At 48.9% G+C, this 72,089-nt stretch overlaps 1 protein-coding gene across 1 annotated transcript; it reads left to right on the top strand.

The window, feature by feature from the left end:
• Positions 1-58,527: 58,527 nt before the first annotated feature.
• On the top strand, positions 58,528-71,298 carry LOC142295757 (uncharacterized). Its single transcript, XM_075338842.1, has 4 exons — positions 58,528-58,658; positions 61,974-62,210; positions 66,026-66,579; positions 70,388-71,298. The coding sequence occupies exons 1-4, from the start codon at positions 58,634-58,636 to the stop codon at positions 70,400-70,402; spliced, it is 831 nt and encodes a 276-aa protein (XP_075194957.1). The 5' UTR covers positions 58,528-58,633; the 3' UTR covers positions 70,403-71,298.
• The last annotated feature ends 791 nt before the right edge of the window (positions 71,299-72,089 follow it).

Here is a 72,089-nt window from a genome sequence, read left to right as displayed (position 1 = left end):
GAGCAAACATTTTTCACTACAGACCCCAATAATAACATTGTATATATACTACATACATCATAGTGACATCACTACTACACTAATTACATCAGAGGGTAACACAACTCAACATGCTACATCCTCCTCGTATATCCTAGTTATGTTTCTGCAAAATGTCATACATGTGAGTGATCACCAGTGTGAGCCGCTGAAATATCTAATCGGCTCTTTTCGCCGTCAAAACCCCGCCCACCCGCGGCTCAACTCCGCCCACTCAGCAATCTAAGTGGCTGTTTTGTAAGTGGGTGGGGCTTAATCGCGGGTGGGCGGGGCTTTAGCGGCGTTACTATAATCTTAAATATGTGTTCACCTGGGGTGAACACATTTAATAAGGAGCCGAGAACGAGCTGAAAGATCGGGCTCTTTTTGGTGAACGGAGCCATAAGAACCGGATCACCAAAAAGAGCCGAACTGCCCATCACTAGACTGTGTGACGCCCTGGACTAGCCAGGTAGTTACAGATAGACCCCCGCACTACACCCGTCCCCCAAAAAGGTGTCATCAGCCAACCATTAAAACCTAGTCACCTCCCTCAGTGCTAGAGGAACACACCAGGGGGCGGAGCCAGGTGGTTGGCCACGCCCACCAAGGAGTTCAGAGGGCCTGAGGCAGGAAACACAGACAGATCAGTTTTAGTGTTGAGCAGTGGAGGAGGTCAGGCCTGCGACAGTCTGACAGGTGTCGGGGTTGGAGCCCAGGCACCTTTGGCTAGGAGGCATACGGAAACCGGAGCACACATGGGGGTACTCAGACCCTGAAACGAGGTCCAGAATCCACTGGACTGAGTTAATTAACTGATTGCGGTCTGGACTATAGGTCCTTTCCCACCCAAGTCCCGACTGAAGACAACAGCCCACCAAGGGGGATAGAAAGCCACCGCACAGGCAGAGAGATCCCACGGGCCAGCGTCTGTGGGCAAAAGGGCTCTCCCGACATTCACAAAGCCGGGGAGCGGACTCCAGTCGCTGAAGCGCAGGCAGACCAAATACACCATGTGACGCCCTGGACTAGCCAGGTAGTCACAGATAGACCCCCGCACAACACCAGTCCCCCAATAAGGTAACATCAGCCAAACCATAAAACCTAGTCACCTCTCTCAGAGCTTGATGGACACACAAGGGGGCGGAGCCAGGCGGTTGGCCACACCAACCGAGGAGTTCAGAGGGCCTGAGGCAGGAAACAGTTCAGTTGAGTGGAGTGAGGAGTGAAGGAGTCTGACAGGTGCCGGGGTCGGAGCCCTGGTACCTTGCCTAGGAGGCAGACGGTGGCCTAGCCTGCAGGAGCCGGGAAGACGGCTCGGTGGAACCGTGGTGGACCAGGACAGGGCAGTAGCCCACCGGTACCGACCCGGGGAACTGACTCGGAAACCGGAGCACACAGGGGGGTACTCAGACCCTGAAACGAGGTCCAGAATCCACTGGACTGTGTTAAATAACTGATTGTGGTCTGGACTATAGGTCCTTTCCCACCCAAGTGCCAACTGAAGACAACAGCCCAACGAGGGGGATAGAAAGCCACCGCACAGGCAGAGAGATCCCAAGGGCCAGCGTCTGCGAGCAAAAGGGCTCTCCTGACATTCACAAAGCCGGGGAGCGGACTCCAGTCGCTGAAGCGCAGGCAGCCCAAATACACAACACGGTGCAGGAGAGAGGCCAAGACCATCGAACCGGGTGGAGGACCAGACGCAGCCGGTTGCGGGCTCCGACCATCATCAACTTAGTTTACCAGAGACTTGTGTGTCAATAACAGTGAGTACAACAGTGCCATCCGGCCGCGCACCGCCCTGCACCACCCAGCTATCCCCAACGGGTCCCGGGGCCATCATCCCTGCCCAAGGAGGGGTTAACATCTTGCTGCATAAACATCTCCCCCGGGTGCCCCGTAACTGCAGCGGTGATGTCTACCTTCATTACATCCCCTGGGTGGTGTCACGAACTCAAGCGCGGCTCCGGCCGTGCACCTACCTAACCCCCACCAAAAGCGCCAGCACCCCTTTCAGAGCGAAGTGACCCCAGGTTCGGAGGCGCTCGAGCCACCCACCAACGAGCCCGGATCCGAGCGGCTCGGCTGTAGCCGAGCGCGGGGTGGTACACATCGATTCTTCTGGCGTCACGAACAGGATATTTACCTATTCACTTACCTAGTGAAGTGCGCCTTGAAGTGAAGTCAGCAGTGATCTGTTGCGAAATTTTCAGAATCCGCCATCTTTTGGCGCGAAGATTCCCGCCAGAGTCTTCTTCCCCGTAGAAAGGGTGCGAAAAAACTGAAGCCCCGCCCCCTGGAAACGTGGCTGTGCAGCAAAGCGAGAGGTCGAAAAGCGAAACTGATCGGCCGAAGAAGGGAGTGCCGCAAAAAGACCAAGGGGGAGAAGTGAGAAGAGCTGATGTAACCGCGGCTGAAAAGTGCAGGGACGCCAGGACTCTGCAGAAACCGGTTCCTGGACACCAACGCGGCAAGATGTGTCGGAGTATCCAGGCCCAAGCCCACTTCATGTTGGCGAGGCGGGCGTCGGAGATGAAGGGCATGGCTGTAGCCGTCCGGACGCGCGAAGTGGAGATGATCTCGGAGGAGCGGGTAACCCCCGCCCCTATGTTCCCCAGGAACCGGCTGACCCGGCTGAGGGGCCCGGCCTGCTCCCGTCCGCCACGCCGTTTCCCTCGTTGACCGTGCACGCAGGCAACGCCCAACCGACCCGCTGCCCCAGTCCACGGCAGCAAAGCCCGTACCCTCAGGCCTTATCGTCACCATCGCTCCGGCACCGCTGACGACATCCTATCCGGCCCCGGCAGTCCGCTTGGCCGCAAAAGACATGACGTCGGCCCCCGCAGTCCACCCGGCCGCAACAGAGATGACGTCGGCCCTGGCAGTCCGCCCAGCCGCAACGGAGGCAGCACCCCGCTGCTCCCAGGTACCTCGTCCCAGCTGAAGACCACCGGCAAGGTGCTAGTGGAAAGGAGGTGCAGGCTGTTGAGCATGGGGTCCCACGGCAGTATGTGAGGCTGGTCGTAGCCGCCGCCGAGGGTTCCCCAGGAAGTCTGGCTCCTGAGCAGGAGGGTAAAGCGGATGTGCATGCCCGCATTAAAGAGTGTTAAAAGGTAGCGGTTCCCGGCTACCATACTGCCCGTCCCCGTTGGGAGTTTGTTGATCCCCGTTAAAGGGAACCTGTAAGCAGAAATTTCGCCCAAAACCTGAAAGATTCCCCCTCTGCAGCTCCTGGGCTGCATTCTAGAAAGGTCCCTGTTATTATTGTGCCCCCTTTCTGACCAAAATAAAGACTTTATACAGTGGTACCTTTTTGTATTCAGATTCTGTAAATGTGACACGGGGGCGGGCTGCCTGATGGCCGTTATTCTGCCTCTTGCCGCTTTAGGCCGTCCCCCATCGCTCATTTTCATAGCTGTGGACGCCGCCCAGTGCTCCACAGGTCCCCGCGCATGCCCAGTGCCTATCTCTCATGGATGAGCACTGTGCCCAGTGTCACCGCTGGTGACGTGCGCGCAGGCTTTAGATTATGGGCGGTACTGTGATGTTTAATACCAAGCAACCGCCCACAATCGCGGGACCGCGCTTTCCCCCTCGGCCTCCTACGTTCTGCGCAAGCACGGTGCTGCTGACCCCACATCACCTCCTTCCCATCTTGCCCTGAGGCAGGAAATAGATGGGAAGGAGGTGACGTGGGGTCAGCAGCACCGCGCTTGCGCAGAACAAAGGAGGCCGAGGGGGAAAGCGCGGTCCCGCGATTATGGGCGGTTGCTTGGTATTAAACATCACAGCACCGCCCATAATCTAAAGCCTGCGCGCACGTCACCAGCGGTGACACTGGGCACAGTGCTCATCCACGAGAGATAGGCACTGGGCATGCGCGGGGACCTGTGGAGCACTGGGCGGCGTCCACAGCAATGAAAATGAGCGATGGGGGACGGCCTAAAGCTGCAAGAGGCAGAATAACGGCCATCAGGCAGCCCGCCCCCGTGTCACATTTACAGAATCGGCATACAAAAAGGTACCACTTTATAAAGTCTTTATTTTGGTCAGAAAGGGGGCACAATAATAACAGGGACCTTTCTAGAATGCAGCCCAGGAGCTGCAGAGGGGGAATCTTTCAGGTTTTGAGCGAAATTTCTGCTGACAGGTTCCCTTTAAATACCCCACTTTACAAAAATGAACAGCTGAGTGGGTGGCTTTTTTTTTTTTGGGGTGGCTGAGAACTTGCAGGCCACCCAAAAACTTTTGGGCTTGTAAATAATCCCGGACCACCCTTTTAGGTCCTACAGTTCCCGGGGAGGCTTGTTGGAGGAAGGGCCTGCGGCAGAGGAGGCCGAGGTCCCGTCACCATGCAGACCGGTAACTATCCTCTGGGCAAGGGGTCCCCTGGACGTGGGGCCTCTGAGAGACTTCCGGGTAAGGAACTTATTACCCGGCCCGTGTGGGCAATATCCGGACCTGAACCCGTTTCCTGGACTGGGGAAAAGGGGTGCTGACCTGTTTTTAGAGGCAGCATCAAGGTTTAGGTTTGCTTGGGTGGGCACATGAAAGAACCCGGTCACGTCCCGTTCCTGTGAAATAAAAGCATTTTTATATGTTTGCAACGTTTAAGTAACCAGCATCCCGCAAGGGAAGAAACACAAATATGCTTGATTGTAAATACTCTTATTATAATTGTACCTATGGTCTCTTTTATCTTTTGCAGTTACAGCAAAAATAAACGGTGGTGGTCGGACAGCCCGTGGACGGTCTGTAGTTAACCAAGGGGGAGTGTGACGCCCTGGACTATCCAGGTAGTCACAGATAGACTCCCGCACTACATCCTTCCCCCAAAAAGGTGTCATCAGCCAACCATTAAAACCTAGTCACCTCCCTCAGTGCTTGAGGAACACACTAGGGGGCGGAGCCAGGCAGTTGGCCACGCCCACCGAGGAGTTCAGAGGGCCTGAGGCAGGAAACACAGACAGATCAGTTTGAGTGTTGAGCAGTGGAGGATGTCAGGCCTGTAGCACAGGCCTGTGACAGTCTGACAGGTGCCAGGGTTGGAGCCCGGGCACCTTTGGCTAGGAGGCAAACAGTGGCCTTAGCCTGCAGGAGCCAGGAAGACGGCTCGGTGGAACCGTGGTGGACCGGGACAGGGCAGTGGTCCGCCGGTACCGACCCAGGGAACCGACTTGGAAACCGGAGCACACAGGGGGGTACTCAGACCCTGAAGCTAGGTCCAGAATCCACTGGACTGAGTTAATTAACTGATTGCGGTCTGGACTATAGGTCCTTTCCGACCCAAGTCCCGACCGAAGACCACAGCCCAACGGGAGGGATAGATAGCCACCGCACAGGCAGAGAGATCCCACGGGCCAGCGTCTGAGGGCAAAAGGGCTCTCCCGACATTCACAAAGCCGGGGAGCGGACTCCCGTCGCTGAAGCGCAGGCAGCCCATATGCACAACACGGTGCAGGAGAAAGGCTAAGACCACCGGACCGGGTGGGGGACCTGACCGCAGCTGGCTGCGGGCACCGACCACCATCAACTTGGTTTACCAGAGACTTGTGTGTGTCAATAACAGTGAGTACAACAGTGCCATCCGGCCGCGCACCTCCCTGCACCAGCTATCCCCAATGGGTTCCGGCTCCACCATCCCTGCCCAAGGAGGGGTTAACATCTTGCTGCATAGACATCTCCCCCGGGTGCCCCGTAACTGCAGCGGTGGTGTCTACACCTTCACCACATCCCGTGGGTGGAGTCACGAACTCAAGCGCGGCTCCGGCCGTGCACCTACCTAACCCCCACCAAAAGCGCCAGCACCCCTTTCAGAGCGAAGTGACCCCGGGTCCGGAGGCGCTCGAGCCACCCACCAATGAGCCCGGATCCGAGTGGCTCGGCTGCAGCCGAGTGCGGGGCGGTACAACTGCACCAGCAGAATAGTGAGTGCAGCTCTGGAGTATAATACAGGAGGTAACTCAGGATCCGTAATGTATGTACACAGTGACTGCACCAGCAGAATAGTGAGTGCAGCTCTGGAGTACAATAAGATTCATTGCAGCTATGTTATTCTAGTCCTAGCTTACTAAATGCTGTGTGATCGGAGCTTTTAATCCCTAACAGTATCTATAAGCTTCATCTGGTAGTGGATGCTTTCAGTATTGCTTTGCTTTCTTCAATGTTCGTTGTGCTGCAGCAAATCTTTCTATATACAGTATGTAATCTCTATGAATCTGTAATAGAGCCCTTTAGAGACCGTACAGTGGTTGATTTGCGATATATCACAAAAATAAGTAGTCGCCTCTGTGACGACATGGACTCTCATGGGTTAACGTTTCTTAACATCCAGCCAGACAGCATGATAGATTGTCTATAGATGGGGGAGACGTCCCTCATTGTTTTTACAAGACTCTTGTTGACTCAATGTAATTGTGTTGGCCATTGAAAGCCAGAGGTATTGTTCTCCAGACATTTCCAGTAACCATTGTATTGTAGTTGTGTATTGATAATGTAATTACCTTAGTAGCCATTGTCTAGTCGGTGACTCCCAGTTTACATGTACACCCTCAGCCTTTCTAAGCACATCATTTAAATGAACATTGTCCATGCAGCTTGAAATTCCTCCAATGGGAGAAGCAATCTTGTCCAACCAATCAATGAGGACGCAGTGTATCCAAGTGGAAGGTTGTGGTTATAAAAAGGACTTCTTTAAGCCACCAGGGGTTGTTGATGGTTGATGGATTCAGTCTAAGCTCTTTGGAGCTGACTGGAGGATCAGGACATCTTATGGCTTCAATCTAGGGACTCCGGATCCGGTTGGAGACCATATCCACAGCCTAGGGATTTCGACTCCGGCTGCCAGGATTGTAACATCAAACCAGGACTACCTAAGGAGGACACGTAGGTTGGGACAGTTCAGTCACCTGTTACAGACTTTGTAGACCTCAGACAGCTTGGAACCTGTGAGGCATGGACATTCTAAATCCCTGGTGAGCCAGCGGAAGGGTGAGACTCTGTTGCCTGTTACATTTGTGTGTTTTGCTGGTTATGTGTTATGTGCCGGTAATTGTTTGGGGATCCAATAAAGTCTAATTATTGTGGTTCCCTCACCCTGTGTTGTCTGAGTAGTGTTACGCCCACGGTTAGGGAGGCCGGCGTTCAGTTGGGATGAGCCCTGAGCCACGCTGTCTTTCTAAAGGCGGCGGGTTTTAGTGGACGAGAGCGCCCACTGAGCCCCGTGTCTCCACAATTGGTGGCAGCGGTGGGATACTACTCAGCCTGGTTTACCCAGGGGATCTGCAGTGGACTGGTGTTTTCGGACACCGTCCAGGGCTCAACAACCAGGGAGGCACATAAGCATACCCAGCAGGCCATAGGGGAGGCATTCAGGTTTCGGACGCTGCCATGTCCAACCCTACCAGCTCAGCCATGGGACAAGGACAAGAGAGGAGTTACGATCGCTGCAGTAAATGGATGCTGCAGGATCTGTGCCGGAGGCGAGAGATTGTCTGCTGGAGCGCTGAGACTCGGTCAGCCTTGATCCAGAAATTAGTCCGTTGGGATGCCCAGAATGATGCAGAGGACGATGAGGATCCCGCCGATATTGACCCAGAGGATTTAGACTATGTGCCACATCATGGATCTAGTGACAATCGAGAATCAACTTTGTCCAAGATGGCCCAAGCCACAGCGTTGTTGGATGCATTGGGGCCTAGATCCTCAAGAGAAGAGAGGGCTTATGTTCTGGAATATGTTTATGGGATTCCAGCTGCAGTACTGCTAACACCAGTCGGTCGAGAAGGATGGTCCCGCTACCCAGCAGAAGCTGCGCCAAAACAAAGGACTACAGACAGGGCCTGTGACTCTCCCAATCTATGGCGCTGTTATGCATGTGGGCGCAATAGACATCTAGATAAAGATTGTCTCCAAAACCGAGGCCGCATGCTTGGAGCCCATCTGCCACTCCAACCAGTCAACATATGCCGAGATGAACCAACGAGACCTGAGGAATGCTACTCCCAAGAAACACCAATAGTTGAGGAAGTGGTTTATCCAGTCCACACCCTACGGCAGGCCGGACACCGTACACCAGCCAACCTCCATCCCCACATCCAGACGGTCAAGGTCGGTGATATACAGGCTCAGGGACTTCGAGACATTGGATCTTCCATCACTCTGGTAAGCCCAGTTGTTGTTTCTCCGGAAGACCCTTTACAGAATTCCCAATTGTCCGTCTCCCTGGCTGAGGGCCAGCGCTCAGACATCCCTCTGGCATGTGTGCAGGTGGACCTAAGGACCGACCAGGGAGAGGTCGAGGTGGAGATTGTGAACAGCCTCCCCATACCTGTCATTGTGGAGACTGACCAGAGCAAGGCTGATGTGGAGTTTATGGACACCGTCCCCACACCAGTTATTTCGGGAAAGGACCAGGGAGAGGTTGATGTGAGACTTGTGAACAACCTCCCCACACCTGTCATTGTGGAGACTAATCAGAGCAAGGCTGATGTGGAGCTTATGGACACCGTCCCCACACCAGTTACTTTGGGGTCTGACCAGGAAGAGGTCCGTATGGAGTTTATGGACAGCCTCCCAACACCTGTTATTTCGGGGTCTAGCCAGGAGGAAGTTGAAGTGGGGTTCATAGCCAAGCCTGTTGTTTTGGATACCACTCACAGGGGAGTGAAAGTGGGGCTTATGAATTACCTGCTCACACCAGTCATTTTGGAGAATGACCTAGGACAAGGACTATCCAGTCAGTTTGAAGCAGACATCACCCACCTCCAAGCCAAGGAGGACCCTGATGTGGATCTTTCTAACATCTTTTCCAGGGATGGTTTGCATTCCCGGTCTCCATCATCTACTTCTGAGCCAAGAACCGTGAGTAAGCCTAACCACACTGTGGCTATTGACTGGGGGAGGATTGATAGTGGGAGATTTGTGCAGGCTCAACTCATGGACCCCACCTTAGTGCTTGTCCGCAATATGGCTGCTCAACTTGGGGGAGGTAATCAGGGGGAGGTGTATAGATGCGAGCCTCTGTTGCTGACCTCACCATTAAAAAGGACAATGCCGTCAAGAGGAGAAGGATGATCGGAAGCCTATCATGTCTGGCTAATATTAAGAAGGGGGAGGAATGTGACGACATGGACTCTCATGGGTTAACGTTTCTTAACATCCAGCCAGACAGCATGATAGATTGTCTATAGATGGGGGAGACGTCCCTCATTGTTTTTACAAGACTCTTGTTGACTCAATGTAATTGTGTTGGCCATTGAAAGCCAGAGGTATTGTTCTCCAGACATTTCCAGTAACCATTGTATTGTAGTTGTGTATTGATAATGTAATTACCTTAGTAGCCATTGTCTAGTCGGTGACTCCCAGTTTACATGTACACCCTCAGCCTTTCTAAGCACATCATTTAAATGAACATTGTCCATGCAGCTTGAAATTCCTCCAATGGGAGAAGCAATCTTGTCCAACCAATCAATGAGGACGCAGTGTATCCAAGTGGAAGGTTGTGGTTATAAAAAGGACTTCTTTAAGCCACCAGGGGTTGTTTATGGTTGATGGATTCAGTCTAAGCTCTTTGGAGCTGACTGGGGGATCAGGACATCTTATGGCTTCAATCTAGGGACTCCGGATCCGGTTGGAGACCATATCCACAGCCTAGGGATTTCGACTCCGGCTGCCAGGATTGTAACATCAAACCAGGACTACCTAAGGAGGACACGTAGGTTGGGACAGTTCAGTCACCTGTTACAGACTTTGTAGACCTCATACAGCTTGGAACCTGTGAGGCATGGACATTCTAAATCCCTGGTGAGCCAGCGGAAGGGTGAGACTCTGTTGCCTGTTACATTTGTGTGTTTTGCTGGTTATGTGTTATGTGCCGGTAATTGTTTGGGGATCCAATAAAGTCTAATTATTGTGGTTCCCTCACCCTGTGTTGTCTGAGTAGTGTTACGCCCACGGTTAGGGAGGCCGGCGTTCAGTTGGGATGAGCCCTGAGCCACGCTGTCTTTCTAAAGGCGGCGGGTTTTAGTGGACGAGAGCGCCCACTGAGCCCCGTGTCTCCACAGCCTCTATCTCCCCTCTTGCTCTATCACTCTCCCTTGAAGTCGCTGGGTGCTATGACTTTCTATGTGGGCATTTTATTTGAGAAAGTAAATAATCTAAACAAGATAAACTGTAGAGTAAAATATGGAAGACAGACAAAGCATTGAAGCAAGAGTGAAATTAACGCTTATTGTGCAGACGTCGCGGCTTTTCCTTCATGTATGTTGCATCAGATCCTAATTTCAGCTTGTTTGTTTCCATGCTTTACACTGCAGCTCAACCTGTTCTAAATGCTGGTGGATCTTAAGACACTTGCTTATTCATAGAACCTAGTATAAGGGGTTGATGAGAGGGTGAAAGTGTACGATATAACACTTACTATTTTGTGTTTCGCAGATTTAAGACCAGAGAGGTGAATTTCATTAAGAGTCGAAAGGAAAGGCCACAATCCGAGCTGAAGAAAGTGGTAAGTCAGGAGCGCGGACAAGTGTCGGCCATTGTTACTTTCATCTGTCCTTAATAGCGTGGAATGTAGAATATCCACCTGCGAGATGAAAGGATACGGGGCAGCTGAAATATCAATCGTCCAAGGAAGCCGCTAAATGTTCAGTGTGTGAGGTTGGATTCTGCTTCTTGTAAGGGAATGATCACGGCTGTGTGATAAAATACAGAGGTCAATCACCTCGGGATAAACAAGCTTAAAGGGATCCCGCCACCATCACCCCCCCCTCTGTGGCTGTACAGTCCTCTCAGTAGTGGAGAAGTCCCCTCTGTGGTTGTACAGTCCTCTCAGGAGTGGAGCAGTCCCCTCTGTGGTTGTACAGTCCTCTCAGGAGTGGAGCAGTCCCCTCTGTGGCTGTACAGTCCTCTCAGTAGTGGAGCAGTCCCCTCTGAAGTTGTACAGTCCTCTCAGGAGTGGAGCAGTCCCCTCTGTGGTTGTGCAGTCCTCTCAGAAGTGGAGCAGTCCCCTCTGTGGTTGTACAGTCCTCTCAGTAGTGGAGAAGTCCCCTCTGTGGTTGTACAGTCCTCTCAGGAGTGGAGCAGTCCCCTCTGTGGTTGTACAGTCCTCTCAGGAGTGGAGCAGTCCCCTCTGTGGCTGTACAGTCCTCTCAGTAGTGGAGCAGTCCCCTCTGGGGTTGTACAGTCCTCTCAGGAGTGGAGCAGTCCCCTCTGTGGTTGTGCAGTCCTCTCAGAAGTGGAGCAGTCCCCTCTGTGGTTGTACAGTCCTCTCAGGAGTGGAGCAGTCCCCTCTGTGGTTGTACAGTCCTCTCAGTAGTGGAGCAGTCCCCTCTGTGGCTGTACAGTCCTCTCATGAGTGGAGCAGTCTCCTCTGTGGTTGTACAGTCCTCTCAGTAGTGGAGCAGTCCCCTCTGTGGCTGTACAGTCCTCTCAGAAGGGGAGCAGTACCCTCTGTGGCAGTATAGTCCTCTCAGTAGTGGAGCAGTCCTCTCTGTGGTTGTACAGTCCTCTTAGAAGTGGAGCAGTCCCCTCTGTGGTTGTACAGTCCTCTCAGGAATGGAGCAGTCCCCGCTGTGGCTGTACAGTCCTCTAAGGAGTAGAGCAGTCCCCTCTGTGGTTATGCAGTCCTCTCAGGAGTGGAGCAGTCCCCTCTGTGGTTGTACTGTCCTCTCAGTAGTGGAGCAAGCAGTCCCCTCTGTGGTTGTGCAGTCCTCTCAGTAGTGGAGCAGTCCCCTCTGTAGTTGTACAGTCCTCTCAGTAGTGGAGCAGTCCCCTCTGTGGTTATGCAGTCCTCTCAGGAGTGGAGCAGTCCCCTCTGTGGTTGTACACTCCTCTCAGTAGTGGAGCAGTCCCCTCTGTGGTTGTACACTCCTCTAAGTAGTGGAGCAGTCCCCTCTGTGGTTGTACAGTCCTCTCAGGAGTGGAGCAGTCCCCTCTGTGGCTGTACAGTCCTCTCAGTAGTGGAGCAGTCCCCTCTGTGGTTGTACAGTCCTCTCAGTAGTGGAGCAGTCTCCTCTGTGGTTGTGCAGTCCTCTCAGTAGTGGAGCAGTCTCCTCTGTGGTTGTACACTCCTCTCAGGAGTGGAGCAGTCCCCTCTGTGGTTGTACAGTCCTCTTAGGAGTGGAGCAGTCTCCTCTGTGACTGTACAGTCCTCTCAGTAGTGGAGCAGTCCCCTCTGTGGTTGTACACTCCTCTCAGTAGTGGAACAGTCCCCTCTGTGGCTGTACAGTCCTCTCAGGAGTGGAGCAGTCCCCTCTGTGGTTGTACAGTCCTCTCAGGAGTGGAGCAGTCCCCTCTGTGGCTGTACAGTCCTCTCAGGAGTGGAGCAGTCCCCTCTGTGGTTGTACAGTCTTCTCAGGAGTGGAGCAGTCCTCTCTGTGGTTGTACACTCCTTTCAGCAGTAGAGCAGTTCCCTCTGTGGCTGTACAGTCCTCTCAGGAGTGGAGCATTCCCCTCTGTGGCTGTGCAGTCCTCTCAGAAGGGGAGCAGTCTCCTCTGTGGCTGTACAGTCCTCTCAGTAGTGGAGCAGTCCCCTCTGTGGCTGCACAGTCCTCTCAGGAGTGGAGCAGTCCCCTCTGTGGCTGTCCAGTCCTCTCAGGAGTGGAGCAGTCCCCTCTGTGGCTGTACAGTCCTCTCAGGAGTGGAGCAGTCCCCTCTGTGGTTGTACAGTCCTCTCAGTAGTGGAGCAGTCCCCTCTGTGGTTGTACAGTCCTCTCAGGAGTGGAGCAGTCCCCTCTGTGGCTGTACAGTCCTCTCAGGAGTGGAGCAGTCCCCTCTGTGGTTGTACAGTCCTCTCAGGAGTGGAGCAGTCCTCTCTGTGGTTGTACACTCCTCTCAGCAGTAGAGCAGTTCCCTCTGTGGCTGTACAGTCCTCTCAGGAGTGGAGCAGTCCCCTCTGTGGCTGTACAGTCCTCTCAGAAGGGGAGCAGTCCCCTCTGTGGCTGTACAGTCCTCTCAGTAGTGGAGCAGTCCCCTCTGTGGCTGCACAGTCCTCTCAGGAGTGGAGCAGTCCCCTCTGTGGCTGTCCAGTCCTCTCAGGAGTGGAGCAGTCCCCTCTGTGGCTGTACAGTCCTCTCAGGAGTGGAACAGTCCCCTCTGTGGCTGTACAGTCCTCTCATGAGTGGAGCAGTCCCCTCTGTGGTTGTACAGTCCTCTCAGGAGTGGAGCAGTCCCCTCTGTGGTTGTACAGTCCTCTCAGGAGTGGAGCACTTCCCTCTGTGGCTGTACAGTCCTCTCAGGAGTGTTACAGTAACCTCAATTGCACAATCCCCTCAGTAGTTGTTCAGTCCCCTCCGTAGTTGTACACTCCTCTCAGTAATTGTACAATTGCCTCAGTAATTGTTTAGTCCCCTCAGTAGTTGTACAGTCCCCCCAGTAGTTGTACAGTCCCCTCAGTAGTTGTACAGTCCCCTCAGTAGTTGTTCACTCCTCTCAGTAGTTGCTCAGTCACCTCAGTAGTTGTTCAGTCCCCTCAGTAGTTGTTCAGTCCCCTCAGTAGTTGTACAGTCCCCTCAGTAGTTGTTCAATCCTCTCAGTAGTTGTACAGTCCCTTCAGTAGTTGTTCAGTCCCCTCAGTAGTTGTACAGTCCCCTCTGTAGTTGTACAGTCCCCTCAGTAGTTGTTCACTCCTCTCAGTAGTTGCTCAGTCCCCTCAGTAGTTGTTCAGTCCCCTCAGTAGTTGTACAGTCCCCTCAGTAGTTGTTCAATCCTCTCAGTAGTTGTACAGTCTCCTCAGTAGTTGTTCACTCCTCTCAGTAGTTGCTCAGTCCCCTCAGTAGTTGTTCAATCCTCTCAGTAGTTGTACAGTCCCTTCAGTAGTTGTACAGTCCCCTCAGTAGTTGTTCAGTCCCCTCAGTAGTTGTACAGTCCCCTCAGTAGTTGTACAGTCCCCTCAGTAGTTGCTCAGTCCCCTCAGTAGTTGTTCAATCCTCTCAGTAGTTGTACAGTCCCTTCAGTAGTTGTACAGTCCCCTCAGTAGTTGTTCAGTCCCCTCAGTAGTTGTACAGTCCCCTCAGTAGTTGTTCAATCCTCTCAGTAGTTGTACAGTCCCTTCAGTAGTTGTTCAGTCCACTCAGTAGTTGTACAGTCCCCTCTGTAGTTGTACAGTCCTCTCTGTAGTTGTACAGTCCCCTCAGTAGTTGTTCACTCCTCTCAGTAGTTGCTCAGTCCCCTCAGTAGTTGTTCAGTCCCCTCAGTAGTTGTACAGTCCCCTCAGTAGTTGTTCAATCCTCTCAGTAGTTGTACAGTCTCCTCAGTAGTTGTTCACTCCTCTCAGTAGTTGCTCAGTCCCCTCAGTAGTTGTTCAATCCTCTCAGTAGTTGTACAGTCCCTTCAGTAGTTGTACAGTCCCCTCAGTAGTTGTACAGTCCCCTCAGTAGTTGTTCACTCCTCTCAGTAGTTGCTCAGTCCCCTCAGTAGTTGTTCAATCCTCTCAGTAGTTGTACAGTCCCTTCAGTAGTTGTACAGTCCCCTCAGTAGTTGCTCAGTCCCCTCAGTAGTTGTTCACTCCTCTCAGTAGTTGCTCAGTCCCCTCAGTAGTTGTTCAGTTCCCTCAGTAGTTGTACAGTCCCCTCAGTAGTTGTACAGTCCCCTCAGTAGTTGTTCAATCCTCTCAGTAGTTGTACAGTCCCTTCAGTAGTTGTACAGTCCCTTCAGTAGTTGTTCAGTCCCCTCAGTAGTTGTACAGTCCCCTCAGTAGTTGTAAAGTCCCCTCAGTAGTTGTAAAGTCCCCTCAGTAGTTGGACAGTCCCCTCAGTAGTTGTACAGTTCCCTCAGTAGTTGTTCACTTTTCTCAGTAGTTGCTCAGTCCCCTCAGTAGTTGTAAAGTCCTCTCAGTAGTTGTAAAGTCCCCTCAGTAGTTGTTCAGTCCCTTCAGTAGTTGTACAGTCCCTTCAGTAGTTTTACAGTCCCCTCAGTAGTTGTACAGTCCCCTCAGTAGTTTTACAGTCCCCTCAGTAGTTTTACAGTCCCCTCAGTAGTTTTACAGTCCCCTCAGGAGTTTTACAGTCCCCTCAGTAGTTACAGTTTTCTCAAGGTCGATGGCTGTTTCTTTCTCAATAACTCCTCTTAGGGCCTAGCGATCCCAGGACAATTTTGCTCAGGCTTTGGTCTCTCCCTGCCTCTACCAGTATGTTCCTCGGTGACAATTTAGACAGAATGATTGTCATCCATGTTATTGCTCGGTTATTCTCCTCTTTTATTTGGGTCACATTATGATCCATAGTAAGAAAAGTCTCTCTTTATCCACTTGCCTGGTCTCTTTGATACATGTAAGGTAGTCCCCAGGCAGGTCGTTTTCACAAAAGTTTGAAGATGTTTATACGCAAGGAGAAACCTCACCCCTTAGATCCTAGTCTTGGCCTCTCACCTAGCCAAATCAGATCTCATACTTTGCACTAATGAGGAGCAATACCCTGAAACATCGTGTTTGCCAATTGAGATTCTGGTTTGGCTTTTATATTAAGTAGTGATGAGCGAAGCTGTGGATATTCGGGTTTGCTGAACCAGCACGGGAAAAATAAAATCAGGTTCCGCAAGCAAACTTGACCTTGAACTTGACCCCGAACAACGAACCCCATACAAGTCAATGGGGACGTGATGTTCGGGCCTGTAAAATGGCCGTAGTAAACACTAGGGGCTGCACATGGAACTTAAATGATAGTAAGAGTAGGATAGTTATACATACCATGTTTCCTGGAGGATCACGCTGCCGTCAGACTCTCTTCTGGTCCCGCTTATTAAGATTCATCAATATTCACTGCTTCTACCGCCCACCTTCAGTGCCAGTGTCTGTGATAGATTGCAGACTGCTATACATGCTCCCACTCTGTGTCCGTGTCTGTGATTGGTTGCAGTCAGTTTGCTGTATAGTAGTTTAAAAAGAAATAAATAATTTTAAAAAAATGACATAGCCTTCCGCCATATTATAATAGCCAGTGTCTGTAAAACAGCAGCTTCAGGATGCAGCCCCCACCAGTGAGCTTTAACGTGGCTGGATATCAAATTAGAGAGAGATAAAAAGACTTAGGGTCCCCCCCAGTTTTGATATCCAGACACGGTAAAACAGACAGTTGGGGGATGGTATTATCAGGATGGGAGGAGCCATGGCTATTGGTCTACCCCAGCCTAAAAATACCAGCCCGCAGCTGCCCAGAATTTTCGTATCCATTAGATGTAACAGTGCCGGCGCTTTACCCGGCTCATCCCTATAGCCCTGGTGCGTGGGCAATATAAGGGGTTAATGACAGCTGTGATTTGTCAGCTGCCATAAAATCCTAGATTTGTAATGGGAGGCGTATATGAGATCCTCCATTACTAATCCTGTACGTGAAAAGAAAAAAAACACAAACACTGAAAAAATCCTTTATTTGAAATGAAATACACATACCGTCTTTCACCCCTTTAATAACTCCAAAAACTGCATTACAGATCCGACGACGATCCCACGACGATCACGGCTCTGCTACATACTGATCTTGTAGTGTATTGGCACATTAGAAAACGTGACCACCCACTGTATCTTCTGGCAGACACTGACTGAGCCGCAGCTGTGAGCAGTGACATCCCTGAATTTACCTGCGGTCACAGCTACAGGTTTCCACTGTCCCCCACCTGTGACCACAGGAAATCTCACTTCAGGTGAAGTCATTGAATTCAGTGACCTAATATCACAGGGTATGATGAGGCAACTTGGAACAGGGGCACCTACACTGGCTCTAGAGCTAGGGTGGCCCTAGCTTTCCCTGTTCCCAAAGATACGTCTAATGGTGACGATGTTTGCGCCGCCTTCCTAACCCCAGTTCCCGAAAAGGCCTTGTCTATACCCCTTCTTCTCCAACTCTGGAGAGAGCCGGGACAGGAGTGGTTTATCCCACACAAATAGACAGACAGGGAAACTCCAAAACTCAAACTCACTGCACACACACACGTACAGACAATACGTGCACAGGAGGAAACACAAAGGAAACCATAGTGTGACATGTCAGGCTTTGCAGTGTGAACAGGGTCAGAAGTCGCCATGGCACTTGCTTGGTGATTTGAGAGCTGAACACCGAGTGACACCTTGTAATGGGATCAACAATTCAGACTGCATCATTAATGTAGAAATGGATTTGAATATTGCTTCAGCCCTTGCCCACAAGGGGGCAGTGTCAGACTGTGCAATCACAAACACAGAGATGGGAAATCCCCTCCAGCAGTTTGTGTGTTCTAACCAGAAAGAGAAAGTGCGGGAAAATCATTCAGCCCCGGAGCTTAGCCAGGAGAGAGCTGCGTGTGGTCTCTCTGAACACAGGGCTCTTTTGCCACCGGATTCTTGGAGGAATCACCCTGTGGAAGTGGTTCCTGCCATCCCCGGACTGCAGAGCATCGCGCCCGGAGTGCAAATCCAGGGGCTGTGACAACTTGACTGCAGAGCATCGCACCCTGAGTGCAAGTACAGGGGCCGTGACCTCCCTTTTTCTGTTCGGTGTGCCCCGGGACTAAAAGACTGACTAGAATCCGTTACCAGCAGGAGAAGATCAAAGGAAAAGACCGAGGAGCTGCATCCCTTCAGCGCTGCACCGGGACCCATCATCGTGAGACTCCAGGCCTGCGACGTGGGAGCGGCATCTTCTTCTGGGATAGACTGGTACGTGATTGTAGGGAAAGTTAGGGAAAGTTGCTGCCATTTCTTTGTTGTTTTCTTCCTTTCTTTTTGCTGCGTACCCAGAAAGAGTGTAGATCCGGGGACTCCACTATACTCATGTGCGCAGATAGTTCGGTTGATTGTATTATAAATATGTTTCCTAGTAAAGAAATGTTACTACCGGTAAAATCTGAGTATGGGGATTTTGTTGGAATAGAGCATACACACACACCTGCGGCCCTACCACCGGTCGCTTCATGTGGCGTAGTCGGCAGGATGTGTGACCAACAAAATCATCCCCCGGTAGTAACTTATAATCGGACAGCTCCCCCGCCGTCTATTGTCAATCAGGTGAGAAAGTTTGACGGACGGAACTATCCTGTAACTGAATGGACTGAACAGCTTAAGATAGTGGGGGAAATGTATAACACTGATCCTAAGACCTTAGCAGAAATGGCCATGCTAACATTAGAGGGGGAAGCGTGGACGACAGTCAGGCTGGAGACGGTTAGGGGCCAGCGTACGTTGGATGACTTGGTGCGGGTGCTGGAGAACACCTATGGGCCGACCACATATGCGGGAACATTGCGCTATATGTTCTTCCGGCGTACTCAGCTCGAGTCGGAGGACATTCCTCAATATGCCAATGCCCTTCAATTGCTACTAGAACAAGCCTGTAGAAACGAAGAACAGATAGCTAGTACGGGTGCCCGTGACCTGGTGTTGAGAGATCAGTTCGTGACCGGATTGAGAGACCCGTACCTTAACCGCTCGTTGCAAGATCTACTCCGGATAAATCCGGCCTTTACGTTCGCTGAGGTCAAACAAGAAGCTATAGAACGTTCAAGGGGACCTGTCGTGGAGACACAGACATATACCGCGGCTTGCAGGTCCATATCTGGTATCGGGACTCCGACCAGCAACACGGAAGAACTGAAGCAGATGGTGGCAGAGTTGCAGAAACAGGTGTTACAGCTCACCCTAGACCAACAGGCGGGCCGGCAAGCGAGACAACAACCCAGCCGGCCGATGGGAAGATGCTGGACATGCGGCGATCCCCGCCATAGGGCCAACCGTTGCCCCCAGAACTTTCAAGTTCATCAGCCATGTCCCACAACAGCGGCCGCCTTTAAACTAGACGCCCCTGCCAAAGAGGCTCACTCGGCAGGGGACACCAAAGAGAGGGGTGTAGGAAAACAGAGCCAGCCACGGAACAAACTTGCATCAAATAGCCCCACCCTGGAAGTATTACTGGAAGGGATCGCCGTACAAGGGTTAATGGATACTGGGTCTCAGGTATCTACCATCTCCGAGCAGTTCTACGAAGAGTGTCTAAAGCCGCAGGTTGCCTATGACCCTGATACCGCCATCAAGATCAAAGCAGCCAATAATCTACCCATTCCGGTGACGGGAGTTGCCTGGATTAACACCGAAATCTGTGGCCAAGATCTCGGGAAGAGAGGGATAATCGTGGTCGGGGAAGGCTTTGGATCAGAGACGCCCATGATTATTGGGATGAACATCTTGAAAGACCTGAATCTGGTGTTGTTTACCAAGAAGGGGCCCAAGTACTGGCAAGAAGTGACCGCACATAGGGCCACCCGCCGTGCCTTTCAGCAAGTGGTCCGGACCTGCAACCTCCAGCGAATGACAGAAGAACAACTGCCGCTGGCCATGATCACCGTACCCCGCCATACTAGGATCACCTTACCGGCTGGGAAAGAGACAGTTATCTCACTACCCCTTAGCACCACGAGACAGCTTGAAGGCGTGGAGGTGCTGATTGAGCCGCGCACCCCGAAGGAAGGGAAGCTGAATCCACTAGTCGCTCGAACTCTAGCAGTAGTGAGAAAGGGAAGAATTCCTGTCAGGCTGGGCAACACGGCTAACGTAAGCGTTGACCTAGAAGCCGGGACACAGCTTGCCCGAGTCTACGCTCTAACCGAAGAGGTGAACCCTATGAGCCCCCTCCAGTTTGTACCGTCTACAGAGGGAGATTGGACAGTGACGGTCTCTGCCATGGCCGCTGTCGCGGGTGACACCAACGCGGGGCGAGAACTACGAGAGAAGTGTCAGTTGGACGTATCTCAATACTCCAAACGGGAGGTGTCCCAGGTGGAAGAGCTACTTCAAGAGCATCAGGCGTCCTTTGCCCGGCATGACACCGACTTTGGGTGCACCACCAGTATCAAGCACGAAATCCCCACAGGTGACACTGCTCCTATCCGTGAAAGGTACCGCCAAATACCTCCCCAGCAATACCAAGAAGTGAAAAATCTCCTGAATTCCATGTTACACGCTGGAGTGGTACGAGAAAGCCAGAGCCCCTGGGCTGCACCGGTGGTGTTAGTCAAGAAGAAGGACGGGTCCCTGAGGTTCTGTGTGGACTACCGCCATTTGAATGCTTGCACCATCCGAGACTCATACCCTTTGCCAAGGATCGAAGAATCCCTGACAGCCCTGAAGAAAGCCAAATACTTCTCTTCATTGGATCTGGCCAGCGGATATTGGCAGGTACCTATGCACGAGAAAGATAGAGAGAAAACTGCTTTCATCCTACCCATGGGCCTGTACGAGTTCGACCGGATGCCCTTTGGTCTGAACAACGCGCCGGGGACTTTCCAGCGGCTGATGGAGCGCTGCTTGGGAGACTTCAACTTCGACTTCACCCTCGTCTACCTGGACGACATTGTAGTCTATTCGGCCACATTTGAAGAACACCTGCAGCAGCTGGGCCGTGTGTTCAGTAGGTTGAGAGAACATGGCCTGAAGTTGAAACCCAGCAAGTGCCGTCTTCTGCAGCCTGAGATCAATTACCTAGGCCACCGGATCTCAGCCGCAGGTGTCCAGCCATCTTCAGAGAAGATAGCCGCCGTACGGGATTGGCCGCAGCCCACGAACGTCAAAGAGGTCAGGGCTTTCCTGGGGTTGGCCGGCTACTACCGCCGGTTCGTCAAAAACTTCGCCCGGCTTGCTGCACCCTTGCATGACCTGCTTCGAGGGACCACCAACAGCCCCAGAGGACGACCCATCAGCTGGGGACCCAGCCAGGAACAGTCCTTCCAAGCCCTAAAGGGTGCCTTAACGTCTCCCCCCATCCTGGCATATGCGGACTACAACCTGCCCTTCCAACTACACACCGATGCCAGTCTACAGGGTCTAGGGGCAGTACTTTCACAGGTCCAAGAAGGCAAGGAATGGGTCATAGCCTATGCCAGTCGGTCCCTACATGAGGGCGAGAAGAACCCCACCAATTATAGCTCGTTCCGGCTGGAGCTGTTGGCCCTAACGTGGGCTATGGCGGAGAAATTTGCAGGATACCTCACGGGGGCTGAAGTACTAGTCCTGACCGATAACAACCCGTTGGCCCACTTAGAAAATGCAAAGCTCGGAGTCATGGAGCAGCGTTGGATGGCTCGGCTCTCCAAGTTCAATTACAAGATCAAATATAGGGCTGGAGCTGAGAATCAAAATGCGGACAGCCTGTCTAGAGTGTCATACCCCTTACTCAACCGAGACCGGGATGAAGAATTAGAAGGGGACGAGACGCCTGACTTTGCAAAGCTCGCCCAACAGATGATGGATTACCGCCAGTTCATTGTGGGCGAAGCTGGAACTCCAGTGGGGGTCGCCTTACCACCCCAGGAGTGGTGCAGACTCCAGGACCAGAACCCTGAATGGGCTCTACTCAAACAATGGGTGAAGCGGCAGCAGAAGCCTCCCGCCGATATACGGGCACGACTGTCTACCGGGACCTTGACCCTGCTTAGTCAATGGGACCGGCTGATTCTGAGAGAAGGAGTGCTATACCGGAAGGTTCTCCTGTCGCACATGCTGGAGGAATGCACACAAGTTGTGGTACCTGATCAATTGGCCCGTGAGATGGTGGCCCAAGCCCACAAAAGGAATGGACACTTCGGAATAGACAAGACCTTTCGGTGGATTCAACAGTCCATCTATTGTCCGGGGCTCCGCAAGCTGGTTGAAGACGTCTGCCAGACCTGTCGCACCTGTGAACTACACAAGTCCCCTGAGCAGCGTGCACCTATCCAGACAATTAAAACATCCAGGCCCCTTGAGCTGTTGATGGTGGACTATCTGCTAATTGGGACGGCGAGCAGTGGCTATCAGTACTGCCTAGTCATGGTGGATCACTTCACAAAATTCGCTGTCGCTGTTGCTACCAAAGACCAGACGGCTGAATCGGCTGCGCGGGCCATCTGTCGACAGTTCATCCACGTCTATGGGTGTCCGGAGAGGTTGCACTCCGACCAGGGGGCTTGTTTCGAAGGCCGAGTCATCGAAGAGCTGCATCGGATGTATGGGATCCAGAAGTCGAGGACCACTCCTTACCACCCACAAGGGAACGGTGCATGTGAACGCTTTAACCGGACTCTACTCCAGCTGATCCGCACCTTGGCCGATGATAAGAAAGACCAATGGCCCCAATTCCTTCCCGATCTAGTATGGGCCTACAACAACCAGGTCCACTCCGTGACTGGTTACACCCCACACACCCTTCTCTTTGGCCGCCCCGGAAAAGGGGTCCATGACCTGAACCTATTCCGCCCTGGAGAGGATGTCTGCCATAACTACCCCTCCTGGCTAAATGCTCACCGACAGAAGATGGAGACTGTACACCGGCTGGTGAGCCAACAAATCCGGGGTCAGATACATGCTGACCCACTCCCCGTGCAAGAGCAACCCTTGAAGTTGGGACAGCTAGTCCTGCTCCGTATCAAGAAGCCACAAGGGAAACTTCGAGCCAAGTGGGAGACTGAAGTCTACCGGGTAATCGAACGCCCCTACCACAACGGGCATGTATACCGAGTGCAGGGTGAAGACAGTCGCAACATTCGCACTGACCGCACCACTGCTGGGATCCCGCCCGGGCGGTCTTACAGGGACCAGTATGTATGGCCCACTTCTCAACCAACCCCTGTGACATCTGCAGTTATTGCTGCCTGGGAACCGACGGTAGTTGACAGGGACTGCCAACCTTTAAGTGGGGGGGTATGTAATGGGATCAACAATTCAGACTGCATCATTAATGTAGAAATGGATTTGAATATTGCTTCAGCCCTTGCCCACAAGGGGGCAGTGTCAGACTGTGCAATCACAAACACAGAGATGGGAAATCCCCTCCAGCAGTTTGTGTGTTCTAACCAGAAAGAGAAAGTGCGGGAAAATCATTCAGCCCCGGAGCTTAGCCAGGAGAGAGCTGCGTGTGGTCTCTCTGAACACAGGGCTCTTTTGCCACCGGATTCTTGGAGGAATCACCCTGTGGAAGTGGTTCCTGCCATCCCCGGACTGCAGAGCATCGCGCCCGGAGTGCAAATCCAGGGGCTGTGACAACTTGACTGCAGAGCATCGCACCCTGAGTGCAAGTACAGGGGCCGTGACCTCCCTTTTTCTGTTCGGTGTGCCCCGGGACTAAAAGACTGACTAGAATCCGTTACCAGCAGGAGAAGATCAAAGGAAAAGACCGAGGAGCTGCATCCCTTCAGCGCTGCACCGGGACCCATCATCGTGAGACTCCAGGCCTGCGACGTGGGAGCGGCATCTTCTTCTGGGATAGACTGGTACGTGATTGTAGGGAAAGTTAGGGAAAGTTGCTGCCATTTCTTTGTTGTTTTCTTCCTTTCTTTTTGCTGCGTACCCAGAAAGAGTGTAGATCCGGGGACTCCACTATACTCATGTGCGCAGATAGTTCGGTTGATTGTATTATAAATATGTTTCCTAGTAAAGAAATGTTACTACCGGTAAAATCTGAGTATGGGGATTTTGTTGGAATAGAGCATACACACACACCTGCGGCCCTACCACCGGTCGCTTCATGTGGCGTAGTCGGCAGGATGTGTGACCAACAAAATCATCCCCCGGTAGTAACTTATAATCGGACAGCTCCCCCGCCGTCTATTGTCAATCAGGTGAGAAAGTTTGACGGACGGAACTATCCTGTAACTGAATGGACTGAACAGCTTAAGATAGTGGGGGAAATGTATAACACTGATCCTAAGACCTTAGCAGAAATGGCCATGCTAACAGAGAAATGTTACTACCGGTAAAATCTGAGTATGGGGATTTTGTTGGAATAGAGCATACACACACACACCTGCGGCCCTACCACCGGTCGCTTCAACCTCACATCAGATGAACTCATTGAGTTCACTGAGACTTGCATCTCCTGGCAGAAAAGCACTTTCTTTTTGCAAAGAGATGCACATTTGGTGCTTGAATTTATACACCAAATTCCTGCACCAAATCTGCATCTACTGGCAAAAAGCATCTAAACATGATGTGATATTAATGCAATTTCTTTTTTCAGGAGATGCAATTTTGGTGCAAGAATTTGGTGTATAAATTTCAGCACCAAAACTGCATCTCCTGGCAGAAAATTGCACAAAAAACGCGATTTTGATGCTGTTTTGGTGCAGTTTTCCACCAGGAGATGCAGATTTAGTGCTGAAATGTCTGCCCCAGATTTCTGCACCAAATTTGCATCTGCTGGCAGAAAACCGCCCCAAAACAGCATCAAAATCGCGTTTTTTTGTGTAATATTCTGCCAGGAGATAAAGATTTGGTGCTGAAATTTACACACCAAATTCCTGTACCAAATCTGCATCTTCTGACAAAGTGCAGATTTGCTACAGTAATTTGGTGTATATAAATTCCAGCCCAAATCTGCATCTCTGTGCAAAAAAAAATGTATTTTTCTCCAGGAGATGCAGGTCTCATTGAACCCAATGAGTTCACCTGAGGTATGATATCTGAGTTCAGTGAGATTTTACCTGTGGTCACAAGTGGGTGAAGGGGAACCTCCAGCTGTGACAGCAGATAAACTCAGTGATGTCACTGCTAGTGATGAGCGAGCATGCTTGTCACTACTCGGTACTCGCACGATTATCACTGTACTCGGGCTGCTCGGCGGGGACCGAGTAATCTCGCGATACTCGTGCTGTAATCGTGGTCTTCATTTCTGCATGTTGGCGCTCTTTTGAGAGCCAGCCCTCATGCAGGGATTGGCTGGCAGACCACTGCAATGCCACAGCCCTGTTAGTTGTGGAATTGCAGTGATTGGCCTGCCTTCACAGCGTGACCGAGCCTTTATACCGGCGGGCGCGCTGTGCTCTGCTCACAGCCATCCAGACAGTGAGTGCAGGGAGAGTGTCGCTGATTCAGGGAAAGCTTTGCGGCCCTTTATAGTTAGTTCCGGAGCAGGGCTGCAAACAGTGTGACCAGAAGTCCTTCTCAGGACTATTCTAGTTGTATACAGGCAGGCAGGGTATAGCCAGGTCGGAGTACAGTAGCAGAGTCCTTCTCAGGACTATTGTTGCTGTATACAGGCAGGGTATAGCCAGGTCGGAATACAGGCTAGTGACCAGAAGAGTCCTTGTCAGGACTATTGTAGCAGTATACAGGCAGGCAGGCAGGCAGGCAGGGTATATAGCCATTCCTAGTGGTGACCGTATACCAGCCTTCATCATATCTGGGGCTGGTGTACACAGTGTAAAACAGTCCAGATAGTGTCAGACTTCTCAGTAATTGTCGCTCCTAAAAACCAGTTAGGTTCTTATTGCGTCCGTGCTTGCATTTAAAAACAGCACGTGTGTGGCAGTCGGTGGCAGGGGACAGGTGCGCGTTTTGCACAAACTATTATATAACGCACAAGTCTAGTGTATAATAATACACGTCAGTCAGCAGTGTCTGATAGTGTCAGACTTCTCAGTAATTGTCGCTCCTAAAAACCAGTTAGGTTCTTATTGCGTCCGTGGTTGCATTTAAAAACAGCACGTGTTTGGCAGTCGGTGGCAGCGTACAGGTGCGCGTTTTGCACAAACTATTATATAACGCACAAGTCTAGTGTATAATACACGTCAGTCAGCAGTGTCTGATAGTGTCAGACTTCTCAGTAATTGTCGCTCCTAAAAACCAGTTAGGTTCTTATTGCGTCCGTGCTTGCATTTAAAAACAGCATGTGTGTGGCAGTCGGTGGCAGCGTCAGGCTCCATATTGTCCCTGGATAGAGACGTGCATGATGGCCTGTAAACATGAAGTGCCCATTGTAAGGAAGTGGGTCTATTGTAGTATAGCCCTTAGGCAGGGCAGCCAAAAATTGGGAGGCTCCACGTTGTCCCTGGATAGAGACGTGCATGAGGGCCTGTAAACCTGAAGTGCCCATTGGAAGGAAGTGGGTCTATTGTAGTATAGCCCTTAGGCAGGGCAGCCAAAAATTGGGAGGCTCCACGTTGTCCCTGGGTAGAGACGTGCATGAGGGCCTGTAAACCTGAAGTGCCCATTGGAAGGAAGTGGGTCTATTGTAGTATAGCCCTTAGGCAGGGCAGCCAAAAATTGGGAGGCTCCACGTTGTCCCTGGGTAGAGACGTGCATGAGGGCCTCAAAACATTGTTCCCATTGCAAAGGAGCGGGTCTCCTGTCGTTGTAATGTCCATTCTGCAAAGAATGGGCGAAAAAATTTACCACTGGGGGTATACCTGAAACAAAGGCCTAAGTATTGCAATTTGTAACGGTCATCATCATGGTGGCGCCTGAGGAGAAGGAGGAGCAGTCCAGCGATTATCCAAAGTCCAGAAGTGTGTACCCATGGGTGAGTGGGGGTACATGGCAAACTTTAAATTCCGCTCTCATTTGCTGGTGGTGTGGTGAAGTCTGGCCCAATCCAACCCTTGTTCATCTTGATCAGAGTCAGCCTGTCAGCATTTTCAGTTGACAGGCGGGTGCGTTTATCTGTAATGATTCCACCTGCGGCACTAAAAACACGCTCTGACAAAACGCTAGCAGCAGGGCAGGCCAGGACTTCCAAGTCGTAGAGAGCCAATTCATGTCACGTGTCCAGCTTGGATACCCAATAATTGTAAGGCACAGAGGAATGTCGGAGTACAGTTGTTCGATCTGCAAGGTACTCCTTCAGCATCTGGGCAAACTTAGGATTTCTTGTGGCACTACCCCGCACCTCAGGGGCTGTGGTACGTGAGGGGCTGAGAAAACTGTCCCACATCTTAAAGACTGTTCCCCTACCTCTGGCGGATTGGACTTGTGCCTCTCTCGGCTGTACGCCTCGGTTGTCCACTGATTCATGACCTATGCCGCTAGCGTTTTGTGAGGGGAATGCTTTGCCTACTTCCGTGACTATGGCCTTCTGGAACTGCTGCATTTTGCCTGACCTCTCCGCCTCGGGAATAAGAGACATAAAGTTCTCCTTTTAGCGTGGGTCTAACAGTGTTACCAACCAGTAATGATTGTCGGCCAAGATGTTCTTAACGCGAGGGTCACGAGACAGGCAGCTTACCATAAAGTCAGCCATGTGTGCCAGAATCTTAACAGCCATCACTTCAGTATCCTGACCAACACGATGACTGAACATGCTGTCCTCCTCCTCCTCCTCCTCATCATCTACCCTGTCCTCTGGCCAGCCACGCTGAACCGAGGATATGACTGCATGTCATATCCTCAATTTGGCCAGAGAGTTGCTCCATGTCTTCATCCTCCTCCTCGTCATAGTCCTCCACTGCACGTTGTGATGAGACGAGGCTGGGCTGTGTGTTATCATCACCCACACCCACTACTGTTTCTTGCTCAAACTCATCGCGCTCCGCCTGCAATGCATCATGGTTGTTTTTTGAGCAGAGACCATTTTAGAAGGCAGAGAAGTGGTATGGTGACGCTAATAATGTCGTCATCGCCGCTCATCATCTTGGTGGAGTCCTCAAAGTTTTGGCGGATGGTGCATAGGTCGGACATCCATCTCCACTCCTCAGGTGTTATGTGTGGAGTTTGACCCATTTCCCGACGGCTTAGGTGATGCAGGTACTCAACAACTGCCCTCTTCTGCTCACATATCCTGACCAACTTGTGCAGAGTTGAATTCCAACGCGTGGGGACATCACACACCAGTCTGTGTGCCGGAAGATGCAAACGGCGTCTTAAGCCGGCAAGGCCGGCTGAAGCAGTAGGTGACTTTCGAAAATGTGCAGACAGGCGGCGAACTTTTACCAGCAGATCAGACAGCTCTGAGTATGACTTTAGAAACCGCTGAACCTCGAGGTTGAGCACATGGGCCACGCATGGAACATGTGTCAGCTGGCCTCGCCTCAAAGCCGCCACCAGGTTCCTGCCATTGTCACACACGACCTTTCCTGGCTTTAGGTTCAGAGTTGTGAGCCAGTGATCTGCCTGCTGTTTCAGAGCTGTCCACACCTCTTCTGCATTGTGGGGTTTGTCACCTATGCAGATTAGCTTCAGCACTGCCTGTTGCCGCTTCGCCGAGGCAGTGCTGCAGTGCTTCTGTGTCGCCCTGGACAAGCCAGGGGCCACAGAGCACAACACTTAAACACCCCACACTCCCTGCAGGCATATCATAGTCAAAACACAAAATCCTTGTTGCCTTCCCCAGGGGCTGTTGTCCACACCAGGGTGTGGAGCCAGGCGGTTGGTCTCCACACACCGAGGAGGAGGGAAAACACAGGCAGTGAGAGTTAAGCTAAGGAAGTGGAAGGAGGAAAGTAGTAGAGAGGAGAAAAGTGACAGCAAAGAGCCTGAAGTTGGTCCGGGTGTGTGGCCCGGACAGGACAGCAAGGTTGGCAGGATGTGGTGACCGTCTGCAGTGGAGGCCGATTGGAGTCTGCCGTAAGGACCGTGGACGGGTGGTGACCCGGCCGTACCGGACCGGTATACAAAGAGAAGCCAGCACCATTGGCAGAGGACTTTCGGATCCCGGCAAGGCTTGGTGTCGCCGTGAATTTGCCAAATCCGTTAGTGAAGGGAACCTCAGGGTTTCCAAACAGCCAAGTCCAGATAGAAGGCAACCGTACAACCGTGAAGGGGAGACACAGCCACCGCCAAGGGCAACCGTCTCCCAGGGCCAGCGCCTGTGGGCAAAAGGGGCTCCTCCGGCCCATATCCAGGTCGGGGAGCGGGTTACCGTTGGGAAACCATCACTACCAACACTTAACTTAGGTGCAGGGAGAGACAGTCATCACTAACCTGCAGGGAGGAACAACCGCAGCCGTCCGAGTGACCCGTCCATCCAGCCACTTGTTTAACCGTGAACTGTGTCATCATCATTGGGCTGAGTGAGTACCTCCGTGCCGTGCGGCACAGCGCTGCCCCTGCGACCCTGCACCTCATCAGGCCCCGCAACCCGCCTGTCATCCATGTCTACCCCATCACCAGGCCCCGGGACAACCAACCCCCCTACCCACGGAGGGGAGAAATAACAACAAAGCTGCTCCCTGTCACAGGCTCCTGGGATCCCCGTCCAGAGCAGCAGTGGTGTCCACACAATCACCACAACCGTGGGTGGCGTCACGGACAATATCCCCAAAACCCAAACCACCCCTTTTCACTCACGGGCGAGTAGCGCCGCTCGAGTCCCCGGGATCCGGCCATCGCTCGAGCCAACGAGCAGCAGCAGCCGTAGAGCAGCGTCAGCCGGACCCGAGCAGTGGGAGAGCGCACCGTCCCCTCCTCCGCCCGCGACACTTCCAGCTTGGGACTGGTGTGGAGGGTAAAGTGGATCAGGATGCGCAGGAGGAGGAGGAGGCTGAGGAGCATGACATTCCGGAGCTGTAGAGTGTGTGTGAAACCCTGACTGAGGTAGGGCCTGCAAAACTTGGTGTGTGAAGGACGTGTTCCGTCCCTCGCTCAGACTGGGTCCCAGCTTGCACAATATTAACCCAGTGTGACGTCAACGAGATGTAGCGGCCTTGCCCACATGCACTTGTCCACGTGTCTGTGGTTAGGTGGACTTTGGCTGAAACAGCGTTGTTCAGGGCACGTGTGATGTTTTGTGACACGTGGTTATGCAATGCGGGGACGGCACACCGGGAGAAATAGTGGTGGCTGTGGACCGAGTAACGTGGGACAGCTGCCACCATCAGGTCGCGGAATGCTTCTGTCTCAACCAGCCTAAAAGGCAACATTTCCAGCGCAAGCAGTCGCGAAATGTTAGCATTTAGAACTGTGGCATGTGGGGTGTTGGCAGTGTATTTGCGCCTGCGTTCAAAGGTTTGCTGAATGGATAACTGAACGTTGCGCTGGGACAAGGACGTGCTTGATGATGGTGTTCTTTCTGCGTAGGCAACTGCAGGTGCAGGAGTGGAGGAGGCTTGTTCGCAGGCAGCATGGACAGGGGATTGGCTCGCATGCACAACCAGCGAAGACGTAGCAGTGACATCAGCAAGCACTGCTCCTCGACTCTGTTGTACTTCCCACAAAGTCGGGTGCTTGGCTGACATGTGCCTGATCATGCTGGTGGTGGTCAGGCTGCTAGTTTTGGTACCCCTGCTGATGCTGGCATGGCAGGTGTTGCAAATGGCCTTTTTAGAATCATCTGGAGCCAACTTAAAAAACTGCCAGTGTCAGAGTTCCGGGTTTTCCAGTTTTCTTTTGAAAGAGCTTGCCCTTTGTTAACATGGAGTTTTCTGTTCTGTTGCCCTACTTCCTGTCCATCTGTTTAAAAGCCGCCCCTAAAGCTTAGTCCAGTGCCTGAGTATACTGCTTCCTGTGTGCTCCTGCCCTGCTGCTTTTGGTTCCTGATTGTTATTCGGATCCTCTTGGAAAACAACCGACACCGACTCTGGACTTCATCTGGTATCATCTAGCTGTGCCCGGACTCCGTTTGCCGTCTTTGGTCGGCACTTCTGCCCGGTTCCTTCCGTTTAATACCACTCTGGACTCACATCATGTACGGACATTTTTGGACTTACCTATTGCCCTTTTGTGTCCCGGCTGCTGCGCATTTAGGGCTTCTGGGGTGATTGCCAGACAGTCCCTGTATAGGGGTTCGCTCTTGGTGGTCTCCCTGGGGGAGTCCGGTGCGCGGTCTCGGGAATTCCCTTTCGCTCCGTCCCTGGAAGGTATTTCCTGTATTTATGTTCTACTGTGTTTTTGTTCCGTTTATGTACATATTTGCTGGTTGCATATTATAAACGTCTTGCACCAAGAACTCGTCTCTGGTTGTCATTGCCCTAACGCAATCGAAATCCTCAATACATACAATAGTATTACAGCCAGACTCGGGAAGACCTAACATTTGTACAGGCACCTTGTGTCGTGTTGTTCCGGGGAACAGTTGCCTGACGTCTGCCTGGGGCCACCACTCTGCTTCTTACTGCCTGTTGTGATGCTACGCCTCCCTCCCCCTGTGCACTGCTGTCCTCGCTCTGCATATCCTCCTGCCAGGTTGGGTCATTTACTGGATCATCCACCACGTCGTCTTCCTCTTCCGCACCCTGCTCCTCCTCCTGACTTCCTGACAATTGTGTCTCATCATCGTCCACCCCTTGTTGAGACACGTTGCCAACTTCGTGAGAACGTGGCTGCTCAAATATTTGGGCATCTGTACATACAATCTCGTCATGGCCCACTTCAACAGGAGCTGGCGAGAGGCCAGAATTTGTGAATGGAAACGTGAACGAACAGCTCTTCCGAGTGTCCAAGTGTGGGATCAGTAATGTCCGTGGACGTGTACTCGGCCTGGTGGTAGGAAGGAGGATCAGGTTCTGAAATGTGCGGTGCAGTATCACGGCTACTGACACTTGACCGTGTGGAAGACAGAGTGTTTGTGGTGGTGCCAATCTGACTGGAAGCATTATCCGCTATCCAACTAACAACCTGTTGACACTGGTCTTGGTTCAAGAGCGGTGTACTGCTGCGGTCCCCAAGAATTTGGGACAGGACGTGCGAGCGACTAGATGTGGCCCTTTGTTGTGGCGAAATTAGAGCTTGCACACAACCTCGGTCTCTGCCTGCACCACCATCACGTCCACTTCCTTGTTCGTTGACAACGCCCTTGCGCATTTTGCAATGCTGTGCTGATGTGTATTCACTAGACTTGTGCGTTATATCCAAGTTTTTGCAAAACTCACACAAATGCAGCGGAAAGCTGCCACCAACAGGCACACACGTGCGGTTTTTAAATGCAAGCACGGAGGCACTAAGAACCTAACAGGTCTCTATCCAGGGACAACGTGGAGCCTCCCAATTTTTGGCTGCCCTGCCTAAGGGCTATACTACAATAGACCCACTTCCTTACAATGGGCACTTCAGGTTTACAGGCCATCATGCACGTCTCTATCCAGGGACAATGTGGAGCCTCCCAATTTTTGGCTGCCCTGCCTAAGGGCTATACTATAATACACCCACTTCCTTACAATGGGCACTTCAGGTTTACAGGCCATCATGCACGTCTCTATCCAGGGACAACGTGGAGCCTCCCAATTTTTGGCTGCCCTGCCTAAGGGTTATACTATAATACACCCACTTCCTTACAATGGGCACTTCAGGTTTACAGGCCCTCATGCACGTCTCTATCCAGGGACAACGTGGAGCCTCCCAATTTTTGGCTGCCCTGCCTAAGGGCTATACTATAATACACCCACTTCCTTACAATGGGCACTTCAGGTTTACAGGCCCTCATGCACGTCTCTATCCAGGGACAACGTGGAGCCTCCCAATTTTTGGCTGCCCTGCCTAAGGGCTATACTACAATAGACCCACTTCCTTACAATGGGCACTTCAGGTTTACAGGCCATCATGCACGTCTCTATCCAGGGACAATGTGGAGCCTCCCAATTTTTGGCTGCCCTGCCTAAGGGCTATACTATAATACACCCACTTCCTTACAATGGGCACTTCAGGTTTACAGGCCATCATGCACGTCTCTATCCAGGGACAACGTGGAGCCTCCCAATTTTTGGCTGCCCTGCCTAAGGGCTATACTATAATACACCCACTTCCTTACAATGGGCACTTCAGGTTTACAGGCCCTCATGCACGTCTCTATCCAGGGACAACGTGGAGCCTCCCAATTTTTGGCTGCCCTGCCTAAGGGCTATACTATAATACACCCACTTCCTTACAATGGGCACTTCAGGTTTACAGGCCATCATGCACGTCTCTATCCAGGGACAACGTGGAGCCTCCCAATTTTTGGCTGCCCTGCCTAAGGGCTATACTACAATAGACCCACTTCCTTACAATGGGCACTTCAGGTTTACAGGCCATCATGCACGTCTCTATCCAGGGACAACGTGGAGCCTAACAATTTTTGGCTGCCCTGCCTAAGGGCTATACTATAATACACCCACTTCCTTACAATGGGCACTTCAGGTTTACAGGCCCTCATGCACGTCTCTATCCAGGGACAATGTGGAGCCTCCCAATTTTTGGCTGCCCTGGCAAAGGGCTATACTGAAATAGACCCACTTCCTTACAATGGGCACTTCAGGTTTACAGGCCATCATGCACGTCTCTATCCAGGGACAATGTGGAGCCTCCCAATTTTTGGCTGCCCTGGCAAAGGGCTATACTGAAATAGACCCACTTCCTTACAATGGGCACTTCAGGTTTACAGGCCCTCATGCACGTCTCTATCCAGGGACAATGTGGAGCCTCCCAATTTTTGGCTGCCCTGGCAAAGGGCTATACTGAAATAGACCCACTTCCTTACAATGGGCACTTCAGGTTTACAGGCCCTCATGCACGTCTGTATGCAGGGGCATTGGTGAACCTCACAATTTTGGACTGCCCTGGCAAAGGAAAATACTACAAAGACTCACTTCCTCAAAATGGGCACATTAGACTCAAGAGGCCTTCATGTACGTCTCTTCTCAGGGACATCGGAGTGCCACACAATGTTTTCACGTAAAATCTTTCATGTATTAATCTCAAAAAGTAACATACACCAGCTCTATCTCACTATTGGGTATGTGCCCTTAACATTTCCGCCATGAAAAATCATTTTGGGGTCATTTTGGAAGGTTTTCTGGTGAGTCCGTAAAAATGGCGTAAAACGCGGACAAAATTGTTCACAGCTGTGACTTTTCAGTGATAAATGCTTCAAGGGGTCTTCCCCATGCTGTTGCCATGTCATTTGAGCACTCTTCTGAGACTTTTGTGCCATTTTTAGGGTTTCTCCATGCTGCCGGGGGGTCATTTCACAAAAATACTCGGGTCTCCCATAGGATAACATTGGGCTCGTTGCTCGGCCCGAGTACACGAGTATCTTGGGAGGCTCGGCCCGAGCTTCGAGCACCCGAGCTTTTTAGTACTCGCTCATCACTAGTCACTGCTCATGTACCGCACCACGGCCTCGGCTGCGGCCGCCAAGCCGCTCGGATCCATGCTCGTGTGCTGCGGGCGGTGGCTCGAACCTCTCACGGACCCGGGGGTCACGTCACTCTGAAAGGGGGTCAGTGGCGGTGCACGCAGGGGTTTGGTGGAATAGGTAAAGTTCGTGATGCCACCCACGGGTTGTGGTGATTGTATGGTGAACACCACCGCTGCCGTTGACTAGGCCTCCCAGGGACGGTGTTATGCAGCTCGGCGTTAACTCCTCCGTGGGCAGGGGCGATGGTCCCGGGGGCCCGTGGGAAGGTTGCTGAGGCGAGGGAGCGTGGGCGTACTGGACGCAGGTGCGGTGCAGTGCGGGGCGCGGCCCGAAGGCGCTGGTGTACTCACTCTGACACAAAATTACTGGAGTCTCTGGTAAACCAAACGGCAGAATGGACGGGGCCCACAGCCGGCTGCGGTGTGCTCCCTGGACAGGTTGGTGATGGCTGTCGGTTCCCTGCACCTGTGTTATGTAGATGTTGACTCCTGTGCCTGGACACTGGTAGCCCGCTCCCCGGCGTGTAAGTATCGTAGGAGGCCGTTTGCCCGCAGACGCTGGCCCTTTGGATGTCTTGCCTGTGGCGGTGGCACTTATCCTGGATGGTTGGGCTGTTGCCGTCAATCGGGACTTGGGTGGGAATGAACCCCTGAGGTCCAGACCGCAATCAGTGAATTTGACTATCAGGGCGGCTTCTAGCCTAGTCGGGGTCTGAGTACCCTGCCTGGTGCTTGGCTCCCAATCGGCTCCCCGGTTCGGTACCGGCGGGCCACCGCCTGACCCCGGTCCTACCGACCGTGCTGCCAACTCCTGCAGACGGCCGCCACCGTCTGCCGACCTTGCTGGAGGTGCCTGAGCTCCGACCCAGACACCTAGCAGTTCCACTGGCGGGCCTGGTCTCAGGTCCGCCTGTGCGTGACTTTCCTCCTCTCCTTCCACTCTCCTGAACTGAACTTCACTGAACTGACGTGTTTTCCCGCCTCCAGGCCTGTGAACTCCTCGGTTGGCGGGGCCAACCGCCTGGCTCCGCCCCACCTGGTGTGGACATCAGACCCTGGAGGGTGGCAACAAGGGTTTTTGTGTGACTGATGTCACCTGTCCGGGAAAGGGGTGTGTGTGGTGTTGTGTCTGTGACCCCCTGGCTAGTCCAGGGCGTCACACTCACAGCTGTGGCTCAGTCAATTTCTGCCTGAAGCCGCAAAGGGCAGTCACAGTTTATAATGTGCAAGTGTGGCGCCCTGGCAAAACTAGGGTGTCACAGAGGTCTGCATCCATGTTTTTGGTGCAGATCATCATCTCACTCTCCCTTGGGGAGTTTCCCACACACAGAAACACACCATCCAATCAGGTCCCACTCACCCCCTCCCCAGGAAAAGGGAGAGGCGGGAGAAGCTTAGAAAGAGCAGAGCAGAGTTTAGTTTTAAGTCAGTCTGCAGGAGGAGAGAAATCTGGACGCAGCTCCAGTGGGGAGCTAGGAGAGTGGCAGTAAGGGCCTGAGGAATAGGCCAGCCACTTGTGGGCCCCGAACTGGACTGGGAGAGGGTAGTGGCCCCCCCCCCGGTGCCAGCTGTCGGGACCCTGTCCGGACCTGTGCATGGAGCAGACACAGACCGCAGGCAGGAGAACAACACCTGAATTACACGCACGGGTGTGGGACCCGTCCTCACAGCAGCCGTGGGCACCAGTTACCAGCAACTTGGTTTACAAAAGACTGAGTATTTCTTCCATCTGTGTTCCTGACCCTCCACATCAATCCAGCTTCATCCAGCACCATGATAACCGAACTGTGAGTGTACTATTCCCTGCAATCCCTGCCACCACCACAACTCCCAATTGGGCCCCGGGACTACACCTCCCCTACCCGTGGAGGGGATTCCACCTTGCTGCCCCACACCACCAGTCCCGGACCCCAGAGGCAGCGGCGGTGCCACCATCTCATCACCGCAACCCACGGGTGGCGTCACGGACAATTTCCCCTACTTAATCCAGAAAACCAAAAAGAAGAAGAAAAAACTCCTAAAAAGTATATTTTAATTCTAATTACTCATTAAAATCCGTCAGTATAAAAACAATGCTTATACATGTTCATTAAAGTCAAATGGTACATTTAAAGTGGGTGAAGAAGGGGTGATAGATCCGATTGGTGAGGACAGTGCTGCTTGCTTACTATTCTCAAGATAGGGGCAACTATAATTGCTGCATTTCATACTCCAATAGTTTTTTAAACCGGAGATTGGGGGTGAGATATCTATCCCTCCCTTTCACCTACCTACCAGCGGAGGTGCACCATAAGTTATTGGGTACCCCCCGCTCCACGTCGTCTATCCCTAATATCTCCCTGCAGCTCGTCAGTTGCAACCGGGAGACCCACCACCAAAAGATTAATAGTTTGTGCAAATAGTTACAGATAATAATTCAGGCGTATATAAGTATGTTACAGCCCCTCATAGATATTATTTAAATCTCAGATCAAAGAGAAAAATATTTATATACATATATCTGGATGTAAAAAACTCCCAGCAGGGAAACTTATCTGCTGAGGTCATCCAGCAAAAACATCCCGTAATCCCGACGCGTTTCCCCCCTATTTTTTCTTTAGGGGTTCATCAGGGGAATAAATGATCCGAGGATTATTTCTTATATCTTTTGAATGCAGGAAAAAATTAGTATGAAATCAGTAACCCATAATAGGGTCAACCATCCCAGATGCGGCAGATGGCTAAATTCAAGGTTCCGTAGGTTACAGGATACCAGCTGTCATGTAATGCATACTAATTTTTTCCTGCATTCAAAAGATATAAGAAATAATCCTCGGATCATTTATTCCCCTGATGAACCCCTAAAGAAAAAATAGGGGGGAAACGCGTCGGGATTACGGGATGTTTTTGCTGGATGACCTCAGGAGATAAGTTTCCCTGCTGGGAGTTTTTTACATCCAGATATATGTATATAAATATTTTTCTCTTTGATCTGAGATTTAAATAATATCTATGAGGGGCTGTAACATACTTATATACGCCTGAATTATTATCTGTAACTATTTGCACAAACTATTAATCTTTTGGTGGTGGGTCTCCCGGTTGCAACTGACGAGCTGCAGGGAGATATTAGGGATAGACGACGTGGAGCGGGGGGTACCCAATAACTTATGGTGCACCTCCGCTGGTAGGTAGGTGAAAGGGAGGGATAGATATCTCACCCCCAATCTCCGGTTTAAAAAACTATTGGAGTATGAAATGCAGCAATTATAGTTGCCCCTATCTTGAGAATAGTAAGCAAGCAGCACTGTCCTCACCAATCGGATCTATCACCCCTTCTTCACCCACTTTAAATGTACCATTTGACTTTAATGAACATGTATAAGCATTGTTTTTATACTGACGGATTTTAATGAGTAATTAGAATTAAAATATACTTTTTAGGAGTTTTTTCTTCTTCTTTTTGGTTTTCTGCATATCTAACTCCTACTATATACTAGTTTTGGTTATAAAACCCCTACTTAATCCCCCTTTTATTGTGGAGCCTGGGATCACAGACCGGGTCCCGCCACCGTACACCTACAAAAGTGACCCCTTGGCCCGGATCTGAGTACCCCATATCCCTGGGCGACACACCAGCACGCTGCGACTTTAGTATGTAGCAGAGCTGAGATCGTCATGGGTCGTCATATGGATCTGTAAGAGTGTTTTGGGGCTTAAAAAAGGGGTAAAAGAGGCTGTATGTATTTTATTTCAAATAAAGGGATTTTTGGGGTGTTTGTGTTTTATTTCTTTTCACTTCCAGGATTAGTAGTGGGGAATCCCATTACTTATCTAGGTCTTAATGGCAGCTGACAAATCACAGTTGTCCTTAAACCTTTGTATTACCCCAAATGCCACCACACCAGGGCAATCGGGATGAGCCAGGTAAAACGCCGGAACTGTCAAATCTAATGGATGCAAAAATTCTGAGCAGCTACGGGCTGGTATTTTCAGGCTTGGGGGGGGGGGGCAATATTCATGGCTCTTCCCATCCTGAAAATACCATCCCCCACATATCTGCTTTACCGTGTCTAGATAGCAAAACTTGGAGGGACCCAAGTCTTTTTTTCTCCCTCTGATTTGATATCCAGCTACGTTAAAGCTCACTGGTGGGGGCTGTAGCCTGCAGCTGCTGTTTTACCGGCGCTGGCTATTAAAATATGGCGGGATGAGCCTGGAAAAGCACCGGCATTGTCACATCTAATGGATGCGACAACTCTGGGCATCTGCAGGCTGCTATTTTTAGGCTGGGGATGGATGAATAACCATGGGCCTCCCCAGGATGAGAATACCAGCCCCCAGCTGTTGACTTTATCTTGTCTGGGTGTAAAAACTGGGAGGGGACCCTACACCATTTTTTAAAAACATGTGTATTTACATAATGTTAAAAAGCTACACGTGGTTAATCTTAATTTGATACAGAGCCATGATATTGCGCACAGCTGGGGGCTGCAGCCTGTAGCCATATGCTTTATCTGCACTGGATATCTATATACGCCATTCTTTTTATTTATTTATTTTTACACTTTACTCGGGCAGACAGACAGCTTCTATGAAGGCAACCAATCAGAGATGCTGGCATGCCGGCAGTCTGACTGCAGCCAATCACAAACACTGTCACAGACGATGGGTGGGGAAAGCAGTGAATATGTATGAGATGTAATGAGCGGACCCGGAAGCAATGTTTCAGCCGCGCTGCTGAGACTGGTAAGTATGTCCTGTTTTAACCATTTTGCTACCTTTTTTCAACAGTGATTTCCCTGGCCAATCACAGCCATGCCAATAATAGCCATGGATTCAATGGCTCCGGAAGTGCCCACAACCTAAAAGCTTGCTGATTGGCTGCTCTGCAACCTTTCAACAAGTTTTATTCAGGTGACAAATCCAACAAGAACCGGATGTACAGTCAAAAGTCCGTGTTTGGTACGGACCCCAAACTTTACAATTCAGGTTCGCTCATCCCTAAGCCTTATGACAAGGCTCATTAAAGGGTCGATATTGACTTTTAGGACTGCTACTACCAATAGGTGGCACTACAGTTCAAGTCCTCTTCCTCTCTGATGAAACAATTTGCATACACTATAAGGGAATGTATGTGCTGCACGTATGGGGCAATAAAAATGTTTTTTCATAAAAGTGGATGGTCCTAGTGAGATTTTTGAAAAATTAATGACTCTCTGTGACGGTTGTCTCCCTGTTTTTGGAGACTAGTGACAGCTTTAGGACTGGAGCCTCTCATCTCCATCTGTGACTCTACATTTAAAAGCTGTTTGGTTTCTTTTGGTGCTGAAACAGCTAATGTCAGTTTTGCTGCTAGCAGCTTTTTAGTAGCACAGGTCAGCCATGCGCCTTTGTGTTTAAGTAGATAGGTTTCCCAGCAATCTTTGCTGATTATACAAATCCATTTCTATTCTGGCTGCCTTGATGGAAGGATATGTGAAGGAGTGCTCCACAAGCCGGACTTTATCCTTTTGTTGCTGTCTCCCCTGTTTGTCTCACATTTTCTTGTGTCATCTTAGTGCAGCGGTGAAGTTAGCGTCTCCCACCTGCCAGCACACTAGCCAGGGCAACTACAGGGTTTTTTCAGGGTCTCAGTTTCCTGCTCAGCGACAGTTGAGGAGACTGTATAGGGCCTGGCTAGGAGAGTAAGAACGGCTGCAGGTGAGCATAGGAGGTCTCCCATCTCCCTCTCTCACTAGAGCTAGGGTCCACCGTTGTTATTATTTTCCCCCTTGTCGTATTGTTTTGTTGTATTTTTGTTGTGCGTCAGACACCTGCTGGTCCGAACATGCATGCCACGTCTAAAACCATAAGACTATCTTCTTTGTGACACATGGGAGACATGGAAAGTAATCAGTTTCAGGTGTGGACAGTGGCATAGTAGGATTGGGAATAAACAGGAGCAAATTCCCTAAGTGGTCTATCTAAATGAGCTCAACATTCTGTCACACTTTCCTGTCCTGATGATCAGTTGATCCAGTTGGCGTCTGGCACAGGGAGCGCATGGTCAACCAGATGACTAAGCTTTCAGTATAATTACATTTTGTCATCTTGGTTGCTGCCTATGCAGAGCATTGCAGCCGATGGAAAAAAAAAACAACCCAAAACCTCATCTGCTGGGCTGTGATCAGGTGCAAATTCCGTCAGTTCAACATGGCATGCCCTACTGCACAGTGATCGTGCCCCGATCAGACACCTCCCGGCTCCTCGCTTCCATGTAGTTTGGCAGGAACCTTCCTGTCTAGGAAATTACAAACCACTGAAATGTTCCCTGGAATTGACGGGTCTTCAGAAGACGAGAACAAGCTCCTGCGGGATGGGTTTCCCGAAAATCAATTTAAGAGCAGCGATTTATCATGTTGGATTTATATAAGTTAATGCACATGTACTCCGTGAAAACAATGGAAGGGACGGATACATTATGGCCTTTGGCTACTGCACATTAATCTAATATTGGCTCGTTCTGTTCACTTGGTAGGAATTTATGTTGCGGACTGAAATTAACCCTTCATGCCCAGCACAGCTCAATGCCATCTGCTTTACAATAATACACAAAACTCTGCCCTAAAAACTGCCAATTCCCAGAAAAAAAAAGACATATAAAGGGTTATCTGCCAAAGACCATCACTCGGGGGGCGTTGTCCTGCTGGAAATGTCACAGAGGCTTTTAGTTTGAATAGTTTTTTTTCACAGAGAGGTACATCACGCTTGTCAGTTACTGGCTACTTCAATGGCAAACCTGCTTAAAGGGGTTGTCCACTACTTTTTCATTGATGGCCTATCCTTAGGGTAGGTTATTAATGTCTGATCGGCCCGGGTCCGACACCTTGCACTCCCGCCGATCAGTTGTTCTCAATCCCAGTAGCAGCAGACATCCGGAAACACTCAGTTCTGGAGCTTCTCCGTCTTCTGATAGCAGCCGCGGCCGGGTACGGCACATCCGCTTCCCATTCTAATCAATAGGATGCAGAAGTGCAGTACCCTACAGAGAAGGACAAAAGACTCACAACTCCCCACCAAATGCAGGACAATGAATTCTACTGCAGGCTTGATTACATTGGAGTGCATGGAGGTGTACTAGGATGATACACTGGTACAACCCCTTCCCCCTTCAAATTGTGTAACTCAAACTGACGATCAAGCAATCTCTAATAAAACACAACAATTAGATTGATGTAACCAGTGTTCTGTGCTGGCAAAAGTTCAATAGTCTTTAGTTTTTGGCCAGCTCCTGACATTTACACATCGGATGAAACGTGCCCCTGAGGAGAAGATCAGTTTTATAGTTATTTTTAGTTGCGCCCTAATGCCCAGAGGATTATTCACACCTCAAACTCCACTTGGACCCAAGGGTGGCTGAAAACTACAGTGACACTATTTATAAAGGAGGTTTCAACCTTTCACAATTGGCCCTATCTACATGTTGTAGGTACCATTACTATATGATAATTCCTGTTGTGTTTGAGTGTCCTGGCAAATTTTAGACCACTATGTTTGCTCCTGACAAGCCACAGCTATATACATACAGATGTATTCACACCAAAGAGTGGTGTTTAACCAATGCAAAGTCAAAGTTCTTCAGTAGGGTTACTGGATCTATGAGAAGGCCATGTTAGCTTCTGGAATCAACTGTGGGGCCAACTGCACTCTAATCGCTCACAGGAGAAGGCTTAGTTCAGACTTTATGGGGACCTGTAGACTTGTTCCAGTTCTCTCCTTGCTTTGGGCTTTGACCAAGTCTTAGGGCCACCAGACCTCGGTACTATCCTGACTACGAAAAGGGCAACTATAATGAGTCGGTTACCGTACTCTGTGATTGACTCCTTTGGACAATAGTCTCTCAAAATCTATGACTATTTCCTTCTCGAGTAATTCCTCTTAGTGGCTCTCAATCCCAGGACAATGCTCCTCAGGCCTTGGTCACTCCCTGCCTCTATCAGCACGTTCCTCCATAATTATCTAGGCCTAATAATTGTCATCCATATTATTACGTGGTTCTCTTCTTCTTCTACTTGGATCACATTATAATCCATAATAAGAAATGTTTATCTTAGATGATCTTAGGTTTATCGGGGATGATTTAGGAAAGCCTGCACTCGCAGGAGGTTGCACCCGATGGCCCTTGAGGTCCCTTCCAACTCTACCATTCTATGATTCTATGATTCTATCTTGACCCACTTGCTTAGTTTATTTTCTACATGTAATGTTTTTCCCAGACCAATTGTTTTCACCAAAATTTGAATGTTGGGGGTGACAGGGGCAATTGCCCCAGGCACTACAATCTAAAGGGGCACACATTTTTCCAATATTCCCTGCCACACGGTCTAATGATCCAGGACTCAACTGCACTGAGCTACAACTTCTTGAAGCAGCATGCGAGCACAGTGAGTGAGTGTCCAGTCAGATTGTCATGATCCAGGACCGGTATTCCCCACTCTAGAGTTTCCCAGACCCGTCTCAGGGTTTAGCTCTCATCAACCTTGTTTTGGTTTCAGGAGACACTATATCTGGTCTCTGAACCTGCATTCTAGTGCTGGTTATAGTTTTGCTCTGCAGCTTGTGACTGGCTCTGGTCAGATTTCCTGTTTGATCTGACTCCTTGTTACCGTGCCCTGTCCTGTACATTCCCCGTTGGTCTGTCTGTCCCAGTCCCTGACTTCCCACTCCTGTCATCATCCTCTTCCCTTGTTTGTGTCTCCTCAACCTCCGGTCTTGTCTTCTGTTCCCTGTGCCCTTTGTGTGCCCCTCTGCATACCTGATCTCCCGGCATCCAACCTCGGTTCTGTTTTCTGACCTGATCTTGATCCTCCCTCTGCACTGACTTGAGTTCCCGACTAGACCCTGACTGCTTGACTACTCTATTGCCCTCTAGTGGTTCGCCTGTGAACTACCTGCTGAAGTTACTCTGCTGTACTTCAGTCTCCCTTCTGTTACAGTGTTACTTTGACTCTCCTTCTCTACACTGCTGCCACCTAGTGGGAAATACACTGTACTGTTCTCACCAGCCCTTTGTACAGCGTGACAAAGATGTTATCTTTGCTGCTGCCTATGCAGAGTGTAGTAGCTAATGACAAACTCTTCTCAACTGATGAGCTCTGTATAGGCAGCAGCAGTATCAAATCCAGTGCACTGCACTGCACTGTGCTGTCCTACATCTTTCAACCTCTATTCCCACCAGTAATTTTGTGAAAACAGTAAAAAGAAACTGTCCCAAGCTTTAATATTATAAAAAATGTTATGTCTTGCTTACTTTTTCTAACCCTCGGTCTAGTTTAGGATTAGATTTAGAGACTAAAATTCTGATACTGTAATAAAGTAGTACAAATTAAAAAAATAAATAAAAAAAATAAATATATATATATATATATATATATATATATATATATATATATATATAGTACTGTGCAAAAGTTTTAGGTATGTAAACAATATTTCAAAGTATGAATTATTTCAAATATGGAAGCAGTAATAATTTATTAAGAAAATGCAAAGTGAGTCAACAAAAGAGAAACGTAAATCCCAACAGTATTTGGTGACTGCCCTTTACCTTCATCAATTCTTCTAGGTGTCTGGCACAAAGTCAGGGATTTTGGAGAGTTATGATCAGGTGAATGAGTAACCAATTATACCAAGTAGGTGATAATGATCATTTTCATATGTAGGTTGAAATACAGTCATTAACTGAAACAAAAACAGTTGTGTAGGAGGCTTATAACTGGTAGAGGAAAAGCCAAACTGTTATAAAGGTGAGGTTGTGGAAGACAGTTTTATATCTTACACCATGGCTATACTAAACACAGAAACAAGAGTCAAGGTAGTTATGCTGCATCACCAAGGTGTCTCCCATGCAAAGATTTCAAAGCAGACTGGGGTGTCAAGATGTGATGTTCAAGCTCTTATAAAAAAGAAAAACACTGAGTAATGGGCCACGTTGAGTAGGGTAGATGCAGGTTTCTGCCTAGGAAAGTTAGCGCTGCAGATGAAGGACACATAATGTTCCTGCCTTTTGATATTGACAGATGTCCAGCAGTGCCATCAGCCCAGAACTGGCAGCAATGATGGGGACAGCTACACTATCTACAGTCAGGAGAAATCTGTTCAGAAGTGGTCTTCATGCAAAAATTACAGCCAAAAACCAAAGCTTTGTACATTGAAACAAGGGCAATTGACTCACCTATGCACAAATACAAAATGTCAGCAGGATCCCTGGACTGAGGAGTCACTATTGTAAATATTTGGCTTTAGTTTGTTCCCCGGAGGCCGGGTCTCAATAATTAGGGTCTGCAGGAGCAGTGACGCATGATGGACGGTCCCAACAGTTTGTGGCTGTATTTTATCTAATGAGTTTGGATTTTGATCAGGATTAATGGTGTCCTTGTAGAGTGGCGCGGTGGGTAGTCATGGGCAAGGAATTTACTCCAGATGACCCAGCATGCTACATGAAAGCCGTGGTCCTGGCTGGGTGTGTGGACTTGTGTAGTGTAGGCCGTATCTCTTAGCAGACCGCAAGTTGCCGTTGCCTTCGGCAGGCCAGGACCGAATAATGGTTCAGACTGAAACGGAGACCACCAGTTTATTTTTGACAACAGTTATTTGGTCGATAGCATCTACAGTTCCTCAGTTAGAACTTCCCACATGAGATAGCGGGCACACAACTTTAACACAGTTCCAGTTCTACAGCTTATATTCAGACACAGTTTTAGTCCCCACTTCATTGTTCCCATAATTTCTGGTCCTGTTAGTCCCAGGACAACCCAGCTCAGTCCGTGAAAGTCACTATCCCGTATTCACAGCTCCACGTCCGTTCACGTTGTAAAGGAGTGGATACAGGGGGTCAGGTCACTAAGTCAGGAATGCAGCCTCATGGTCCTAGACACTTGCATGTGAAGGTCTCTTCTTGTTGTAGGAGATGGGGGTAGGTGATTTGAAATATTGTTAGTGACGATTTTTCGCTCACAGACGCTTGAGGGGACTCTGCTCGGGAAAGCCGACTTATATCATGAACCAGTTTCTCCGATCTGTTACCTCCTAGGCAAGGGGCCTTGTCATTATCGTCCCATCCTCTGGCTTTGGGCCACCTTGCTGGATGATCAATCTTTAGGTCGATGGTATCTCTTGATCTATGTCACAATCATCACTCTCGGATCACGCTATCTCACTCTGGTCTCCACTTTCCAGTTGCCACAAGTCACCCACTACATGCAGCCTTGATGGCCTTGTAAGGAGTTTGACCTATGGTTGTGTTTCCCTCCTGAAGATGCTGTGTAATGTAATGCATGATAGAGATAAGTGTTAGTAATATAAGATATTATACATGAGATATAGTGTGTAAAATGTAGCAGTGTTTATAATGTAATATGAAATGTTCCAGTATATTGTAATGTATACCAGTGATATGTAGGATGTGATAATACAGAGCATTATAATGTGTTTGTGTGTGTGTGTGTGTGTGTGTGTGTGTGTGTATAGAAATGTAGGTAAAAGGTCAAGTCTGCCCAGCAACAGGCTGTAGGGGCAGACAGAGTTAATTTTGGGATCAGCCCATAGGGGAAGGGTTAGCATGCAGGAAAAGAAACAGGATTCCTTCTAGTATGTCAGACAGGGATTAGTTTGCAGCTGTAGCAGACGTGATTCTGAGATCAGCAAGGCCGCATGACGTGGGTGTCCCTACAGCTAAAGGAGACAGGTGCTAGGAATAGCATAAAAAAGGAGGTGAAAGGTACATGAAGTATCCAATGTAGTTGGTTCAGCGTGGTAACCAGGAGAACTAGCAATTGGGGTAGTCGGTTCCTCATACAGGACGCTCAGCATCGGGACCCCAAACAGTCTACGATACGACTACAGAAGGTGAAGGGCCTGGTCACACAGTACGTGAGATGAAATGGGAACCCTGGGCGGAAAAGCATCAGTAGCGTGAGGCTAGGGTTTGACCATAGTGGCAACCTATATTCGTGGTAAGGAGAACTGGACGAGGAGTCACAGAAAGGGATGGAATGACTCTCACGGATGGTACTGTGAGGTTGCGTTGGGTGGTGATGAAACAGCCAGGACTAATGAGGACAGGAACGACTAGGTTGGAGGGAGTTGGAGCGAGTGTTGGTGGAAATGCTTTGTATTGAGCAAGAAACGTCCTAAAAGATGTGTGCCCGCTATTCCCTGTGTACTGTGTTTGTCAAGTTACAGTTAAGTAAAAGACTGTGTTTTAAGATGTGGTGGTCTCCTTCTGTGCTTAAATTAACATCTGGTCTGGGCCAGCCAAAACCATTGGCAACGTGTGACCTTCCCTCACAACACAAGTTCACCCGCCCAGCCAGTATCACCCCTGGTGGTATGGCGGGGCATGAGAGAACATCTATGACTACTGCCACGCTACAACCTCTGAGACTCTACGTCCATACTAGTCACGAGCGGGGCTCTATCTGAAGTTCTAGAAGGAACCGTCACTTACCCTGGAAACTAACTCCTCCCAAAGTGGGCTAGTCCTAATACTTAACTAGTTCTGACCCTGTAGTCTGTTGCTGGGCAAAACTCTCATACAGACATCCTACATATAACACGGCTATACCTTACATTATACCTACAAAATGGTATAGATTACACATGCAAACATTACTATACATCATACATTATGTATATCACAACACATCACATTATACATTATGTACAAATACGGATGACACAATTTACATCACAATACGATATGATTCAATAGGTGTCTTCAGGAAGGAATGTGACTGCCAGTCCACCTCCTTACATCCTCAATGCTGAGAAATACAAACAGATACTTACCCATCATGTGATACCATCAGGAGGACTTTGATTGGCTCCAAATTTATTCTTCAGCTGAACAACAACCCCAAACATCCAGCCAATGTCTTTAAGAACGAGCAGTCCTGGAGGTGATGATCTGGCCCCACAGAGCCCTGATCTCACATCATCCCATCTGTCTGGGATAAAGGCTCCAAACAAGCCTCATACACAGAAGATCGGGGGTCAGGTCTCCAAGATGTTTGGAATAACCTCCTGCCGAAATCCTCCCTAAACTGTGTACAAGTGACGAGTGTCACAAGAAGGTTCTTAGAAACATCAATGACTGTCTGGATCTGTTCAAACTACAGATTCTTACACTCCGCCTGATAACTTCTCTGATATTGTTGATCAGCAGAGGCAGATTCAGGTGTTGACTAACAGATTGGTAATTGCTGGTCAGCTTGTTAGTCTCCTTTGATCACATGTTTTGTTGGAGCCAATCAAATATCCCTCTTCCTATATACAAGGGGCTGCTGATACATCTTTGGCTTTGTGATCTTTTTTTAGTTTCTATGGTAACGAATGTTACATCACATGAAAGCCTTATGTGTCTAATATATGTTTTCAAAATGTATGTTTGTTGCTTATGGCAACAGTGTTCTACGCATGCGGGAAAACAAAATGGTAGAGTCTAATGCGATATTCACAACAATTGAGAGCAGAGGAGGGATAAAATTCTTGTTTCTGCAAGGAAAGTCCGTGAAGGATATTGATGGTGATATGTCGCAGACATTGGGGGATCAATGCCCTTCATATTCCACAGATAAGAACTGTTTTGTCAAATGTAAATCGGGCCACTTCATCACCAATGATGAGGAATGTCCTGGACGACCGAGAGTGGTTGTTGTTCCGGAGATCGTCGATGCTGTGCACAACCTTATACTGGAGAATCCACGAATTTCAGCTAAAGCAATAGTAGACATCATGAGGATTTCCCGTGAACGTGTTTGTGTCATTATCCATGAACATTTGGACATGAGGAATGATCTGCAAAGTGGGTCCCCAAATGTCTGACAACAGATCAGAGAAGCAGAGAGTGAAAACTTCCCGGTCCATTTGTCAGCGTTTCCGGACTGATAAGAACTTCCTGGAGCAACTGGTCACTATGGATGAGACCTGGATTTATTTGTATGACCCTGAAAACAAGGAGCAGTCAAAAGAGTGGAGGCATAGTGGTTCTCCTCATCCAAAGAAGTTCACGGTGCAAAAATCAGCCACTAAGGGGATGGCATCTATGTTCTGGGATAAAGAGGGCGTGCTGCTAGTGGACTACCTTCAAAAGGGTTCCACCATCAATGCAAGGTATTACATTGAACTTTTGGACCAATTGAATGCAGCTGTGAAGGCCAAAAGGTGTGGCAAGACAACGCCTCCGCTCACACTGCACAAGCGACCACAGCAAAACTGGCAGAGCTGGGCTTCCAGCTGGTGACCACCCACCTTATTCACAAGATCTACCTCCCTCCGACCATCATCTGTTTCCAAACCTGAAGAAACACCTAAAGGGCACTAAATTTCACACCATTTCTAATGCCATGGCTGCTACGGATGCCTGGTTTGAGGCACAACCGAAATCCTTCTTTTTGCTAGGCTTACAGAACTTGGAATTCCCATGTAAGAAATGTGTTGTCATCAGTGGAGAGTATGTGGAATAACTGTAAAGATCCATCATCCTATCTCGTTTCTTTCTGGGTAAAGCCAAAGACTTATCAGCAGCAGCTCCTCGTATGCTGGCTAGATCCTTCCTTCTGTGCCAGATATAGTTTATCTTGAAGGTGTTGTGATCCAGAATAACTGTTAAATGTTAAATTGGGTAAAATAGGGAAACATTTGAAATGTTTCTGTCATACGGAGAAAAGTGTCGACTGTCATGGCAGCATCGAGATCTATTCAGACTACAGATTCTGATACCCTGCCAATAACTTCTCTGGTCTCTGTGATCAGCGCAGGCTGATTCAGGCATTGAACAACAGATTGGTAATTTATAGGCAGGCTACCAAGGGTTCATCTCCGCTAGTCTGCTTGTTAGTCTCCTATGAACACATGTTGTGGGGGAGCCAATCACATCTGCTGTCCTCCTGTATTTGCTGGCTAGATCCTTTCACCTATGCCAGCTATAGTTTATCTTAGCTGGTCTGGTGAGATGTTGTGATCTAGACTATCTGGTGATTGTTGTACTTGTTGCTGTGTGCAGTTGTGGAGTTAACCCTTGTTGTCTTTTTGTTGCTACCTTCCTGGTCTTTCTTTTCTCCTGAGTCTCTTATTTGTTTGTTTCTGTGAGTTTGCCGTGCGTCAGAGTTTTGGTTATCCCTTGTCTGTCTTTATCTGTGTTTCCATCCTACTCCTGTCCCTTGCTTCCTTGGTGAGAGAGGGGAATCAGATTCATTCTGGTCAGAAGCATAGACGGCATGAGACTCGGGCATCTCCACCATTTGGAGTAACCCTGAGGTTAGAGATAGCCTAGGGACCTCTAGCATGGGGTTCTGCATAGGAATTCCTGTCAAGAAGAAGTGATGGAGGCAAGGGGTGGTCACCAAATACTGATGTTTCTGCAGAAAAGGGTCCTCTAGAAGGATGGTCTTCTCAAAGAAGAGACAAATGACCAAGGATAAAAGATAAAGTAGGTTACCTCATAGAAAGATGCTCTAGAGGTCAGGGCTGATTTGAAGGTGATGGTTTATGCTTCTTTCTGTGACCGGTGACATCTGACCGTATGTTCTTCTTTCCTCCAGACGGTGCACAAGGACAATGGGACGCAAGAACCTAATGGGGTTAGGAATGGCGTCATCACTACAGGTGGGTATCTGTCCCAGCAGAGGTCAATCATTATCAATAGTACAATGTGGACAGGAGGAAGGTGAAATGTCATCATGGATGCTACGCCGTATAGCAGTTAGGGTGTGGGAAGGACATCCTGAGACCCCCAAAGACATCATGACAGCTTGTCCCTCCCCTATCAGTACCAATTTGCAATTTGGAGCAATAAAGGTGCATTATCTGTAATGGGGATGGGAGAACACACCACTTCAGGCAACACCTCTCCCTGACTGTAGGGGGAGCAAGACCATTGACCCGGATCACATTAGTGCCTAAAACCTATATTATAATAGCATTGTCCTATATTGCAATTTCTTTAGGCATAGAGGATGTACTGCACGACTCATCTATATACTGCAGGAATGTATATTATTGCCTCTATAGAAGCCGTATTAATATGTATGCTATTTGTGCCCCCTAGTGGACGCTGCAGGTAATAAGATTGTAAAAATTATGCCGTTCCTAATTAAAAAGTGGCAATATGCCCGAATTGTCTGTGGAGCATGAGGAGGCACTGTTCTTGTATAGTGATGGGCAGACCTGGACTGTAAAAGTCCGGGTCTGTGCGGTGTCAACCATACCGAGTGCCAAGCCCGGAATTCTCAGGGAATTCCGGGTGTTAATCTGGAACCGGCACTCAGGTAACAGAAAAAAATAAAGGAAAAATAAAGAAAAAAAAAAAATAAAGCAAGCGGGCTATACTTATCGAGGCTCCGGTGCGGCTGTAACTGCTTCCTGGCTGCTCATTCCCTTCCCGGGCCCCTCATTACCTTCATTGCATATGCACTGTTTTCCCCGCCCAGCGGCACCTGTGATTGGTTGCAGTCAGACACACCCCCACACTGCGTGACATCGTATCTGACACTTCCAATCAGGGGGGCTGTCTCCGCATTTATCGTACAGTAAAGATAAATAAATAATAAAATTGGCTTAGGGTCCCCCAAATTATGATACCCAGTACAGATAAAGCATACGGCTACAGGCTGCAGCCCCCAGTCGTGCGCTTATCTTGGCTGCGTATCAAAATAAGAGGACCCACATGTGGATTTTTAATTTTACAATAAATAATTTTGAAAACGGCATGCAGTCCATCCCCCCCAATTTCGATACCTAGCTATGATCAAGCCAAACAGCTGGGGAGATCCATGGTTATTGGGTCCCCCCAGTCTAAAAATTGCAGCCTGCAGCTACCCAGAATTGTCGCATACATTAGATGCAACAGACCCAGCACTTTATCCAGCTCTTCCCGATTGCCCTGGTGTGGTGGCAATTGGGGTAATAAGGGGTCACAGCTCACAGGTGCCTCTAAGCTAAAGATTAGTTATGGGAGGCGTCTATGAGACCCCCATCACTAATCTGTAAGTGAAAAGAAATAAACATACACACACAAAAAATCCTTTATTTAAAATAAAATACAAAATGACACCCTCTTTCACCCCTTTTTTTTAACCACCAAAACACCCCTGTGGGTCCGACGTAATCCACCTGAGGTCCCACTACGATTCCAGCTCTGCTACAACTGAAAAATTAAGAAATAGCGTTTGGCACACCATTCTAAGTCAGAACTGGGTGCAAAAACCTAAAAAAAAAATCACTGTATGGAGATAAGGTTTCCACACCAGTGACTATGTAAGGGGAATACATGTAAAGCAGAGACTGCTGTGTGAATACTGGCCTGAAAAATACAATAGCTATATGTGAAAATGAAAAAATGACAATGGAATCTGCATTACTGCCATGAACATATGAATAAAGAGAAATTTAGCTACTGAATTGATCAATGCAACAGAGCCCCAACACCTCGTCACTGTAGTCTCTACATTGGGGTCCCTAGCTTGTGTGTGTCCTCTCATGCAGTTAAAAAACTTACCGTGTATGGGAAGCTGAGACCCAGGCTATATATGTATAATGTGGACTGGCAATAGGTGTGGGTGGGGTGGGTTTACAAACGAAAGACTACAAACAAATTAAGTTTCGTTTGTGAACCCGACCCCATCCATACTTATTGCCGGTCCACACTATACATAAATAGCCTGGGTCTCAGCTTCCCATACACGGTAAGTTTTTTAACTGCATGAGAGGACACACACAAGCTAGGGACCCCAAAGTAAGAGAATACCGTGACGAGGTTTTGGGGCTCTGTTGCATTGATCAATTCAGTAGCTAAATTTCTCTTTATTCATATGTTCATGGCAGTAATGCAGATTCCATTGTCATATTTTCATTCTCACATATAACTATTGTATTTTTTAGGCCAGCATTCACACAGCAGTTTCTGCTTTACATGTATTCCCGTTACATAGTCACGGGTTTGCATACCTTCTCTCTATATACTACTACAACTGATGTCAGAGCACGCCATCATGAAACATGACCGCCAGCTGTGGACTTCAGGCATAGACTGAGCCACGTGATCAGCATTGACATCATTCGGGTTAGTTGTGGCTACAGCTGGAGGTTCCCACGGCCCTCCATCTGTGGCCACAGCTAACATGACCTTAGGTGATGTCAGTAAAGTCAGTGACCTCACCTCAGGTGGGGGTCACTGATTTTAATGAAGTATCCTAAGGTCAAGTTAACTGCAGTCACAGGGGGAGGGCTGTGGAAACCTTCAGCTGTGGCTGCAACTAATCTGAATGACATTAACGCTGATCGATCGGCTCAGTCTGTGTCTGAAGTCCACAGCAGGCGGTCATGTTCCATGATCGCGTGCTCTGACTTCAGATGTATCAGACCTGAAATCTTCGTGGGACCTCGTGTGGATTACGTTAGCCCTGCAGGGATGTTTTGTGGGGTTAATAAAGTGATAAAAATGGGTGCATTTTTGTCTTTTACTTTATGATTTTTCGTTGTATGTGTTTATATAGTTTCACTGACAGATTAGTGACGGGGGATCTCAATAGACACCTTCCATTATTAATCTAGGGCTTAGTGGCAGCTGTGAGCTGTGATTAACCCCTAATTACCCCAATTCCTATTTCACCAGGACAATAGGAAAGAGCCGGGTAAAGCGCTGGGATTGTCGCATCTACTGAATGCGACAATTCTGGGTGGCTGTAGGCTGCTATTTTTAGGCTGGGGGTTTCCTCAGACTGAAAATACCAGTACTCAGCTGTTGGGCTTCATCATGGCTGGGGATCAAAATTAGGGGGTGGACGCAACTTTTTAATTATTGTTACGAATCGGCGCCGCAAGCAGCCTGCTGCAGTTCCAGTTGCGCTCAGGCACCGGCTGCTATTTTTGGCCGTGCCTCGGGTCATCCAGCTGGCTGCTTCCTCCTCCACGTGGAGATGCGGATAGTGCGCATGTGTGCGCCGATTTAACCCAGCCACAGCCTAAGGGGTACTTTGCACACTACGACATCGCAAGCCGATGCTGCGATGCCGAGCGCGATAGTCCCCGCCCCCGTCGCAGCAGCGATATCATTGTGATAGCTGCCGTAGCGAATATTATCGCTACGGCTGCTTCACATGCACTCACCTGCCGTGCGACGTCTCTGGCCGGCGACCCGCCTCCTTATTAAGGGGGCGGGTCGTGCAGCGTCACAGCGACGTCACACGGCAGGCGGCCAATAGGAGCAGAGGGGCGGAGATGAGCAAGATGTAAACATCCCGTCCACCTTCTTCCTTACGCATTGCAGCCGGGACGCAGGTAGGAGATGTTCCTCACTCCTGCGACTTCACACACAGCGATGTGTGCTGCCGCAGGAACGAGGAACAACATCGGACCGTCGCTTCAGCATAATTATGGAATTCGCCAACGCTGCACCGATGATACGATTACGACACTTTTGCGCTCGTTAATCGTATCATCTAGGCTTTACACACTACGATGTCGAGAGCGACGCAGGAAGTGCGTCACTTTCGACATGACCCCACCGACATCGCACCTGCGATGTCGTAGTGTGCAAAGTACCTAAGTCCAGTGTTTCGCCTAGTGAGCATGCTCAGTCTGACTGTGCCATTCCTGAGGCTGAGTCCTCAATTCGGGCTTCTGAGCATGCACCTACATTTAGTGCGCAAAAACCTCTTTGCACAGGTGCTTGGACATCGTGCCGTGTCTAAGTCCTGTGTTGTGCCTACTGAGCATGCTTGGGCAGATAGTCTGATTTTCTGAGACTGTTGTTCAGGCTACTGAGCATACTCAGGCACTTAGTGCATAAGAGGCTAGGTTCGGTAAGGACCTCACTGGGCATGTCCGTGAGGTGGCAGGCTCTGATAGGCCGACACACATCAGGTGTCTGGATTGGCTCGCGGAGGGCCGCCCCTATGACACAGCACCTCACCATTGGTCGTCAGATGATGACTGGTGAAGTGTTTGGGGTGTGGCAACAATGAGGTTATCAGTGACGTGGCGGTTCCAGATAGGCTGCTGGTGATATCGCTGATGACGTGGCACTCCGCTATTGGACCCTGGAGGTGCCATTGTGGTCCACCCTGGGTTTGGGGGCGGACCCAGGTTATAAAAGGGGCTGGAGACAACATGGAGGTGCGCAGTCTTCTCATTTGCTCTGACAGAGCACACCTCCATGTTAGAGCCTCATTGCGACATAAGCCATAGATTGGAAGCAGTAGGCAGGGTTAGGCGAATGGTGCCTGTTATGCCAAAACACCTGTGGCTCACCACGTTAGGGTCAGGCGCCGGGCTTCCACCTCCTACCATCCAGTTCTGCTAGTGCAGCCCAGTGGAGTCAACTGGGCTGCGACTGCTGCGCCACCTGCCCTCGGTGTGCCCCCTACCCAGTAGGATTGGCAGCAGTAGGACAGAGCTTAATCCGGGTTAGGTGCTGGTGCCGGGTACTCGTACCTGTGCACACCTGTACCTTGGTACGGTGACGGACGGACTCTGTCCTACCAGTCCTGCTCCTTAGTGTGCCCCCTACGCACACGGGCAGCGTACCCCAGGACCTCTGTGGGGTTAACAGGGTGTTCCTGGGCTGGATGTATGGATCCTGTGACTCCAACAGGGTTCACAGTCTCCTGATCCAAGTGACGTTTAACTCGGTCAGGCTCCTATTAGTTTCAGAGCCACCCAGCTCTGTACCCTCCGCCTAACCTTCGGGTTGCCAGCAGCTCCTTTGTCATCTGGAGCACGGTGGGCCCCGACTGGTGACTGGGATATTTACCACCTTATCCTATCTGCCAGTCCCACTGTAACAATTTATTTAAAAAAATTTTAAAATGTGGTTCCTCTTATTTTGATACACACCCAAGATACTGTAAGTGCACGGCTGGGGGCTGAAGCCTGTACCCGAATGCTTTCCCTACGCCACTTGTTTTATTTATTTTTATACCATGATTGACACACAGCGTCTGTGATTGGAAGTGGCAGACGTGCTGTCGGTTAGCGTGGAAGCGCGTCTGACTGCAACCAATCACAGACAAGGGTGGGCGGGGAAAGCAGTGCATATGCAATGAAGGTAATGAGCAGACCCAGAAGTGAAAGGAGCCGCGGGAGCAGTTACAGCCGCGACGGAGACTCCGTATGTATAGCCCTCTTGCTCCTATACCTTTATCTGTTCAACAACCATTTTTAATTGCTGGATTCTGGTCCCCATAGACCTATATGGGGACTGGTGTCTGGCCAAATATCTGGGATTAATTCCAGGCCGGAACTGGATTTTTTTTTTTTTAAATCGGTTAGGTCCGCCCATTACTTTTCTTGTACTGTCTTTGGGGCAGACACTGATCCTCTACTGTCCATGAAGAGGCACTGTTCTTACACTGTCTATAACTAGGCACTAATCTGCAGTGGCTATTTTCTGACACTGTCTATGAGGTAGCGCTCTGCTGAGTAATGTGCTGCATTATTATACAGGAGTGATGTGCTGCATTATTGTACAGGTGTGATGTGCTGCATTATTATACAGGTGTGATGTGCTGCATTATTATACAGGAGTGATGGGCTGCATTATTATACAGGAGTGATGGGCTGCATTATTATACAGGTGTGATGTGCTGCATTATTGTACAGGTGTGATGTGCTGCATTATTATACAGGAGTGATGTGCTGCATTATTATACAGGTGTGATGTGCTGCATTATTATACAGGAGTGATGTGCTGCATTATTATACAGGTGTGATGTGCTGCATTATTATACAGGTGTGATGTGCTGCATTATTATACAGGTGTGATGTGCTGCATTATTATACAGGTGTGATGTGCTGCATTATTATACAGGTGTGATGTGCTGCATTATTATACAGGTGTGATGTGCTGCATTATTATACAGGTGTGATGTGCTGCGTTATTATACAGGAGCGATGTGCTGCGTTATTATACAGGAGCGATGTGCTGCGTTATTATAGAGGTGTAATGGGCTGCATTATTATACAGGAGTGATGTGCTGCGTTATTATACAGGAGTGATGTGCTGCGTTATTATACAGGTGTGATGTGCTGCGTTATTATACAGGTGTGATGTGCTGCGTTATACAGGAGCGATGTGCTGCATTATTATACAGGTGTGATGTGCTGCATTATTATACAGGTGTGATGTGCTGCATTATTATACAGGTGTGATGGGCTGCATTATTATACAGGTGTGATGGGCTGCATTATTATACAGGTGTGATGGGCTGCATTATTATACAGGAGCGATGTGCTGCATTATTATACAGGAGCGATGTGCTGCATTATTATACAGGTGTGATGTGCTGCATTATTATACAGGTGTGATGTGCTGCATTATTATACAGGTGTGATGTGCTGCATTATTATACAGGTGTGATGTGCTGCATTATTATACAGGAGCGATGTGCTGCATTATTATACAGGAGCGATGTGCTGCATTATTATACAGGAGCGATGTGCTGCATTATTATACAGGAGCGATGTGCTGCATTATTATACAGGAGCGATGTGCTGCATTATTATACAGGAGCGATGTGCTGCATTATTATACAGGAGCGATGTGCTGCATTATTATACAGGAGTGATGTGCTGCATTATTATAAAGGAGTGATGTGCTGCATTATTATAAAGGAGTGATGTGCTGCATTATTATACAGGTGTGATGTGCTGCATTATTATACAGGTGTGATGTGCTGCATTATTATACAGGTGTGATGTGCTGCATTATTATACAGGAGTGATGTGCTGCATTATTATACAGGAGTGATGTGCTGCATTATTATACAGGTGTGATGTGCTGCATTATTATACAGGTGTGATGTGCTGCATTATTATACAGGTGTGATGTGTTGCATTATTACACAGGTGTGATGTGCTGCATTATTATACAGGTGTGATGTGCTGCATTATTACACAGGTGTGATGTGTTGCATTATTACACAGGTGTGATGTGCTGCATTATTAAACAGGTGTGATGTGCTGCATTATTACACAGGTGTGATGTGCTGCATTATTATACAGGTGTGATGTGTTGCATTATTACACAGGTGTGATGTGCTGCATTATTATACAGGTGTGATGTGCTGCATTATTATACAGGTGTGATGTGTTGCATTATTACACAGGTGTGATGTGCTGCATTATTACACAGGTGTGATGTGCTGCATTATTACACAGGTGTGATGTGTTGCATTATTACACAGGTGTGATGTGCTGCATTATTACACAGGTGTGATGTGCTGCATTATTACACAGGTGTGATGTGCTGCATTATTACACAGGAGTGATGTGCTGCATTATTATACAGGAGCGATGTGCTGCATTATTATACAGGAGCGATGTGCTGCATTATTATACAGGTGTGATGTGCTGCATTATTATACAGGTGTGATGTGCTGCATTATTATACAGGTGTGATGTGCTGCATTATTATACAGGTGTGATGTGCTGCATTATTAAACAGGTGTGATGTGCTGCATTATTACACAGGTGTGATGTGCTGCATTATTACACAGGTGTGATGTGTTGCATTATTACACAGGTGTGATGTGCTGCATTATTATACAGGTGTGATGTGCTGCATTATTATACAGGTGTGATGTGTTGCATTATTACACAGGTGTGATGTGCTGCATTATTACACAGGTGTGATGTGCTGCATTATTACACAGGTGTGATGTGTTGCATTATTACACAGGTGTGATGTGCTGCATTATTACACAGGTGTGATGTGCTGCATTATTACACAGGTGTGATGTGCTGCATTATTACACAGGAGTGATGTGCTGCATTATTATACAGGAGCGATGTGCTGCATTATTATACAGGAGCGATGAGCTGCATTATTATACAGGTGTGATGTGCTGCATTATTATACAGGTGTGATGTGCTGCATTATTATACAGGTGTGATGTGCTGCATTATTATACAGGTGTGATGTGCTGCATTATTATACAGGTGTGATGTGCTGCATTATTATACAGGTGTGATGTGCTGCATTATTATACAGGTGTGATGTGCTGCATTATTATACAGGAGCGATGTGCTGCATTATTATACAGGAGCGATGTGCTGCATTATTATACAGGTGTGATGTGCTGCATTATTATACAGGTGTGATGTGCTGCATTATTATACAGGTGTGATGTGCTGCATTATTATACAGGAGTGATGTGCTGCATTATTATACAGGTGTGATGTGCTGCATTATTACACAGGTGTGATGTGCTGCATTATTATACAGGTGTGATGTGCTGCATTATTATACAGGTGTGATGTGCTGCATTATTATACAGGAGTGATGTGCTGCATTATTATACAGGTGTGATGTGCTGCATTATTATACAGGAGTGATGTGCTGCATTATTATACAGGTGTGATGTGCTGCATTATTATACAGGTGTGATGTGCTGCATTATTATACAGGTGTGATGTGCTGCATTATTATACAGGAGCGATGTGCTGCATTATTATACAGGAGCGATGTGCTGCATTATTATACAGGTGTGATGTGCTGCATTATTATACAGGTGTGATGTGATGGATGGCTCCTGGTTAGTCCTATAGTCACATTCTGGCCATTACTGCTCCCTCTAGTGGCTGTTATAGTGCAGTGCAGGCTCCTTGGTGTCACTGTGCAGATGTCTTCCTTTATGTGGAGACATTCCTCGCTCTGGGTGTGATGAGAACCTGGAAACTTCAGAAAGGCAATTGCTTTGTTTCTGGCTTCTTGCTGAGCAAGCCGAGACTGGAAGCGCCGGAGGCAGCGGAGCCTGTGCGCACCGGCAGCAAGTCCTGACGATCAGCGTTTATTCCGGGCGATAGGCTGCCATTAATAACTGGGGAAGTTCTAACATGGAGATGAGGACGGCAGCCAGAAGTGAGGAATCGTCTGTCACAGGGCGGTCAGCGGGGGCTAGACTGTGCAGTATTCTGGAGGAGTAGATTTTCTGGACCGATTTTCATATCTCAGGAGCTTTTTCCTTATGCAGCACTTTCTCAGGAGTTTTTTCTTTATGCAGCACTTTCTCAGGAGTTTTTCTCTATGCAGCACTTTCTCAGGAGCTTTTTCTCTATGCAGCACTTTCTCAGGAGCTTTTTCTCTATGCAGCACTTTCTCAGGAGCTTTTTCTCTATGTAGCACTTTCTCAGGAGCTTTTTCTCTATGCAGCACTTACTCTGAAGCTTTTTCTCTATGCAGCACTTTCTGAGGAGCTTTTTCTCTATGCAACACTTTCTCAGGAGCTTTTTCTCTATGCAGCACTTTCTCAGGAGCTTTTTCTCTATGCAGCACTTTCTCAGGAGCTTTTTCTCTATGCAGCACTTTCTCAGAAGCTTTTTCTCTATGCAGCACTTTCTCAGGAGCTTTTTCTCTATGCAGCACTTTCTCAGGAGCTTTTTCTCTGTGCAGCACTTTCTCAGGAGCTTTTTCTCTATGCAGCACTTTCTCGGGACCCTTTTCTCTATGCAGCACTTTCTCGGGAGCTTTTTCTCTATGCAGCACTTTCTCAGGAGCTTTTTCTCTATGCAGCACTTTCTCAGGAGCTTTTTCTCTATGCAACACTTTCTCAGGAGCTTTTTCTCTATGCAGCACTTTCTCAGAAGCTTTTTCTCTATGCAGCACTTTCTCAGGAGCTTTTTCTCTATGCAGCACTTTCTCAGGATTTTTTTCTCTATGCAGCACTTTCTCAGGAGCTTTTTCTCTATGCAGCACTTTCTCAGGAGCTTTTTCTCTATGCAGCACTTTCTCAGGAGCTTTTTCTCTATGCAGCACTTTCTCAGGAGCTTTTTCCTTATGCAGCACTTTCTCAGGAGCTTTTTCTCTGTGCAGCACTTTCTCAGGAGCTTTTTCTCTATGCAGCACTTTCTCGGGACCCTTTTCTCTATGCAGCACTTTCTCAGGAGCTTTTTCTCTATGCAGCACTTTCTCAGGAGCTTTTTCTCTATGCAGCACTTTCTCAGAAGCTTTTTCTCTATGCAGCACTTTCTCAGGAGCTTTTTCTCTATGCAGCACTTTCTCAGGAGCTTTTTCTCTATGCAGCACTTTCTCAGGAGCTTTTTCTCTATGCAGCACTTTCTCAGGAGCTTTTTCTCTATGCAGCACTTTCTCAGGAGCTTTTTCTCTATGCAGCACTTTCTCAGGATTTTTTTTCTCTATGCAGCACTTTCTCAGGAGCTTTTTCTCTATGCAGCACTTTCTCAGGAGCTTTTTCTCTATGCAGCACTTTCTCAGGAGCTTTTTCTCTATGCAGCACTTTCTCAGGAGCTTTTTCCTTATGCAGCACTTTCTCAGGAGCTTTTTCTTTATGCAGCACTTTCTCAGGAGCTTTTTCTCTATGCAGCACTTTCTCAGAAGCTTTTTCCTTATGCAGCACTTTCTCAGGAGCTTTTTCTCTGTGCAGCACTTTCTCAGGAGCTTTTTCTCTATGCAGCACTTTCTCGGGACCCTTTTCTCTATGCAGCACTTTCTCAGGAGCTTTTTCTCTATGCAGCACTTTCTCAGAAGCTTTTTCTCTATGCAGCACTTTCTCAGGAGCTTTTTCTCTATGCAGCACTTGCTCAGAAGCTTTTTCTCTATGCAGCACTTTCTCAGGAGCTTTTTCTCTATGCAGCACTTTCTCAGGAGCATTTTCTCTATGCAGCACTTTCTCAGGAGCATTTTCTCTATGCAGCACTTTCTCAGGAGCATTTTCTCTATGCAGCACTTTAGGTAGCACTTTTATGTGTTGCACTTTAGGGAGCACTTTCTCTGTGGGCACTTTTTATGTTGAGTATTTTGCATATGTTGCACTTTTTTTTAATATAGTTACCTGAATATAGTTGATTATAACAGATGGACCTCGCGGCGTGTCTGTGCACAGCAGGGGAGGATACCTTTACTTTTTGCAGTCTGTTTTTGGCACCGGAGCACTCACCTTTGATAATGTCAGGATCAGGAGCCAAGAATGTGTTGAGGCCTCCGATTTCTCAGATACTGGGATACGAGACATGATGATAAATTAGCGGATGCAGTAATTATCCATCATCCCGCCAGCCTGACAGTTACATCTACCCAATATATTATAGGTTCCTACAAATTGTGCACATATCCTGATGTTTTATGTGTAGAATTTTTTTTCACTGTTTTCAAGATCTCTGCTGGCTGTCAGTTAAGGGGAACCGTAATCATTTATGGAAATGAGTAGTGGTCAGACGATATATGGCTGGTTACATGACACGGCTCTGATATTTGTCTGCAACTGTAACGAGCTGTGTACCAGTGCATCCATCACACGACCAAAGCTGTCTAAAACTGGACTGCTTCACAGGACACCGGTGATTGTGCACTAATGGGCAATGTTACATGGTTACAGCGGATTGTATATAAGCAATCAAGTGGTCCCAGGTTTGACCCCCCCCCCTATGAGAAGCAACGAAAAAATGTAATGTGTGTGTGAAAGTGACTTTTTATACGTTCCAATGGTGTCAGCCTAGTCCTGTTCACTCAACAGATGGCTAGTCATGGCAATGCTCAGAAAGCGGAGCACAGCAGAGGCAGCGGAATTCAGCGGAACGCAGCGGAATGCAGCAGTGGCTCGGAACACAGCGGTGGCAGCGGAATGCAGCAGTGGCAGCAGAACACAGCGGTGGCAGCGGAACCTAGCGGAACACAGCGGTGGCAGAGGAATGCAGCAGAACACAGCAGTGTCAGCAGAACGCAACGGAACACAGCGGTGACAGCAGAATGCAGCGGAACACAGCAGTGGCAGCGGAACCTAGCGGAACACAGCAGGGGCAACGGAACGCAGCGGAACACAGCAGTGGCAGCGGAACGCAACAGAACACAGCAGTGGCAGCGGAATGAAGCGGAACACAGCAGTGGCAGCGGAATGCAGCGGAACACAGCAGTGGCAGCGGAACACAGCAGTGGCAGCGGAATGCAACGGAACACAGTGGTGGCAGCAAAATGCAGCGGAACACAGCAGGGGCAGCGGACCCTAGCGGAACACAGCGGTGGCAATGGAACACAGCAGCGCCACACAGCTGTCTACTGCTCTGTCTTTGCTCGCAGTTCGATTGCGCTGTACTATACTGATATATTGTAGCAAACTGCAGCTGTGATAGCCGGATTACATCAGGACTGGTTTTTATCTTATTGATGTACAGTAGAATGTCAGATTTTTTGGCTGAGGGTTTTCTCTTGTCCTCCCTGTAGAAATTGAATTAATTTCAGAAGAAAAAGAGAAAAAGAATATGTCACCCAAGCTAAACGGTGCCGTCCACAGCTCTGTGAAGAGCGATTATGATAATACATTACTCGATCTAATGCACAGAGTCCTTCCGCCAACACCGGAGACCACACAGGCCGCTCCACCTGCACCGCAGGCGAATGATCCTATGTACGACAGCGTGGAAGATCTGCAGGAACGACTGGCCAAAAGGCAGCAGAGCGGTAAGTCATCCAGTCTTGTGTATGTTGTTGAGTCTAAAGAAAGTCAATAGGAAAAATGCTCGAGTTCCCCATTGACTTCCATTATACTTGGTAAACAAGTACCGAGCACCCGAGCATCGAAACGCCGAACAGGAGTACAGTAATAGTCTCACCTAGAAGCATATACGAAGCCCTCCCTGCAAAATGAGATCAAGCTTCCGCATAGAGACTTACAGACAACGGGAACTCTGCTTTTCTAAAAAAAAAATGGCCCAAAATCCTAAAAGTCTGCCTAGTGGCGTTGGTGCAAATTAATTCACAGGACCCATTCCATCAGGCACATTGGTAATCTGGGGCCGGTGCACCAAAGCCTTGAGAGCCAACTCTCACCTGACGGCATTTACAGGTTTTCTGGGGGTCCATACAGCTCAGGAGGATGGGAGATCCATACAGCTCAGGAGGATGGGAGATCCATACAGCTCAGGAGGATGGGAGATCCATACAGCTCAGGAGGATGGGAGATCCATACAGCTCAGGAGGATGGGAGATCCATACAGCTCAGGAGGATGGGAGATCCATACAGCTCAGGAGGATGGGAGATCCATACAGCTCAGGAGAGTGGGAGATCCATACAGCTCAGTTGGATGGGAGATCCATACAGCTCAGGAGAGTGGGGGGTCCATACAGCTCAGGAGGATGGGAGATCCATACAGCTCAGGAGGGTGGGAGATCCATACAGCTCAGGAGGGTGGGAGATCCATACAGCTCAGGAGAGTGGGGGGCCCATAGCCTCATACAGCTCAGGAGAGTGGGAGGCCCATACAGCTCAGGAGGGTGGGAGATCCATACAGCTCAGGAGAGTGGGGGGTCCATACAGCTCAGGAGAGTGGGGGGTCCATACAGCTCAGGAGAGTGGGAGGCCCATACAGCTCAGGAGGGTGGGAGATCCATACAGCTCAGGAGAGTGGGGGGTCCATACAGCTCAGGAGGGTGGGGGGGTCCATACAGCTCAGGAGGGTGGGAGATCCATACAGCTCAGGAGAGTGGGGGGTCCATACAGCTCAGGAGGGTGGGAGATCCATACAGCTCAGGAGAGTGGGGGGTCCATACAGCTCAGGAGGGTGGGGGGTCCATACAGCTCAGGAGGGTGGGGGGCCCATACAGCTCAGGAGGGTGGGGGGTCCATACAGCTCAGGAGGGTGGGGGGCCCATACAGCTCAGGAGGGTGGGGGGCCCATACAGCTCAGGAGGGTGGGGGGCCCATACAGCTCAGGAGGGTGGGAGGTCCATACAGCTCAGGAGGATGGGAGATCCATACAGCTCAGGAGGATGGGAGGCCCATACAGCTCAGGAGGGTGGGAGGCCCATACAGCTCAGGAGGGTGGGGGGTCCATACAGCTCAGGAGGATGGGAGGCCCATACAGCTCAGAAGGGTGGGGGGCCCATACAGCTCAGGAGGATGGGAGATCCATACAGCTCAGGAGAGTGGGGGGTCCATACAGCTCAGGAGGGTGGGGGGTCCATACAGCTCAGGAGGGTGGGGGGTCCATACAGCTCAGGAGGGTGGGGGGCCCATACAGCTCAGGAGGGTGAGGGGCCCATACAGCTCAGGAGGGTGGGAGATCCATACAGCTCAGGAGAGTGGGGGGTCCATACAGCTCAGGAGGGTGGGAGATCCATACAGCTCAGGAGAGTGGGGGGCCCATACAGCTCAGGAGGGTGGGGGGCCCATACAGCTCAGGAGGGTGGGAGATCCATACAGCTCAGGAGAGTCGGGAGCCCATACAGCTCAGGATGGTTCGGGGTCCATACAGATCGGAACATACAGCTCAGGTGGACGGTGGACGCTGTGCTGGGGGATGCTGGCTGCCTGGCACTGCTCCTTTCCCTGTTCATATTTAGAACTGGAGCACACCGCGTAGCAGCTCCGCCCACAGAAAAACTTCAATGCTCCTGGACATAGCATTCAGCAATGACACACTGCCTGCTAGTGTGGATTAAAAGGAAAGTGCGTCTGCTTCCCGGAGCACTGTGGTCCCTGGACGTTGGCCCAGGGACCGCAGAAGACATTACTACCCCTGCCGACCGGGAATGGGCCCCCTGTAGTCTAGGGCCCCGCCACTTGCCCGCGTGTGCTGGGTGCTGACACCGGCTCTGCATGGTAGTGCTCGCTCATCACTAGTTACGAGTACAGAGCACCCGAGCATGGTAGTGCCCTCTCATCACTAGTTACCAGTACTGAGCACCCGAGCATGGTAGTGCTCACTCATCACTAGTTACCAGTACTGAGCACCCGAGCATGGTAGTGCCCGCTCATCTCTAGTTACCAGTACTGAGCACCTGAGCATGGTAGTGCCCGCTCATCACTAGTTACGAGTACAGAGCACCCGAGCATGGTAGTGTCCGCTCATCACTAGTTACCAGTACTGAGCACCCGAGCATGGAAGTGTCCGCTCATCACTAGTTACGAGTACTGAGCACCTGAGCATGGTAGTACCCGCTCATCACTAGTTCCGAGTACTGAGCACCCGAGCATGGTAGTACCCGCTCATCACTAGTTACGAGTACTGAGCACCTGAGCATGGTAGTACCCGCTCATCACTAGTTACGAGTACAGAGCACCCGAGCATGGTAGTGTCCGCTCATCACTAGTTACGGGTACTGAGCACCTGAGCATAGTAGTGCCCACTCATCACTAGTTACGAGTACTGAGCACACGAGCATGGTAGTGCCCGCTCATCACTAGTTACGAGTACAGAGCACCCGAGCATGGTAGTGTCCGCTCATCACTAGTTACCAGTACTGAGCACCCGAGCATGGTAGTGCTCACTCATCACTAGTTACGAGTACTGAGCACCCGAGCATGGTAGTGCCCGCTCATCACTAGTTACCAGTACTGAGCACCTGAGCATGGTAGTGCCCGCTCATCACTAGTTACGAGTACAGAGCACCCGAGCATGGTAGTGTCCGCTCATCACTAGTTACCAGTACTGAGCACCCGAGCATGGAAGTGTCCGCTCATCACTAGTTCCGAGTACTGAGCACCCGAGCATGGTAGTACCCGCTCATCACTAGTTACGAGTACTGAGCACCTGAGCATGGTAGTGTCCGCTCATCACTAGTTACGGGTACTGAGCACCTGAGCATAGTAGTGCCCACTCATCACTAGTTACGAGTACTGAGCACACGAGCATGGTAGTGCCCGCTCATCACTAGTTACGAGTACTGAGCACCTGAGCATGGTAGTGCTCGCTCATCACTAGTTACGAGTACCGAGCTCCTGAGCATGGTAGTGCCCACTCATCACTAGTTACGGGTACTGAGCACCCGAGCATGGTAGTGCCCGCTCATCACTAGTTTCGGGTACTGAGCACCCGAGCATGGTAGTGCCCGCTCATCACTAGTTACGAGTACTGAGCACCCGAGCATGGTAGTGCCCACTCATCACTAGTACTGAGCACCCGAGCATGGTAGTGCCCGCTCATCACTAGTTACAAGTGCTGAGTATCCGAGCATGGTAGTGCCCACTCATCACTAGTTACGGCTACTGAGCACCCGAACATGGTAGTGCCCACTCGTCACTAGTTACGAGTTCTGAGCACCCGAGCATGGTAGTGCCCGCTCATCACTAGTTACGAGTACTGAGCACCCGAGCATGGCAGTGCCCGCTTATCACTAGTTACGAGTACCGAGCACCTGAGCATGGTGGTAGTGCCCGCTCATCACCACAAACATCCAACGGTTGGACATATAGGGGCTGCAGAGAAAGCCTTGTGGGCTGATGGAGACCCGTAGCTTCACGTCTGCTGACAACCATTCTTTCTTTCCATACACAGGTAAAAAAGATGACACAACCTTCTCCACGTCCAATAATATGACCACAGTAGAAAACCAAGAGCCACAGAAGCTGGACCGGATAAACCCATTATATGAATCAGCAGATGAGGTGCAAGTTTCTCCATCAAACCCAGAGACTACACCGAAGCTTCACGGTCAAGAATGTGTGAGGAATGAACATTGTAATGCAGTTAATGAACCTTTATATGCTAGAATCCGTAAGGATCCATCAGTAAAGAGGCCGCCACCGCAAAATCCAGGAGGAGAGCAAAGTAATAAGGATGTAGCTCTTCCAATAGTTGTTCTGCAGGAAAAACTCAACAGTGATGAGCAAAGAGTTGACTTGATTGCATCCATGGAGCAAAAAGAGAAAAACGTATCGAGTCCTGGCGATAAAGTAAATTCAATGTTGACCCATTGGAATAAGAGGAGTATAAAGTCTGCAAAGCCACGCCAAGAAGCCACGACTGTTACTGGTACCCAAGACGCTCCACCACTGGTCCCAGCCAAGAGATTCGAGATAGAAAGTGAAGCAGAAGAACATATAATTGAGGTAAGGGGGGAAATAAGTTACGGTTGTGGTGGATTCTGTATATATTCTACTGTATGTATCCAGATCCTTTTGACGTGAAACATCCTAAGTTTATATTTTATCAACTAACTAACAAAAAGGGGATAACGCATGAAAGATCCCCAGTTATCTAAAATAATCTGTTTATATTTTATGAAATTATATCTCAAAGTTGTCAGAAAGATGAAGAAGAAGATCCTGAACAGTAAGAATTCACAAATGATATACATACAAAAGTCTGGACTTGATATGTCGAAGACCAACAAATCCAGAATACTCTATATATTAAAATTGTGTGCAAAAGAGGTTCAATACATTACCTGGAAAGAGATAAATAGATGCACACTCAAAGTAACTCACCATATTTCTCCACCCCAATACGTGTTTCACCCTGCTTTTTCAAGGGACATGACCTCTGAAGAAGCAGGGTGAAACACGCGTCAGGGTGCAGGGACATGGTGACTTAATCTGAGTCTGAAACTGTTTATCTCTTTCCAGGTAATGTACTTAACCTCTTATTTGTGGTCATCACATACTGAGGACGAAAGAGATGGGCGGTCACTGAATACTGAGGATGGAGGAGATGGGCGGTCACCGAATACTGAGGATGGAAGAGACGGGTGTTCACTGAATACTGAGGATGGAGGAGACGGGCGGTCACTGTATACTGAGGATGGATGCAACGAGCGCTCATCAAATACTGAGGATGGAGGAGACGGACAGTCAAGGAATACTGAGGATGGAGGAGATGGGCGGTCACCGAATACTGAGGATGGAGGAGACGGGCGGTCACCGAATACTGAGGATGGAGGAGACGGGCGGTCACCGAATACTGAGGACGGAGGAGACGGGCGGTCACCGAATTCTGAGGATGGAGGAGACGGGTGTTCACTGAATACTGAGGATGGAGGAGACAGGCGGTCACTGTATACTGAGGATGGAGGCAACGGGTGGTCATCAAATACTGAGGTTGGAGGAGATGGACGGTCAAGGAATACTGAGGATGGAGGAGATGGGCGGTCACAGAATACTGAGGATGGAGGAGATGGGCGGTCACTGAATACTGAGGATGGAGGAGACGGGCGGTCACTGAATACTGAGGATGGAGGAGACGGGCGGTCACTGAATACTGAGGAAAGAGGAGACGGGCGGTCACTGAATACTGAGGATGGAGGAGACGGGCGGTCACAGAATACTGAGGATGGAGGAGACGGGCGGTCACTGTATACTGAGGATGGAGGCAACGGGCGGTCATCAAATACTGAGGTTGGAGGAGATGGACGGTCAAGGAATACTGAGGATGGAGGAGACGGGCGGTCACCGAATACTGAGGATGGAGGAGATGGGCGGTCACTGAATACTGAGGAAAGAGGAGACGGGCGGTCACTGAATACTGAGGATGGAGGAGACGGGCGGTTACTGAATATTGATGGGATTTAGATTTTTTTTTTTTGTTCATTCACTTTACTTTTTGGTAATTGATAAAATACAAACTTCTAATGTTGAGCACATTCTTACAGTGTAGAATTTTTTCTTTGCACAGTACTTTTGATTTTCTGTATATATTCAAAAAAATACTAAATAGTACAAAACAGTAAGAAAGAAATGAACACCACATGCACCGATCCAAACTGCTGCCATAACCCCCTCGATCACCCAACTCAATATATATAATATATTAAAACGACCCCAAAAAAGGGCAAAGGACAACCCCAGGTCAGGTAGGATTGTGCAGTGATCGCCCATGGGACTATATAGAGGACATTAACATGGAATTCAGGACGGAGTCCCATGTAGTTCCCCCATTGACCTGCGTTAGTCAGTACTGAACCATGGTTTTATGTTGCGGTGACACCTATAGTGAGGGGACATCGGAGCAGGAGGATATTGCAAGCAGTTGATGAAGAATTGCAACACGCCGCGCGACACCACACTCGATAACATCAGCCTTCCGACAAGTAACCGGGCATCACATGTATCTGTATATGTGGTTCGCATGGCTCTGAATCATTTCCTTTTTCGATATTTTGAGTTGCTAGACTGTATTTCTACACATCTTCTGTGTGAAAATCACCCGTAATGGTGACAGCCTGGAGGAAATGGCCTAAGAAGGACCCAAAGACAATGTATGTTTATGAATGTGGATTCTCCAGGAGCTATGGACATAAGGACACAAAGGTGGCCAGTGTATTGGGGCAGTCAATCAAGACCTTAGATAAACTATGACTTTGACTTATTCACTTATACTAAAGCCAGGGACCTTCTAGAAAGTTCTTATAAGTTAGAAGGAACCTCACGATCAAGGAGACCAAGTTGACCTGATTCCAATCCATGGCCCCAATGCTAAAAGTCAACATGGTTGTTCCACGTGAAGCTTCAGAAAACCATGTCTGGCCGGTCGCACATTTCCCTTGCTAGGTTGCATATTATTATACAAGGCCCTCAACATCCAAAGTGTTGCCCCTTGTCAAATTTCTCACACCTAGAGATCTCTCCATTCTTTGTCTCTTCTTGGTTATGGACTCTAATTTATAACTAAGTAAATGTAATTCAGTGTAGGAACAAAGCCTACTATCAGTGGCATAACTAGAGTCCAATGGGCCCCGATGGAAAGTTTGAGCCTGGCCCCCCACATATGTTGGTCAGATGTATGGGCCGTTGTAACATCCTAAATCCTATAAAGACATACTGTACGTGTTGCCCCCCTGTCCCCCTTCATCGTGTAATACTGACCCACATCCTGTACTAATGTCCCCCATCCTAGGCCACTTCCTGGTAATTATGCCCCTAATCCTGGTGTATGACCTCATCATGTTTATATCCTGGAATATATGGCCCCTTCCTGGTATATATGTCCCCATCATGGCCACATCCTGGTATATATGTCCCCATCATGGCCCATTCTTTATATATGGCCTCATCCTGGTATGTGTCTCCATCATGGCCCCATCATGGTATATGTTCCCATCATGACCATATCCTGGTGCATGACCCCATTTTGATTATATACTGATATATATGTCCTCATTATGGCCCATCCTGGAATATGTTCACATCCTGACCCCATCCTGGTATACATGTTACCATCATGGCCTCATGTTGGTATACATGTCCCCATGATGACCCCAGACTGGTACACATATTGCCTTAATGGCCCCAGCCGGTTTTATGTCCCCATCATGGCCGCATCTTGGTACCTATTATACCCCCGAGCGCCGCACACAGTAAACAAACTAAGCAATTATACTCACCTTCTCCCGGCTCCCCCGGTATCCTCTTCCAATTATGGTATGCCGTAATGTCACTGTCATGCACAGCGAGACCACTTACAGCATAGTCAGCTGCCAGATGCCAGCATATTCTCTGCTCCCCATGCCCTGGATTATAGATCTGGGGAGCAGTGAATATTTATGGGAGTAATCGGCGGCCGATACATCGCAGTGCAGGGACCCGACAGTTCTCTGTGTTGCAATCTATTTCACCCTCGAATACACAACCAGCTGAAACAGGCGCTTGGGCCGGTGGGCCCCCTAGACCTCCGGGCCCGGTCACGGTTGTGATCGCTGCGACCGCGATCATTACGCCTCTGCTTCCTATTCACATTAGAGCCACTGGGTGGCCAACAAACACTTAAAGCAGTAATGGCTCCCGGTAGAGTATCGTGAAATACTGTTTTATCCCAAAGCTAGGTATTGTGCACCCCTTGTCTTTTGAAGATACAAATCCTAGGACATAAGGTAAGGAAGGACACATCTGTATATACTTATCTATGCATTTGTTTTTCTTGCAGGAGGATACAGACTGAAGTTAAATTTTCTGTATTTTCTATATGGACTTCTTACATGTGCAGACATGGACCAGAGTCATTGACATCTATTGTAAAGTCTTCAAAAGGACACCCAGTTTCTCTTATCAGACGTCTGTGGTGCAGCTTAAGGAAACTTGAAGCTAGAAAGATGTAAATACATAAAACATAGGGACTTAAAAAAGTATTTAAGGACTTATGTATCAGCGGTGATAAAAAGATGTTTTTTGCATTCATTTCTATGAATTAGTTTTAAAGGAAATCATCAGGCAGAAATAATATTTGGTATTGTGTTTAACATAAGGGTCAAAGGGGCGGAGCATAAGACTGAGGTCCTCTTTGCGGTTTTATATCAATCCGTGTATTCTGCTTCAGACCCTAAATTGTATATTAGTTTTACATTGTTGCTTTAAGTCGTTTTAACAAATATTCTTAGCACTCAAATCATTGTTTTAGTATATACAAAAAAATAAAGTGATAACTAAACTGAAGCAGCAGTATAAAAATCTGCAAATTTTATATTTTTTCAGTATTTTTTTATTTTATAATGTTCCTATCGACCTAATGATCGTCTGTTTGTAACAAGACTCAGTCATGCTTTCAAAATGACTTAAAAGCTCAGAATATAGCCAAATAATTTTTCATATGTTAGAATTGGCTTTAGATGCAAATATAAATATTACATGATATTGTGAAATATAATAAGGATATTAATTGACCTAAAACATAAAGACACTGCCAAAAAAAGAAACAAACTTTATATTCATTGATTTTTAGCCCAAAAATCATGGCTGCTGTATCACAACATTTGATGTTACAAATCCTGTTAAACAAATTTTAATTTGGGGGAACAGCCTATATATCGTACCCATAGCGGTCCCCTTCTGTGTTACCATCTGTGTATCTATATTATTATAAAGTCACATTGGTTAGGAAAAATAAGTTAATAAACTAAGCTAAAAATCATTATTAGATGTATAGTTATGTATTATTTGACATTCAGTACCTTTTTCAATATGATATTTATGTTACTGGATTGTATTTTAGTCATACTATTTAGAAACCAGAAACAGAGACAGCAGATGCAATCATGTTACCATAGGTTTAATATTATGAATATAGCACCAATTCAGAACCAGTAGGTATTAGAAAAGAATTCCAACATGTACAATTAGTATAGATATAGCAACATGTGATATTAAAACTTAACCTTTAATTGGGTTATTTAAAATAGATATACAAACTGTGATCCAAACACCATTAAAACCTGGAAATGATGGGACCAAAATGTACTGTGTGTATCTATGGCACCATCATTTATAGAAAAGGGGGGAACGGGTAACGTTCACCTAAATGAACAACACCGGAGACGTGCTGAGTTTTGCAACACACAAATAGCTGATGTGGTATCACTGATTAGACGGATGCTGTGTAAGTGCAGCCTTCAAGGATGAGTGTATATACAAGAAGTGGCATGCCACTCAACAGACAGAATATTGTCACTCAGCGTCATCAACACCAGACCAGAAAGTAATGTGAATGTCCCACTATAGAGCTAAACTAGTGTGATATGCTCCAACAGGGGACAACCAATACTCATGCACCATGACAAACAATGCCCAAGAAATAGAGACCTCATAATACATATACCCTGCTCAATACCGACAGCGGCAGGGGGTCAGGGACA

Source organism: Anomaloglossus baeobatrachus, chromosome 3 (assembly GCF_048569485.1).
Source record: "Anomaloglossus baeobatrachus isolate aAnoBae1 chromosome 3, aAnoBae1.hap1, whole genome shotgun sequence".
Classification (NCBI taxonomy): Eukaryota; Metazoa; Chordata; class Amphibia; order Anura; family Aromobatidae; genus Anomaloglossus; species Anomaloglossus baeobatrachus.
Note: the sequence above shows the minus strand (reverse complement) of the source record. Positions and strands in the feature narration are given on the sequence as shown.

Bases quoted from the DNA above. Each gene is read 5' to 3' on its own strand.
- LOC142295757 (XM_075338842.1), top strand. From the start codon at position 58,634: ATGGAGATGAGGACGGCAGCCAGAA. The intron at 58,659-61,973 runs GTGAGGAATCGT...TCCTCCCTGTAG, and splicing joins GATGAGGACGGCAGCCAGAA to AAATTGAATTAATTTCAGAA. The intron at 62,211-66,025 runs GTAAGTCATCCA...TTCCATACACAG, and splicing joins GGCCAAAAGGCAGCAGAGCG to GTAAAAAAGATGACACAACC.